Source organism: Rhopalosiphum maidis, chromosome 3 (genome assembly GCF_003676215.2).
Source record: "Rhopalosiphum maidis isolate BTI-1 chromosome 3, ASM367621v3, whole genome shotgun sequence".
Classification (NCBI taxonomy): domain Eukaryota; kingdom Metazoa; phylum Arthropoda; class Insecta; order Hemiptera; family Aphididae; genus Rhopalosiphum; species Rhopalosiphum maidis.
The window spans coordinates 71,134,523-71,206,611 of NC_040879.1; the positions used below are offsets into that span (position 1 = coordinate 71,134,523).

The following is a 72,089-nucleotide window of genomic DNA, read 5'->3' on the forward strand; positions in this document are numbered from 1 at the left end:
TCACGGATTAAGGTTTAGTCGCTTATTAGTTATTAGACTCAAAATCGTCTGTAATGGCCGGTCCCGACGTATCCAAATACATTGTAAAATAAATCAGTTATAAGATTCACCACTTCATTTATAAGACTCAAATTTTGTAAAAAATAAACATTTTTGATTAAAAATTAGAAATAAATTCATGTTCAAAAATTACATATTTTTTGGGATTATTTGTGGTTTCATTTCATGCTTTTTAATGTGTGTATATACATAACATTTTATCGCATTTCACATTTTTCACAATCATCGTTAGGTATTGTAATATGAGTACGAGAAATATATTTTCGAAATATTAGGTAATATTCCAAATAAACCAAAATTACAGCTTTTTTTTCATAAATAATAAATACACCATATAATCTTTTATAATTTTTTATTAATATGTAATAATTTTAATTATATATATATTATGTATATATATATATTAATTTTTTTATCAGAATTTTTAAATTAATTCAATAATAGATATGTAATATGTATTAAAATAAATTAAAATTAAAGCAAAATATTTAGTAAAATAAAATTCATAAAAATGTAATACATTTTTTTCCCACTTCACCTATAAGATTCACTCAGTTACAAGACTCGCTACTTTGTGCTGGTCCCAAAGTGAGTCTTTTAAGCGGCGTCCACTGTTTATTTAAATTTAAATTTAAAATTGTTTATCACCAATAATAATTGTTTGTTGTTTTCAGGGGCGTATTTAGGGGAGGAGCCCATTCACCGTATTTTATATTTTTTTATGTACGTAAATTTGAAATTTTTATTTGTGCCCCCCCCCCCCCACCATTTGACATTTATAAATGCGCCCCAGGTCGTTTTGACTAAACACTTGTGTAAGTTCCATTTTAAATAAAATATTACACGATACAACACGTACTAATAACCCAATTTGTGATAATCAGCCAGTGTGCACAGCTTACACTTCACAAATTGAAAAAATAATTTTTTTTTATATTAAGAATGTAATATTTTTACAACAAAATTTTTGATTGTATTAATTTAGTATTTCATAATATAATATTTTGTGAATTTTCTTCTAAGTTCAATAGGATTAATTAATCCGCAACACTACGGCCTCGCCGCGCTATAGTCCGCTATATCTAATGGCTAGTACCTATCATGTTCATTATGTACGCAGTTTGCACGTTGGCTCGCGGTTGTGTTTTTCTCATTTGTGTATGCAGGATGTTTTGCATACTCTATCGTCAGTCATTTATTTTTTGTTTATTAAATATAATATTGTGTTATCTATTTACGTAATATATATTAACAAACACGTAAAACATTGTATCATTGTATGTTTCAAGCTAAATTTTAAGAAGTGTATAGGGGGTGTGGGGGGCATAGCCCCCCACGATTTTATTAACTTACTATTTCAATGTATACACTAAGCTGAAATCCACACTACTCCACTGTAATGAGCTAGGGTTCGGGATTTATAGCACTAAAATATGCGCTTAAATATGACCAGATAAACTTAGAAGTATGCACTAAAAATGAAAAAAAAGCACATAAAAATCATAAAAAAAGAAAAGATATTTCATATTTCATATAAAATAAAATATTGTAATTTAAATATTATATTATTAATTAATAAATTTCAAAAAATTAAAATGAAATCTTTAAAAATTAGGTTTTGAATGTTATGAAAAAAAATACACATTTATATTATAATATAGCTAAATATTTACTAAAAAATTGTTGTTATTAATAAAATGTTTACTTTATGATTGCATTGGACATTTGGACTATAAGGTGTTTTCGACGTTATCGAACTGGAAGGCTCTTCTATTATCGGTTAGAATGCACTTAAATGCCGAGAATGAACGTTTCTACGTCGATGGAAGCTTACAAATAATTATTAAATTCTAGAAGGAGCTAATTAAGAGCTTATTGAGGGTGCTAAGAACCGTTAGAACTCCCAGGATTGGTAAATTAGGTCTCAAATAACCTTATCATGGTAAAATGGGTCACGGAAAAAATAGGTAGTAGCCACTAATTGAGTCCAGAAAAAAAAGATTATAGGTAAGTTAAGTTTCGAGAAAAAAATATATAAACTAAAATGAATTTGGTTTTTATAATATTATGTTCTAAATATATAATATACTCGTATGGTATAAATATTGTATAAAAAAAAATATATGTGGTTTTTTAATATCATGTAAATAAATAATATTTTGTATAAATAATTAAAAATTGAGTCCTGGGAAATAATGTGAGTACGTATTAATATCATGTTTAAATGATAAACATTTAACAAATTTTGATCTAATACAAAATTATTAATATACAAGTATTTCGTTATTTTTCCCATCGTGTTTTTCTTTATTGAGCGCGCTCTGCTCTCTTACTGAGAGCAAATTTGGTAAAAAAAATTTTATTAGCTGATGAATAAGATATGATTCTTAATTTAACTATATAAATATATACAGGGTGATTTTTTTTATCAAACAACACTCATTATTTCAAAAAGTATTAACTTTTTTCAATTTTTAGTTTTATGCTTTTCTAAATCTATGTAAAATTTTATTTTTTTCATTCTTATATTTAATAGTGAAAACACTATCGACTTTTGATTTTTAAATGGCAACCTATATTTAAAATGACATAAAATAGTAGGAATATTTTTTTTATGAATTCTAACGTTCAAATTTTTATTTTTTGTTAATTCGTTAGCGAGATATAGCCTTTAAAAGTTAGGCGGTTTTCGGTTTTTATAGTACTTCTTATTTCTGAAGACCAGTAGTCACATGGGTAATAAATAATAATAATAGGTACATATTTTCACTTGCAATAAACTCGTTATCGACTATTGTACAACACATATATATTTTTCGAACAAGTGCTTATCACTTTAAATAAATGGGTACTTTTTGTTTGTAAAGTCTGCGGTACAGGTAAAATACGTGGACTAAGATATACCTTATATATATATATATATATACCTTTATATGGTCTGTAGTAAAATCAGAGAATCATATGACGTATGGAGAGATAACGAATATCAAAGACGGTAGAGAATAGAGATTGTGCACTGTGCACAGTTTTTGAACAATATAAATATATAATCCTTACATATTATATAATAACTCGATCAATTACACAGCAGCATTCTATTTATAGAATAAAATATTTAAATAGTTCAATCTACAACGATCCAACGAGCCTAGCCCCCCTGTATTTGTATTTAGCCCCCTTATAAGGTTTTACTTTATAGCCTCAATAAACCTTTAAATTATTTTTAACTTTAGTTTTTTAGCACTCTAGCCCCTGTAACTATTAAATCCTAGTTACGCCCACGTATACACGTCTAAGCTAACCTATTTTTAAATATTATCGTTCTGTATTTTTTTAGTGATATTAATTTGTATTATTTGTTAAAGTGTAATTCTGTGTAATAAAGTAAAAACAATAAAATACTACTAACAGTTAACACTATTAAATTATTGAAAGATATTAATTGTCTTCAAAACGATATAAAACATGTCTTTAAATAAATTTAATTACAAGATAATTAATACAATGAATTATAATATTGAAACACTATAACGAATTTGATCAATGCGGTAAATTAATTTTGGTCATTGTTTACTGTGTTTGTTCTACGTTAGTTTCCGTGAAACTTCCAAAATCACGCAGATTTTTATACAAATATGGAATAAAAGAAAATACTGGACAAGAGTGATCTGGATACCGACTTTTATATAACCTATACAATATAACATTTTATGTATACGACAATATTTTCAAAGATACGTGTTCTTATGATATTCCGCCGGCTACTGTTTATCCCCCTCTACCCTGTACATGTATTTTAAAATATATATTGTATAATAAGAATAAAATAATAATAATTGTATAATTCACAACTAAACTGTATATTCTAATTAATACGTGTATGTGATATATTATAAAATATTAAAATGTATATAGTCTAAATTGTATAAAATGATAATAATAATTGTATAATTCAAAATTAAAATATGTATTCTAATTAATATGTATATGTGAATATATTATAAAATGACAGGTAATAATAGTTGTATAAAGTATAATTTAAAATTAAAATGTATAATCTAATTAATATAAATGTAACTACTTTTAGTAATATTTGGACACATGCATTAAATATAAGTGATCTTAGAAATTTTATTATCGTTCAAATCATTTGATAAATTTTTATACTTTGACTTTTTAGTTAAAAGCAATAGTAATAGCAATACGTACGGAATAAAATAAAATATATTGACTAGTATTATTTTTATTATTTAATACAATATAGACTATACATTTTAATTTTTAATTATTATACAATTATTGTTATTATTATTATTTATTAATATATTTATATTATATAGTATATCATGTAAAACTGTATTTTTAAAATACATTTACAAATTACAAGGGAGGGATGAACATTAAATAGTAGCCAGCAGAATCGATATGCGCCCGTATTCACAAGCGTAATACTAATTTAAATGAAACTTAGCGTTAAATAAGTAGTTAAACAAAATACGTCATAAAAAAACTACTTATGATTACCATCACAATTATTATAATTTTTACCTATTTAACAACATTATATTAGAGAATAAATGTTTCAATATTTAATTAAAGGTATTATGAATGTTGGCATATGACGTGTTTACTCTTTACGTTAGTAATGAAAGTAATAAAATAATTGAATTTTCAATCACAGAAAAGACGACTTAAATTAAATTAAATGTCAAATAAATTATATATTTTTTTGTTTAAAAGTTATAGGACATTATTTGGCATATTAGCATAGCACTAATAATAAGTAAACATTTATATTATCTTTTTTTTATTGGGAATACCCAACGGTTTGGTTCGATGAGAATTTATTTTTGATTAAAGTATTTTCATGTTATGATATTGTTAACATAATGAAATCATGATAATAAAAATTTAAAATGATAAGATCTGTTTCATCTGATTTATTGTTAATCATAATATTACAGATACTATAGTGGCATAGTCCACGGTAGTTCGTATTCCGTATTCGTGTAGGTAGTAGACGGTACAAATTAAACCGCAAAGATATTAGTACCTTTGGTCGAACGATAACGATTTATAATTTGAACTACTGGTCTTTGCAAATAATAATTGTGTTCTAATCAATGTTTCACAGCCGTAATAACCTTTGGGACTAACACCTGAAAATCTTAAACCACCCAACTTTGAGCAGCTATAACTCGCGAACGGTTAAATGAAAAATAATAATTTGAACGTTAGAATTCATAAAAAAAATATCCGTACTATTTTATAAAATTTTAAGTATAGGTTCCATTTGAAAATCAAAAGTTGATAGTGATTTCACTATTAAATATAAGAGTGGAAAAAAAATATTTACATAGTTTTGGAAAAGCATAAAACTAAACTTTTTAAAAAATAAAATTTAAAAAAGTCAATACTTTTTGAAATAATGAGTGCTGTTTGATAAAAGAATCACCCTGTATATTAATGTAATACATTCACAATTACAATATATTATGTGATGTTTATATTTATATGTATAAAAATACTGCCAATATATTGAAAAATGTATGAAGTGTTCTTACTAAGAATATTCAATTTTTGAAAATAAAAATAAAAGTATTTTTTATGTACGTATCATACATATTATCAAAACTAGATTTTTCCGGTGAAACTCGAAAACGCAAATCGTCTATTTTTTTTTGATAGACTAAAAACGCAAATGCGTTTTGCGCTTTTGTAGTTTTGTATCTGAGCAGTGGTATAAAAGCGTAAAAATAAATTGTATCACCTGATGGCTGATACAATATTGTACCTACTTGTTACACTACAAGTTTCGCACCCATCAATTTACAATTTATCGAAGTGCTTAAAGAACAAAGATTTGGGCGCAGTGCACCGTTTTTGTAGTCGAATATTAAAGAGTATTTTGCGCCGGATTGATGGGTACCAAGATCGAGGTTATCTGACTTTTGGTTCAGGAGTTATGATTTTACGTGTGTTTTTTGTGCTTAGAAAATTACGTATTTACGTTTGTTTTGGATTTTAGGTTTTCATTCGATCACTACGAAATACGAGATTCTGATCTTTTGACGTATTTTTATTCAAAAAGGGTCTATGGTTGATGTGCGTAAGACCATTATTTCGCACGTAATCGGAGTAACAAAAAGTTGAAAAACGTATTACGTGATTTTTCGTATAACTATACGTTTTATTATGGTATATATGTCAGTTTAACATTTTAAGTAATAATTTTTTTAAACTTTTTTTTCGTATTTATAGTAGACATATAGCTCGTTATTTATTAATGTACATCGATAGATTTATAAAAATAAAATAATAAAATCTATACATAATATATAAATTCAATTCACTCTTTGAGCATTTTGAACTAACAACACAAAATTGGAACAATGGCTGTACGTAAATTTTGATATATTCTGTATCCACAAATGACCACAATAACATTTTTTTTTTTTTATAACATAACATATAATAATATATGTTATTTATATGTTTAAATTATAATAATAAAAACTTTTTGTAAATATTATTCCATGGTGTTTTGAACTTTTTTTGGATATCTAATAAACGTATATTAACAACCATAATGGTAAGTCTATTAATTACAAAATAGCAATGTCTAATGTACGTCCATAAAAATCCATTGTGGTTTATCTACCAGTTACTTCTATGAATATCTAATGGATATCTACATAATGTCACAAATGTACTGGATATAAAATGGATATTTGGTATGTCTAATATATATCCATTGAATGAGTAGTTGTGTTATGTGGGACCGGTTAGAAGTTTACTAAAAAATTCAATCAAATGGACGAAAAACTACAAATCACAGTTATAAAGTAAACTCTTATATAAAAGCTTGAAACTCGTATTTAGAAAAAAAATGTCCTGGTTAGATTATTTAAAACTGCGGGATTCATTAAAGTTCAAACTTAATTTTAAGATATTCATTATAATTGTTATACTAATAACTACTAATATGTCATTCAAATTTTAAATTTTTTACTCATTTTAATATTACATTAATTTAATATAAAACCTTAATTAACAACTATACGATTTTGATAAAATACACTTAATTTTTGTAAAATTTATTTGGGCTTATAGATTTTTTTTTTTTTACATCTATAGAATATTTATTTTTGCGATTTTGGGTTGTGTTTGGGTTATATTTTGTGATTATGAGCTATTACAGTCGGTTTTTTTTATCACAAATGTCTTAGCAATGTATACGTAATCGCTTAGATAACTTCCAAATTCTTAGACATTAAGTATAGGAACTATCCATTCGTAATTATATTATCGTTAGCCAAAGGACCTTAATAATCAGTATCAGTCACGGTAGCTTATAAATGTGCGTAATATAAATTGAAGAATAATTATAATTTTAAATTAATTAGAAAATACCTTAAATCTGAACATATCATTGTTTTATGCGTAGATTTGTTATTTGTATGAATAAATATCATCATTATTATAATTATATATAACTATATTGTATACAAAGATTTAATATTAAATTAATATTAATTTTTATTAACCTAAGTCCGGGGACAAAAAATCCGCTTTAAAAAAAGTTGGACAAAAAGTACGGATTCAATTTTTATAGTCGGATAAAATGTCCGAGCACGTTTTTAGTGTCAGACTAGGAGTAACGGATTTGAATATTAGTACACTATGAAGTGTTTTAAATTTTAATAAGTATTAAATTTGCTCTTTTATGAACATTTAAATTATTTGATTATTATTATTGTTGCTATATTATAGAGTCATATTTCGTTGTATCCACAGTTATTTTTTTCATTTATAAAATATAAAAGTATACAATTCAATAACTATAGTGACTACTCTGAAGGAGATCGAAATAAGTTGATGTCAACGTATTCGTATATTATTGTTATTTTATATCATTTTTAATTTTATTTTCACAAAACATCGACTGAATTGAATAAAAATTTAGAACCTCCATATGCTGTATAGTGTATAGAATAGATTTAGAGTGTACCTACGTATTCTGTGGAGACCAAGTAGATAATTTTGGCCTCTTATCTACCACTCGGATAATAATAGTTTCACAAATCACTAACTTTGAAATTTGTTTAGCATTCACCGACCTATAAGTCAAGACTGTAATATTCGTATTATAGCCTATAACAATTTAACTTTTATACTTTGTACATGTTAGTTAATAGAATCCACACTACTGAGAATAGAAAAACAATAAAGATAGTTGTTGAAAAAATATTAAATCAAATATTAGTTATGAAGCGTTTTACGGAAAACGATATTTTAATCAAATGCATTAAAAACTGATTTTTAGATTATCAATTGTCATTTATATTAATTGTCCGCTGAACAAACTATTGATATGACTTTTTAGTTTATACTATTGATTCAATCTAGTTTATTCAATGCTATAATAATTTAACCGTACAAATATTTATTTAATAATGATTAAAAAGGTAAGTAAGTGCATCAAGTGAGACGTGGGTACCGCTCTGCTATACATTGGATATCAAATGGGTCACTTTTATGTGTACTCATGTTAAATTTGAATTCAATGATATATCATTGTAAGTATACGAAAAAAAATTCTGATAGGAGACGGTCTACAAGTTTATATTAGCAAGTGATATGTCTATATGACAAGGCTATTAAATTAATTGATTTTACTTTTAGAATCATAGTAGAATAATATGATTTTTTCCAAAAATATTGCATTTATATTATTATTAGTATTTAATACATTATACAATTATTTATATTAATTCCATATTATATTAAATTACATGACTTAACATTTAATAATATCTATCGGTAAATACCATAAAATAACAAAACACATTATAATATATGTTGTTATTATTATTAATATTACTATATTAGATAATATTTTAAAATAAATCAAAAAAGTTATGTATATAAGACGACGTATAGTGACATTCATAATAATATAAAATAGGTACTTAAAAGTTTAAATTGGGTATGACAAATAATGTTTTTTATTATAAATTAATTATTTTTATATCTTAACATTAAAAAAAAACATAATTTACAACATAATTACTTAAAGTATATAAAAAATAAAATTGAAAATTTAGCTACCTAATATATACTGGAATACAATGAATTAACCTAACCTAACCAAAACAATTCTGCAAGATTGTACATATAGGTACATGTATTTTTTTTGTTCAATAATTGATTCACAATTAATAAATCTTGTATCTTGGAGCTTGTTGAAAATAAGAATAGTATAATTCTGAAAAAAAAATTAAATTAAGTTCATAAATAAAATGGTAAATGCATACAATATTTGATTATTCATATGAGTAAAATTAGTTCACAAAAAAAGAATAATAAACAATAAATATATGTAAGCTAAATAAAAACAGTTCATATTTACAGGCACTTTGTCTAATGAACCTTAATAATGAATTGATCAAATTTTACAAGAGAGAATCAGTCTGGAATTATTTATAAAAATAGATAATACTAACGAGGATAACAATTAGCATAGAAATAATGTGAATTTTATTTAATTCATCTCTAGTGAAAAAAATATTTATACTGTTATTGATATAAAAAATGTAAATAGGTAGTTATAAGTTAAGAATAAAAGTCATTGAAATTGAATAATATATAATGTTAAATCAAATATTTTCATTCACATAATCTAACAGAATGTTTCTGAAAATGAAAAATATTCAAAAATAAATTGATTTTTTCCTATAATTGCACAACACATTTTGTAAACTAGGTTCGACTTGATTGCTGCTACTTAAAAAAAAAAATTGAATAACCGATTATAATTAAACAGGGATGATGCTCAACTGCCTATAACTATAAAAATATTATAGTACTCGAGAAAATCGCAAAAAAATATTTACATACATTTTGTATGTAAATAATAATAATAATTATAATAAAATTATTTATTGTTAACTATTCAAATTGAAAATAACTTACATGTATAAGCTTAAAACAAATGTATCAAGTACTGCTGATGAATGAAATATAATATTGACAATGTTATAGATTGTCATATTATACACCATGGTATATTGGAGAACCAAGTAATGTATCATAACCTTCGATCTCGCTTATGAATTTCACCAGTAAATTATTATTACTATAATAACAAAAAGATAAATTAAAAAATGGCTTATTTAATTTAATTTGTTGCAGTTTACCTAATTGTTCTTATGGAAAACACTTGGATAATTGAAATCGAATTAGTGGTTCACTTAACGATACCACACAACCAAAAATCTTCGTTAAATAAGATTGCCATGTGTATCGTGAGTTTGCTAAACAAACTTCTTCTATGATTCGCGGTCGTAGCAATATACATGTCTGGTATTTCAAGTTTAGTACTCAATACATACAATTCAAATTGCAGAAATACTAGCTAAAATAATAAATAAATGCTTAGTTGATGTCTTATAGTTCATATAAAATATTGATTGTGAAACATTACAAACCACTCAATAATGATGCAAAAGCATTAAACAAAGTGTAATTTCCTTCAGTATATGAAAAGTAGCAGTAGTTAGAAGAATGACTGGAACATCTGCAACGAGTTTAATAGTGAAAGTGATTAATAATAATATTATTATGTATTCGACAAATGAATTCCATATTCAAAAAGTATGTCAATTATTCTTACCGTGTTGATGACCATTGATATACAATTTGGATTGTAAAATTGATGTTAGCAGTTTGCGAACAATAGTTTTGATAAATGATAATGTTACAAATAATTACATGGATCTGATAACAGCACATAATTCAAATACTTTATATGATATAACACATTTTTTATTTAAACTTCACTGGACAATATATATATTTTAAACAAAACTCATTTTTGTAATTAATTTAAAAAACAAAAACCATTGGATTTTAGTATGTTTATCAGTATATTTAATTGCAATTTAGAATGATTAGACGGATCAGATAGATTTTATGTCTCTTATTGTCAAAAGAATGGTTATGATTGTGCGTACTGCGTACCGTAACTGTGGAGGTACTTGTCGAGATTTACTATATTTAACTTTTTTATAAAAATAGATTAATTTGAATATTTTATTATATTGATTTTAATATAAAGATTTATTTATTATTTACTATATTTGTAATAAATGCGTCAATGTAGTTAGCTTCTACATTTATATCAACTAATTTGTTCATCGTTAACTCATATGCAATTAGTTGGCGAAATGAGACCATGTGTTCTTGTGAAAAGTTAAAAACGGCGTCCCTGGCTAAGTACTCCGCATATGTACAAACAAATACACCACAATCATAACTATTCTTTTGAGTAGGAATATTAGTTACATTTATAAAGGACCATTCTTTTGAATTTAATGGTGTTCCTCTTGAATGTAAATGTACATAACTCAAAAAATCAAAAACTTTTTTTTGGTAGCAAATACCATCTCCTTGCAGGCTATCAAAATATTGCATTTGTTTTAACTTCAAATTCATACATATCAAAACCCAATGGCTCTTATTTGTTAAATTAACTGGGACTAATATTTTTGTCTTCGAAAACAAATCAAATTTCCTTGTCCACCGATAATACAAAGAATATCTTTCTGGAGACAGATTTGAAAACAAATGTGTGTTATATATATAAACATTTGAATTACGCTTATTAATAAGATCCACATAATTATTTATTACATGATCATTTAGATACAACTGAGTAGGGTTAAAAAAACCGCTGATACCAGTCATATTGGTATATACGTATACTGACTATACTGGTATGTAAGTATAATATAGCTGTCCACGAACTAAAATCATAAAAAATAATTAATAAACAATTTAATTGTATTAATTGTTTTACATTTGTTATAAAACTAATGGCATTACAAACAGTTAAGAATATTATAATATTAAATTTAAATTATTTAAAATAAAATATAATATTCATCAATTTTATAATTGGTGTTCTAAACAAAAATCAAAATTAACTCAATATTATTGATTGAATTCGTCAGTCGTAATGCTTGCTCCGTAAATACATTATCAACAACATACATTTGATTATTTATAATTGTTTTAATAATATAAGTAATGTACCCAAATGATATTTAATTTATTTTTATATCTATTACAAAATTACATATAAATATATAATAATTTATTTTTAGACATTTGGATTTCCGTATTACGAGTAAGACCATCGATAAAGTTGTAACTATTTTTTTATTTTTTTATCTAATTGTTCAATATATAGAATGACTGTGCATTTTACTCAATTACCAACCTATACACGAATAAAATGAGCAAATTAGAGATTTCACGAGGATTTATTTTAAAAGCGTTATGAATGGTTTGTGTATATTAGGACGGTCCCTCAATATAAATATTGTAAAATGAAAATTGTATATCAATTCATCGATGTAAAAAATTATCACATAAGCTTAGTTTTTTAGAAATATTGATATAGCCAAAATAATTGGTATATCTAATGCATTTTTAATGTTTTATTATCAGAATACTCATAATTCGCACTTTTAATGCTTATAAAAAAAATTGTGACTAACGAATTAAATAAATTAAAAAGATTTACATAGGTTAAATTAATATAAGTATATGCATAAAATAGACAATTAGTATCACAATTACTTTAGAAATAATTATTGCCATTATATGGCATTTTAAAAACAATACTACTCAAGCTATGTTGACTTCAATGTTAAAAATTTGGAATAAATTTACAAATGTTGATATACCCAACGATGCTAGAACATTATTAGGTACACAAAGAACAGTTAATGACAAACCAATCGAAGGTGGAAATTATTGTCACTTTGGACTGATTAACGCTCTAAACCATATTGTATTGGAATTAAAACAAAAAATACATATTGTATTAAAAAAAATTGTATTAATTATTAACATAGATGGTTTACTCTTATCAAAATCTAATAAAAGTAGTTTTTGGCAAATTATATACTCTGAACTTTGTTTAACTAATAAAGTTTTTATACTTGGTATTTTCCATGGATACTTATGAAAAACCAAAGTCATCAAATTAATTTTTGGATGAGTTCATACATGAATTAATCCCAATAGTTAATGAAGGTTTAACTACATCAAAAGGAAAAGTAATTTGTGTTTAATAAGTTGCCTTAATATGCGATGCATCTGCAAAATCATCTGTACTTCATATTAAGTCTCGCAATAGATATAATAACTGCTCAAAATGTATAACTACTGGTACATACATAAGAACTAATAGTATTCATGGTAGAAATTGTTTTCAATCATCAAACGAAGAAGATGAGTTTGTTGTTAGATGTGATACATTGTTTGGTGAAAATTATTACATAGACTGTCAGAATGGTGTATCAATTTTAAGCAATGTGCAAATTTTAGTTTATTTTCAGGTATGCTTCTTGATTACAAGCACCCCAAATGTTTTGGAGTTGAAAAAAATTGATAACTTTATGGATTGAGGCACTTTCAGTGCAAAAATCATTATCTGTAGTTAAACGTATATCTGTATATTTAATAGAAATTTAAAAATGTACTCCAAGTGACATTGCGAGAATACTAAGAGGATTAACAGAATATAGACATTGGAAAGCAACAGAGTACTGACAATTCTTTTTGTATACTGGTCTAGTGATTTTGAAATAAATTTTAAAACCAGATATTCAATATACCTTAATTGTATTACATGTAGCTATATTAATTGGCAAAATTTGAAAATATATGAAATATTCTTATTCATTTTTAAAAAAAATTATGTATCAGTTTCAAAATGTATGTGAAAAATTCTGTGTATCTCATATAATATTCATAATTTAATGCATTTAGAAAATGATGTTAAAAAATTTGGGCCATTAAATATATTTTCTGCATTTAAATTTGAAAATAACATGAGACATTTATTAAAAAACTGTTGAAAAACCAAAAGGTTACAAAACAATATTTAGATTGAAAAACATTATATATTCAAGATTAAACAAAAATTTTCAGTTACATTTTGTATTAAACATCACAATAGGTCTCTTTCAGAATTTTTTTCAAACCTAAAAATCCAACAATATTTTATTTATTTAGATGATAGACTATCCTTTAATTTAACAAGTGATTAATTAAATAATTGTTTTTGTTAATTGAAAAAAATAGCGCTGTGTACATAAAAAATATTGTTTTGTATACAAATGTATTTTATTTTATAGGTTTTAAAATAAAAACTATAGAATTCAATTTATATTCAATACCCTGTCCATCTAAAGATATGACCATAAATTGTATTTATGACAATTATAATTTTAATGTACACGAAAAACAAAAAGCTTTTAATGTTTCTGTTATAAAATGTAAATTATAGTTAATGCAATTTAAAAATAAATATGTTTTTTTCTTATTTTACACACTTCATTGTATGGTTAAATAAGTACTCATTAAATATCAATTCAGAATTAATAAATAGTTTTACTACATGTGCATTAATATTATATTATAATATAAATATCATTATATGTTACAATAATATTAGTATGAATAAAATAATATCATGTCGTAAGTATATAATATAACTTTTATTATGTTATAATTATATTCAATAATAGAATTCTCTGTAGTTGAATTTGATGATGGAATTCATCTTGTTCCATCATCTTTGGTGGATGCTACTAAATTAAATTGTTACTAGCCACAGCCACATGTTAGGAAAGAGAGTATATTTCGAAAAATGATGGTTTTACACATTGCTCCTAAACAAAATGATCCATCATGGTCTTTATATCCTATCAAAAGAGTTATAAGTAGATATTGTATGTATAAACATACGAAGAACGAATGTATAAATTAAAACTAGCAAAAAAATATTCTGATATTGACAGCTCTGATGAAAAAACTTTGAATAATCAAAAGAAATATCCAAATGGCAGAATGTAACAATGAAGCAGCAGATAGTGAAGCTACAATATCAAAATACCCACTATTTCCTACAGTTGATGATGAAATTATGAGTTTTCTTGAATATAATAGTGAGTAAAACTTGTGCAACTATTATATTTTGTTGTATATTATGTATAATAATATAAAATGTATATAATCCAATATCTTTCGTTATGTCTTAGCCGATTCTCCAGTGTTATTTGTTGATACTAATATTATTTTGGCACCTACAACAACTCATCCGCTTAGAATAACTTATGGTATGTAGATAGTATAAATTATTTAAGTTAAAAAAAAATGTTAAATGTACTTGTTAAATATTAGACGATACCTGCAAGAATAATACAACACCTATAAATTCTACTAATAAAATAATTAATACTAAAAAAGCAGTAGGAAATAAAGGTACCTAAATAATTAGTATGGCTTTGACGATAACTTAAATGTATATATTTGTTGTTTTTAGAATTAAATTCAAAAAAAGGTATATAAAGTTATATTAAAATTGAGCACTTAAATTGAATTAATATGTAACAACATTTTTGAATTAAAGCAATTAATTATTGGACTGACCAATAAGAATAATTTATCAAGAATCTCTAAAAATGTAGAAGTCAATCATATTATTGTTGGATCATTTGAAGAAGACTTACCTAAATACACTGAAAAATGTTTTAAAGATATCGAGAACAAATTATTAACAGGTAATTCATACTTCATGTCAATGGTATAATTATTAATGAATAAAATAAAATATTTTGTAATGTTCAGATTATTTTTTGCTATTAACATTATTTTTAATAAATGAAGGTTCATTATTGTATTATATGTAACTATTTATTCAATGTATCAGGTATAAAACTTCAACAGAAGTGTGTATTAAATTGTTAAAAATGGTGTATCAATTTTAAGCAATGTGCCAAATTCTGTCAATGAACTTCCTACAAGCGCAAATAGTACAATAATTTAAATACAACTTAAAAATAAAGGACTAATAGATTTAAAAGAAATTTTGAAAATACTTCTAGACGACAGTGGTAATTTCAACGATTTCTGTTTCAAATTACTCAGTGGATGTATTAGCAAATTTTAAATAAGCACTAATCACCAGTGTTGACGTTGAACACAGTTTTTCATCTAACAAGACTACATTGTACCACATATTATTTACTTGTCTACTTTTTTTTATGAAAATCTAAATAAAAATAATAACTAATGATCAGTGATAATTTAGATAGAATTTAATAAAAACTGAAATTTAAGTATGCATTTTTTGCTTTTTTTTAGTCCATGTTCACATGCATATTTTACAATTAAATCACATATAAATCCGGGTTTTAATTATAACATTTGTCCGTGTTTTTGTGAAAACACTTCAGAAAAAAATATATTGGTTTTCCTATTAAAATGTACAAGTATTGACCGCTTTGACGTTTTATTCCCTTAAAACGTTGTTTTTTATATGTACAATTTATAAAAAAAAAAAAAAATTTAATTAATAGAAATTCTTTGTTTAAAGTTTAATATATAGGTAAATTATGAAGTATTCTTATTATTATCATCATAATTATACTGTGATCTACAAATAATATGTTGTATATATTACCAGGACTATGCTGAGTAAGCAACAGCATGTTTTTATATGCTACATACAAATAGTTATAGAGAATTATGTCCACAACTTATAATATACTGATGAAAATAATACTGTTTTTATTTTCCATGTTTTTGCATAAAATGAACTTTATGGATATTTTTGCAAATTTAGTATGATCGTATTTATTATATTTGAGCCCGTAATAGATTGACTTCTTTGAGTCGTGAGCATGTTTTATTCTTGGTTTTCACAAAAAGAAGACAATTTAAAGAGTAGTTTAACGTTAGCACAAATTATTCTTTTATTAATATAATATGCGCCAACTACATCATGTGACATTCAAAGAAGCTTCAGCCAATACAAAACAATAGTACATACGATCCAATCATATATATTTGAAAATTTAAAAATAAAATATATTGTTGTAACAAGTATTACACATACTTCTACTGTTAAATGTGAATAATAAATTGTATTACTAAAATAATAATTAATAAATATGCTTGCAAAAAATAAAATAATTTTTAATCTAAATTATATAATATAAAAATTTAAATGCTTATTTTTGCATATTTTATATTTTTTTATTACATATAAATCTTAACCCTGTATATTACAAATATAAAAAAATTTGTTGAAAACACATTTCAGCCTCGATTAGGGTACACACTTAGTACTATAAATTCTATCCACCATAACTGAAAATCTGATATTTATGAGATTATCATTTAAAAATATTTATTCTAACAGAATTATGTTTTATATGTTATATTATGTTTAATCTAATAAAAAAAAAATAGAATATTTTTTTGTAAAAATATAAACAGTTATAAAATATTAAGTTTGCGAATGGCTAAGGCAGTTGTATAGCATACTTATAAAAGAGCAGCCCTAAAAACTGTGTTGTATGACATACTTTGTGTAGTAAAAAATTTAAAAATGCACTTAAAAAAATGTTTTGCGTTATTACTTATGTTATTAATGAATGAAATAAAATATTACTTATGATTTCTTCCTTTGTCACAGAAGGTGCTAATGTTAATATTGGACTATGTGGTTACTGTCAATAATTCCAATCCACACCTAACTGTTTTATGGTTAAATAAGAAAGATAGGCATAACAAAAAACATACTAAAGCTACTAAAGAAACCAAAATTTATCAGAAATTAATAACTCATTTAATGTTTCAATTGTTAAGATATTTAAAAATAAAAATTTACAAGATGTTGAGAAGTTGTTTTTTTAAGTTCCTTTATATTTTGGTAAAATATTATAGCACTATATTTTAAGTATTTGCTTTATTTATATAAATAAACTAAATGGTTATAAGTTATAATTAGGGCTGGGATTTGTATGCAAATATATATTTTTATTAAAACATGATTAATTTATTTCACGTGATTTGCAATAAAATAATATATATTTTATTTTACATATTTTTACATATTTCGTCATAAACACATATTTTAACATTATTTGTAAAATGTCTGAATTTTTTTTTACATATTTCGTAAATTTCGACAATTTGGGTGGTTTAGTAATATTATACATTTAGACTTCGATATTTAGAGTACTCATGAAAATTGTAGGCGAATAATGCATACAGGAAATAAGTATATGAAAGTATTAGTTAAGCTTGATTATAGTTTATCTTTTTTGTTTCTGTTCGATAACTAATGATCTTAGATTGTACATTTGTACTTTTTAATATTCAACAATTATTAGTCAAAATATATTTAACAATTTTCAATTGTGTCAGTACTTGCGTTCGCGTATTTTTAAGGTGTTTTGATTTCAATGAGATATATCGAGATGTGCGTTTAAGAATTTCAAGAACGCCGATAGAATCACTCCGCGAATACTCCGATACTCCGATAGGGAAATAGGGACTTAAAAATTACCTGTAGAACACAAAAACACTGTCCGTGTGACCGTGAAATACGCGCAGGATCACTTAGAACAGCATTTCATAATTACAAGACCCTTGAGTTTTAAAAATACATAGTAATCGACTTAACTGACTAACTTCCTTAATATAATAATCATTAACATAACGGAGTTAATAGCCGTATTTAATATTTGCTAATATGATAATTGAATGAATATTTTAATATTAAATTATTTCACGGCTTTCTAGCAAATAGTAATGTCCTTTACGGCATGAAAGAAAAAGAATAAGCACCGCGCTTAAAAGAAAAGTAGGTAATACATAATCATGTTAGTGAATTAATATTCAAAGGAAGATAATAGTATTTATAAAAAAATAATACATCAATTTGTCTAAAATAAACTTAAATTAAATAAAAATTTAAGGTCAAACAATAATACTAAAATATTAAACGGATCACGGCAAATCTTTAAAAATATTAATATTAATATATTTCTAATAAACTAATATTTATGCCAAAATTACACGAAAATCGTACGTATCCTTAAATAAATAAATAAAACGAGTAACATACCTTTTACGATGAAAACGTGGGCGACGAACAAAAACGAAGCACAAATGTCGAGAAGTGCGACTGGAAAACGACTGACGGGTGATGACAAAACGCATGTAGCAGAGCACAGTGCTGGACGGAACCGGTCTACACACAGCGCTCTCTGTAGGAATTCGTATTACTGGAGGGGCCGTCGTAGCGCTCGACACAGGTAGCGGGGACGCGCCGACATCGATTTGATTCATAGAATGCAATCTGGCTAAATGCAGTTTATAAATTATAATATAAATTATACTATTATTATTATAAGTTTCGTTATTTTTTGGTGCTCATGCTGAGGATGTACTGATACTATAGGTATTTAGTTTCATTTCTCTAACCAATACACAATAGCTATATGCAAAATGCATTAACGCAAAACCATTGTTTAGGTTTTTGAATAATATTAGTAGCAAATTACTTGTAAAAATTACAATATAATATAAATAGTTAAAATATAATAGAAAAAATACAAAACCAATACGTTAAACCTTTAAAAATATTATTATCTATGATTTACCATACTTCAATACTAATGAAAAATTATAATATACAATATTTCATAAAAATATTATTTCGAATTAAGTATTTTAAATGTTATTAAATTACCGTTCATTCATTACATGTATGACCTTATAAGTTTACACGCATTAAAAATTCTACTAATATAATATAGTATATTATAATAGATATATGTATACTAAAAATTAAAAACAAACACATATTATACCTCAAAGTATACACTAACACTACATCTTATCGCATGTCTACTTTTCGCGGATATCCGCAATAAAAGTATTGACGATAAGATATTATATGATATTCAAAATGTTTTATTAGCCGTTGTATTAGGTTATTATATTAATAATTTATAATTTCGTATTGGAAAATAATTTTAGATTCAGAGCCGAGCGATAAAATGTATTGGTTTTATAATAATACGTGTCTTATGTGTATGTGTGTGTTTTCTGTTTGAGTGTTATAACACCTAAAATACAATGAAACATGTAATTTTCAATTTCTATTGCAATAGAAAACGTATTGTAACACGTAGTGACAAAGTCGAGATCAAGACCAAAACCAAACAATTTACCTTACCGAAAACCAACAATGAGACATGAATACACCAGTTATAAATTATATTAAAAAAATAGTCGAAACTGTGTCTGGATCGACGTGTCTCATTGTCACAATCAAAAAGGACGTTTTGTTGTGTAGTGTACGGTCCGGCAACCCTCACTCAGCCTAACCTATGTCCTTTGTCACGGGCACACGTATAGTTTCTTTTACGTCTCATCGGTGCCATACGATGTTTATCCGCAATAAATAATGTCTCAACAGTGAATGAACGTGTTTTATTCTAATACTCCATTACCTATGTTATTATAGGAGTTTGTTCAAAAGCGTCACTGCGTTAGGTACAGTACTGAAATGTTATTCTCTGATTTTTATATATAGTGTCATTGATGGCCAACAGAGTCACATTCAATTGAACAGATATTTTTTTCATTTATAAAATAGTATACAATTTAATTAAAACTCTGCAGAAGAAGGTCGAAACAAGTCGATATCGCAGTACTTGTATATTATTGTTATATATTATAATAATTGTATCATTTTTTATTTGATTTCTACAAATCGTCGATTGAATTGAATAAAAACTTATAATCTCGATCTGCTGTATAGAATAGATTTAGAGTGTACGTATTTAGTTATTCAGTAGAGACTAAAATATTTACCACTTTTACCCGTGTAGAAGATACATTTGGTGTCTTATACCTACCACTCAGATAATAATAGTTTTACAAATAGCTATAAATTGTAAATTTGATTAGCATTTATCTATAACAAAGGTCGTAGTTCTTAAAATAGCTTATAGAAATCTAATTTTTGTACTTTGCACACGAAAGTTAACAGGAACCAGGAACCACCATATCAAAGATAGAAATAAATAAATATTACAATGTATATAATATATAAAAATAAAATAATAGGTATATAATTATATATATATTATATACAATATATGAATATTAATATTTTATTTTTTTATATAATATTATACATATTGTGACATAATATTATTAACATAAAATTAATATTAATAAATAGATATTCTTGTATTTTAAATAATTTTCAATATTTTATTTAAAATAATTATATGTAACTTTTACTTTTAATCATTTTCAAAATAATATAATTATATAATTGTTATAATTAAAAAAAATATATATATACCAAATTTTTTTTTTTTTTTATATATTATATAAAATTTTGTTTTGGTCGAAAAGGGAATCGGCCTTTTTTAAATTTGGTTGAAAAGTGAATCGGCCGAAAAGGAAAGTGTATGTCTTTAATCGAAAATGGCTATGCCTAATAATCCGTATCTGTGGCGGTGAAAGTGGAATTGGTACAAGTCCCCCCCTGCTGGGCACCGTTGCTGACACCATTTCCGCAACGCACAGTATACACCTAAATGCCCTGCCGCCGAGACTGTCACCACCGTGGCACCGTATATTATATTAACATATTGTAGTATATTTAGTAGTATTTAATATATTTACAGATTGTCCCGTGAGGATTTACCCATTGCGATATCTCCTGAAATAATTGAGCTATCATAATTTAGGTTTTTTAATAAGATTCACAAGGACAAGTGCTACAAATATCTCATGTTTTAATTTATTTTAATATTTTGGTAAGAAAGATAAAATAAATTTTTTTTATTTTATTATTTTCAATGAAATTATTATAGCGTTCATTTTTCTGAAAATATTGACGTTTCAACATTTTAATTCCATATTAATCTCCCGATTTTTAATATTTTTTCTAGTTTCGAGAAAAACTGCGAATTACCGTGTTCGCCGGCCGTACTATACGCGGGCCACAGTTTGATATAGGTACAATGATACCACTATCGGATTAAATAATTCACAGTTTTTTTCGAAATTAAAAAGAATATTAAAAAATTAGGAGATTGATTAATTTAAAATGTTGAAGCATCAAAATTTTCTGAAAAATAGACTAAAAATTTATTATCTTCAATTTTTTTGGAAAATAATTTATATTTATTATATTTTATACTTATAATATACGTATTTTAATATTATAGCTACAGCTAATATATTGTGAATTCGTGAATCTGTGAGGGATTATTAAATTAGAAATAAACTAATGGAAACAGATATTTATAATTATAATACATCTGGTAATTATATGAGTGTATAATATTAGATATTTGTATGTTGATGTAAGTTGAACTTAAAAAGATATTAAGTGGAGTAAGAGGACGCTACACTCGCAATTCGCATGTGTTGTCTCGGTCTTATACAAGTACGACGCGCGACGTAGACAATACTCGTTTACACAGTCTAAGTAGATCTCGCTTAATTTTGGTTCTAGAGTAAGTATACCATAATTCTGTTTGAATTATAATTTACGACTGAGAGGACTACAAGTATTTCTTATTTTAATTTAATTTAATGTTATGGTAAAAACGTTAATATAATATTTTTTTATTAAATTATTTTCAAAAAAAAAATCGAAGATAATCATTATGATGTAGAGTTTATTTTTCTGAATTTATTATTTTCACTAACATCATGATTTTTAATATTTTTTCTAGTATCGAGAAAAATTGTGAATTATTTAATATCATATAATTGTCAGTGTTATCAAGCATGTGGACCGCGGCCATACGCGTAGGCCGCCCATAGATATATAATATAATGTTAATAATATAAAATACGATCGCGACAACGCTACAGTATACACAGTATTATTTGACCAGTGGTCGGCAATCTTTTTAAACTCTCGGGCTACATTTATGAATTGGAAAGAGTTCGTGGGCTGGATAAAAATAAAAATTTTGTATTCTTAAACAATTTACTAAAAACTAAAATACTGTCTAAAACTTTAAAAATTTTGCAATGTATAAAAAAAAAAATTGCCGTTCTACAATATATAGCGGCCAGTGTACATTAGCGACGCTGTCTGACGGTTGCAGACCACTGTTATAGACAATAAACAAAAATCTAAAACATTTTGTTAACAAAAAAAAAACTCAAAATTATTTAACGTGTTAGAAAACTGTTATCGAAATAATAAATTACGATGCTGTAATCTTCAAAGTCTCCTAAATATGTAAAATAAAAATAGTACATTTTTAATCTTCAGTAAGTGAAATAGATCTCACAATAGAATTTGCTATGACATAAACATGACATACCAGGGCCTAAAATTGTGTACAGTAGCGGTGAGTAGCACACACTATGTGTAGTAGAAAATTTAAAAGTATGTAGTATTGCAGTATGTTTTTTGGCTTTTATAAATTTTTATTTGATTAATATTGAATATTGATTATTGAAAATTACTAATTAGCATATATTCATTTAAAAATTGGTCCATATCCACAACCCTATCACAATGGAAATTCTCAATTTTTTTTATAGTTCAATAATGCTGCGTTAGTTTTGTTTGTTCTACTTGGCTTCTACGTTAACGCCGTCTGCCAATAACGATATTTTACCGCATGACGTCGGGATGATGTAGTGGTGTAGCAATCTACGTTAGCAGAACTGTTATATAAAGTCTAACTATATTATCAAAGATAATATGGCATATGAATATAATCTGTGATATAATAGCATATAGATATAGGCCATTAAAATTAGAGAATAAAGTTCATGATATAGGTATATATAAAAATGATTAAAACTGCCAATACCGGATACCTAGCTAGAGTTGTAAGTATGTATGAAAGTGCATTTTTTTTTTTTGGTAATTGTGAAACGTAGATTTGTACATATATAATTTGATTTATGTAACAATAAATCCATATACGAAACTTTTATTTTACATATTTTTACGTTTTTTTGATACTTTAGGACTTTTTAGGTGGTATTTTCCTTTTATAGTTCTTTTTTTGGTATTTTTAATTAAATTCCATTAATTAATATCTTTGAAAACCTTTTGAAAAATTTAAAAAAATGTTTCTGTCAAATAGCATTATTAAAGAATCAATAAATTTCAAAATCAAAATTCAAATTATTTAAATTTTATTAAATAAATACATTTTTATGCATATAATAATATACTAATATCATTATAAATATAAAAATTAAAAACCATTTTAAATGCAAAAGTACTATAATTGTTCACATTTTAAATGCAGTTTTTGCATTTTAAGTGAATTTTATATTAAATTTTTTTAACATTTTAAACGCATTATTTATGGTTTATTAATACATTATAATAAGTATATCAACTCAAGCAATTTTATTTTTAATTTTAAAATTTTTATTTTTAGTCATATAGGTATCAAGAACTTTTATAGAAAATTGTCTTAGATTGTATTTATTATAACTAATTATTAATAAATATCAACTATGCAACGAATTTATATGTGGCTTGTGCATGTGCGCCCGCGTCATTCGACTGCGTCCCGTTTCAACCTTTTATAGCTTTTCAGTATGTCTTTGCTTCTATAAGTCGAATAGGTAAATTTTTTTTTTTACCTTTTTATGTTCCGATTGAGTCCTATTGTATGATATATAAGCATACAATTTTGTAAAACGAATAGTCATAATTAATAATTATTTTGTAAATAATATTAATACAAAAATCAATAAAATTAAGTCCAAATATGTATATAGGAATAAATAATTTTAATAATACATTTCTAGTTGGTGTTATAAAATAATATTAATACGAAAATAAATCCAAATATATAGGAATAAATAATACCTAAGTAACTTGGGTAATGTAACAATATTATTTGTATGTTGTATACTGTTAAAACAACCAATGTTGAACTATACTATATTATTATGTACTACATTTATAATAATAGAGTTAAATTGTTAGTTAACCTAACCTAAGTTGATTGTTGTAAGTAATTCATAATATGTAAATGTATTTCTATCAATAAAGTGAAGTTTTAGTGACACATCTGCAGGTATTTATTTGTTGATAGTTTGTAGAGCTAAACATTTTTGGATTAAAGCAAATGCAATCAAATAGTATTTTGAATTACTTTAAATGGATTATCTAAAGCTATTGGCACAAACACTGTCGACAAGATAATAAAATAAATAATAAGGTATGCTGACAACTGCACACTAATTGAATGTTTAATCGTAGTTATTCGTAAGTACATAGGAGTATAGGTATGTATTTCTTTTTATGTCATATAATAAATTAATATTTTCTTAGTATATGGCACTACAAGTATATGGTCTACTTTAACTTCACGAAACTTTCGATTTTTTTTTAAATAATATTAGTTTATTTTATAAAACTAAAACTAATAAAAGGCTCTTACAGTCTCACAGACACTATATACGTTAGTTTCTTCATTTCACTATAATAATTAACTAATAATTATTAAATTAAATTTATAATTTAAAAATTGATGACTCATAATTTGTTTACTTAGAATCTTTATTTCAAATTAGTCTCAACATAAATTATAAAACAGTCGAGTTTTTAATTTAAGTTTTTTTTGTTGATATATTTGATTTTTATAAGTGTGTTTATAGTGAACGAGTCCCGCGTATTGTTGTTAAGTATCTATAAATTTTAATATATCATAATAATATCATATAAATAAAATAACGTTAATATACACAGCAATTAATTTAATAATTATTCAAATTATGTATCAAACTGATATTTTAAAATACTACATCAGTCTAAAATATTATAAGATAATATTATTTGGATTAAAGATATAGACACAATTAAATAAAGATTAAAATACCATAATGGTACTCCATCAATGATTCACTGTTTAGACATACAATTTTTGTTTGAATTAGTCATAAAATATATTGTTAAAAAAAAGGACATGGGTCATTAATCGGCTGTGTTTTCTTAGTATATCTCGTCATTGAATAGGTCACGATAATTATATTTTTATTTATATTGCTATTACGTACTACTATAGTAAATATTTTAAAATTATCAGTATTAACTGTCAAGTCAATAATAATGTACGTTATGGTAAGAGAAGTCCTTGCATGGACAATTGTTTTGGAATAACAATAAAATTACGTTAAAATAATATATTATTAATATTAGAAAATAAAATAAGTTTATAGGGTTCCGTAAGAACAGCTAAAGAGAATATTTTATTAATTGTTTTTTTTTTTACTCAAAAACCAAATTATTAAATCAGACGTGCATAAATCGAAAATAATTAAAAAAAATTGGACATTTCAAATAGCATAAAAATATATAAAATATTTTTAAAATTAAATCATATCTATAGTAAATGCTTAATTTAAAAATGCTCATTTTATTTGAAAATTTCAAGTCTCTATAGTCATTAAATTTTTAATTAAAATCAAAAAACCTAAAATCGATCTTTCCACAAATTTGTTTATCGTATTAACAATATGTATATCACACAAATTTCTCGATGTACGTGTAGGCTACATTAAACATTACTCATACTTAAATTACGATAAAACGTAAAAAACAAATATTATAATATAATTTACCTCAAAAAAAAAAAAAAAGTAATGCAGTAGCAGTTTATTAATATTAACAGTTTATATTTTTAACGGAAAAATATATAATAATTTAATAAATATCCAATGTTATTATTGTTACACACAAATCTAAAGTTTAATTTACGAAACAATCTATACCTACTTATTAAATTGCTATTCAGGTAGTGGAATATAAACTACTCATTATTTCAAAAAGTATCCATGTTTTTGAAAACATTTTAGTACATTGTTATAAGTTCTTAAAAAAACAACGTTTTTAATAAAAAATTATATTTGTAAATATTTTTTATCCTTATATTTTTTTTTTAGGTTTTTTTATTTTTTTGAATGTCAACATAGTTTTAATTTCATATTCCAAAGCAGAATATTTTCCTAAATATTTTAATACATAAAAATCGAATTTAGGGCAAGTAGTTTATACGTGTTTAAAGTTTAGACAAGTGGACTAGTGGACCAAGATTTTGCGGGTTTACCCCGTACCACTACTCTGCACATTTAAATTTTAAATACTAGTCTTATAAAGTTATAACTAGGGAACGGATTTTATTGTAAATACATATTTTTATTGGAATAAGATATTTTAAATCTAATAAAAATGTGTACGATTTAGATAATTTTAATTTAAATAAACCCAAATTTATTTTACATATTTGTACATATCTTAGTAATTTTAGATTTTTTATTGATTTTCGACGACCTTTAACATCATCTGCTTCGTCTATAACTACAAGAGATGTAATTTTTAATAGAGATATTTTAATAGTAAAAAATCACCAAGGATTTCTGGCAATTGATATTTTCTTGAATATTCTTGATATACGAGTAGTGAATAAGAATTATGCCCCTATCGCATCTGTTATGTGAAACAGTATTTTAGCCAATACAATAGTATTCCAAACCATCCATTTTTTTTATTAGCAAACCTATATAACAACATGTTGTTTCTCATTACTTTGTTTCGGAATAATATTCATGATTTTATGTACCAGCATCATTTGTATTACTTTTATTTAATATTTGTAATTATAAATTATTTATTTTTTTGTAATTTTCAATACTAATAGATACATTTTTCCAATATTTACATATTTTGGATTTTTTATTTCATATTTTAAGAAAAATTAATAAATAAATTGATTTTTTTATTACAATAAAATCCATTCCCTACTTATAACTAATAAACTACTCGCTCTAAATTCGATTTTTATGTATTTAAATACTCAGAAAAATATTCTGCATAGAATATGAAATTAAAACTATGTTGTCATTCAAAAAGTAAAAAACTTATAAAAATTATTTAAAAATATAATTTTTTAATAAAAACGTTGTTTTTTTTACCAGGCGAGGCACCGCCTCACTTGCTTCACCCTCAAAACTGCCACTGGTTAAAACACTTGGTTCGAGTAACTTACACACAAGCACGGTCAGACGCAACGACGTGCGACAAAACGACCCAGATCGGCCGACAATGTCCGAAAAAATATCGGAACGAGGATCAATTCGGAATTGGTCACTCGACGGATCGTAATAAAACGCACCGAACAACACCACTGCGGTGAAGACGCGCAAAACACACGGGCGACGAAAAGTATATACCGTACGTTGCGGTCGACCGTTGACGTGGTTTTGCCGCACAACACTGCGCGAGGCAGCAAGCGGATGCAAAGTTCATAAAAAATTAAAAATAATTTTACCTATATTATATACAAATATTGTGCGGCACGGCGGCCCGCGGGTTTACAGCTACCTGTAACCTGACCTTTCCGTTCGTCAAATTGTATTGTGTTTGATATCGGCGTGTAGATATGAATAATATTGTTTCGAGAAGTTAGACGCACGTACACCGACAACGTGTGTACTCAATATTCGTATTAACATATACTATTATATAGAACTGTAAGCGGTTTTGTCTACGACCGCGCTAACCGAGAAAACTACTAATGTACTTGTATCGGCAAAACCTACTTATTATGTTGCTAAGCAGACGTCGCGGACCGTTACATTTATGGCAACAATTTTCGAAGAAATACGTAAGAATAGTCACCGTACCTATATATGTTTCCGCTTTTCACAGTTACAATGCCATTATACACTCAGGTTACATATGGGTATATGGCGCGTCAGGAGGCATAATAATAATGTTCTCGGTCGTAATACAAACAGTTTCAATGTATCAGAAAAGCAAAAAAATATAGATAAAACATATACTTGACCGAGTTTAATGCACATACTATGCATATTATACATGTATGATCTTAATCCGGAAAGGATTCAGGAGATATTAGTCACATTGTAGCACATGGGCCAATATTCTTTGTACTAAAATTCAACAAAATACATAGACAAGTGTTTAAACACACCTAGGCAAACTTGAGTTGCCGCCCCTTACATGTAAATACTACATCAAATCTATAATACAAAAATGTTAAATGCCAACGGGACATAAAGACGCCAACAGTCAAGCGTGTATATAAATATTGTAGGTACACTCACTAGTCACTACTCCCTGAAATTCAAATTAAATGCTTAAATAAAATATCCATAACGACTAAGATACTAATTACAAATTATTATTAAATTGCATTAATCGCATTAAAGTAAAACCAAAGTACGAGTTTGGTATAAGTACCTAATATATAACAATAATTAATATTACTATAAATCATTGTTCTTGAACTGGCATTTTTTTTTTTTTTTATGGAAAGTTAATTTGAGAATTCAAATTTAATAATCACATATTATTATTTAATGAAGAATAGGTACAATTTTTTTTTCACAAACATTCTTATCAGTTCAGAAAAGCTACTTTTTAGAAAACCTAATAAAAATGAACATTAATATTATATTTAAGTTATGGTAATCGACATGCATCGTAAGGTCTTAATATAATTGTTTTTTTTTTTTTAATTTTCAGTGAAATTATGTATTGCTATTATATATGCTAAAGTTTATACAATGTGGTAGGTAAATAATATAGTAAAAATCCGAAAATAAAAATGTTTAAATGGTATTTTAGTATTTAGAGTAAAATAATAGTTGAGGAACGTCATTAGTAGGTAAGCATAGCTAATGATCGGTCAGTGGCCATATAATAGTTTTTATAGTTTAAGGAATGAAATTATTTATCTAACAGAAGATCATATTATTGACCTCATAGAAGTTGATGAAATCGACCTCACACAAGGTCCTTCTAATAATTGAAAGCGTAGAAAGTCTAATGGACCAACCAAGTAAGACTCATACTTTTTTTTTAAATCATACAGTTTACACAATTAGCTAAATAATTAAATAATTATAAATGCTTATAAAATATTATATTTAAAAATGCTATAATATAAATATAATAATGTTTATTTTTTTTTTTTATGGTTCAGATGTTATTACTACTGAAAGTTTATTACCAAGTAGTTCTTGCCACCCTAATGCTCAACATGGTTTACGCCAGTCAAAAAGGTTTATTTTTAACTCAATATAAAAGTGTATAATTTTATAATGACATTAATATGCTTTTTATTTATTTTTATATGATTTACTTTAGATAAGGACTTAGATCTGCTCCTGAATTTACATCAACACCAGCAATATCTATTATAAGAATTTTTAATGGAGATGATTTGCGACGGTTAAATTATTTTAATGAAATAATAATAGAGACTGCTGAATATATCATGAGTGTAAGTCATATATATATATATATATATATATATATATTATTGATAGTTTAAAATGTTTTTTTTATAACTTACTATTATTTAACAATATAAAAAAAAAATATTTACATTTATCAAATTGGCAACAGAGATAGATTGAAGAAGATGAATACCAAGATGCCTTATCTCAAGTAGATTGTGTTATAAATGTTATAGTCTATTGGCAACAAAATCACACGTATACGTTTCCTCTTAGAAAGGTAAGACGTTTTTATATTAACTGTTATTAATATTTATATATTTGCTTATATTATAATGTATAACAAATAGTTTCAGTAAATTTCAAGTGTTTACAAACATTTAAAAAAATAAGAAGGTATAGATCCTTCACATGTTCCTTTATTTCTACACCAAAAGATACACCAGATTCAATCAATTATAAGGAAATAAATGTCATTGGTAATATTATAATTTAAAACTTTATGTATATTTATCTGTCACTGTTAATGTTACCATTTAGAAAATTTAACAATAGCTAAATATTAAGAGGATGCTAGTCTGTCTTACAAAAGTACAATATAGTGAATATTATGTTCACAATAATCCATTTTACACTGTTATTTTTTAAATTAGTGTGAATTGACACTTATTGTACAATTTAAAAGCAACATTTAATTATTTTGAAGCTTAAATAGGCATTTTAAAAATGAAGTGAATAATTATAATTTTATAATTAAAATATGTTGTATGTTTGTAAGACAAATATAACACACACATTTACATAATAATATAAGATACCATTAATTATACATAAAATTGACCCATGTGTTTTGGATAATGTCATAAAAACTATGAAAGTGATAATTTATATACATTTTTTTTTAACCAAATTACAATTTTGAGTTCAAATAGACCTCGGGCAGAAATATAACTATAAAATAATTCTAAAATCAAAATAGTGATTAATAAACTTGGTTATTTAAATTAAGAGTATTCAATATTTAATATTGATTATGGAAGAAGCAATATCAAAGAGACATAGCTAATCTACTGCAGACAAATCTTCCAACTTTCCAAACAAGAAAGTATTTAGATATAGTAGTTCAAGGTGTTATCTTGAGAAAAATTTTCTGATTTATTAATAGTATACTTGTAAGTATCTATGTGTAATCCAGAATCAGGTCAAGCTAGATTGTTAATTTTTATAAGAATATGATTTAGAATTGTGATGGTTTTTTCTTCGATTTATGACTGGACATTGAAGACTATTTAAAAATCTTTTCCTAAAAATAATAATAGTAAAGACTTGATTATCCAATTAAAATGTAAGATATCATTAAACACAGCGTCATATAATAACAATACGGAATGCAAACTTATATAAATTATTTTTTTTTCTTGATAATAGCCTTAAATTATTTATTCCATTAATTAAGTTACAAAGAATAATTTTACTATACATAATTAGCATTCAATTAAATTAATTTGTACCAAAATAATCTACAAAAAATTGTTTAGTTTATAACACGGATATATCATTATCACTATATTTTCTAAAATTATTAATGTATATCTGTATTTATCAAAAGTACAGCAAAAAAATGCATGAGGTAATTATTGACCCTTTTTATCTATATAATAATTATCGTAAATTCATCCTACAATATACTTTTTACTCTAAAAATAGTATTATTTAAATTCTAAAACACTATAAGTATTCCATACAAATTTTTTGAAAAAAAAAATAGATACTGAGTCTTAACCAGTCTATAAATATTTAACTAATTTTGTATGGAGATAAGATCTTGAAATATATAGAATATAGATGAAGATAAATAATTGAAAACTTTTTATCTAGATATCTACTGAGAAATTATTTTTTTTTTTTTGTAAACTATTCTATTATATTAGTGTTAAATAACAATACAATATCTAGATTTAAAAGCAGTTGTAACATAGTTAATAAACTTTATTTTATTTTAAAAAGTTAATATTTGATAATTTTTAATAAACCATTTTTTATGGTTTATTTACGATAATTCAAAAAGTGAATTTAGAGATAATGGTAAGTAGTATATCTTGTTAAAATTAAGCAAACACAATAAGTATATTGGTAACTGATGTATCATTGAATTCTATTAAGTTTATTTACATATCAACAAGTAAGATTTTTTCAAATCAACCTATGTAATACAATGAATACATGAATACAATATCTAGTGAAATAATAATAATGTATATTTATTAATTGAATATTTTTCAATGATACATTTTTTATATTTATAAGTTGTGACTTGGATTCCAATCAATTAAATTTTTTAAACATTTTTATAATTCTTTGTTGTTTTTTATTTTTTAATAATGCTTTTAAAGTCTGGTTTATTCAACACATAGCATTTAAATAAGAAAACTCTTAAAATTCCATCTTTTTTTCCAAAAATGAAGAAAGCATTGTTGGTGTCTGTAAGAGCCCCTTATAAATTTTAATTTTATATTTTTTATAATAACTAATATTATCTCTAAGAAAAATTGAACATTTTGCGATGGTAAAGTAGACTATATACTTGTAATGCCTTTTACTAAGAAAATATTAATATATTATTTGATATTAAAAAAAAACATAAATATAAATTAATAACTATGATTAAGCGTTCAATGAAGTTTCAGATGTCAGCATATATTGTTATTTATTTTATTATCTTGCCGACAGTGTTTGTGCCAATAGCTTTAAATAATCGATTTAAAGTAATTCAAAATACTATTTGATTGCATTTACTTTAATCCAAAAATGTATAGCTCTACAAACTATAAACAAATAAATACCTGCAGATGTGTTACTAGAACTTTTAATTTTAACAATTGTAAATAAAAACAAATTTTCATATTATGAATTTTGAATTACAACAACCCACTTAATAATTAAATTCTGTTACAAATACTTCTAAATAAACATTCAAAAATCTTTTAACTGAAGACTCTCAAAGCCTTAACCTATTAATTAAGAATATGAATTAAATTTAAACCGGGACCCATTTCATTTTTTGATGTATATAATAATTATAAAACATTTAATAATTGTTTACTTGTTTACAGTATGTTTTCAATGTGGTACATATTATAGTTTAACGCTGGTTGTTTTAAAAGTATATAGCATATAAATAATATTGTATTAACTTTAGACGGTACCCAAGTTACTTATAAGAGATCATTTTTAAAATAAAAATAAAGTTAAGATAAATTGTTTCCCGAGAAACAATGGAAGCATTGATATTAATAATTAATATTAAATAAAATTTTGAAATGTATTAAGAAAATGTAATTATTACTATTAGAAAGAGTATTAATGGACTTTCTAAACTTTTGTTTTAAAAGTAGATTATGAAAAAAAATAATAATTATACCTAATATTAGATATTTATTTAAAAATTATTTTTATTAGCATATTTATTTTATATTATTATGTATGTATTGTGTCATGTTTATGACATAGCAAATTCTAATATGAGATCTATTTCACTTACTGAAGATTAAAAATGTACTATTTTTATTTTACATATCTTGGAGATTTTGAAGATAACAGCGTATCATATTATTTTTCCGTGCATATTATTGAATTTAATTACACAATTTTCTAATATCTACATCAATTCATTTTATGTTTGTTTATTTTGTATGATACATTAATAATGTCTAAGCAGTTGCAATGACAAAATTGTATTTTACATGACTATGGCTTGCGTTTTTTTTTTTTTATGAATATTTGTTTTAATATTTTATTTGCAACAATTACCCAACACAATGTATTTTAGAGGATATATATGTATATTGGTATTTTTTTAGCATTTTAGCAAGTTTTTAAGAGCATATTTTATGGGTTTTACAGCATTTTTCAATTTGAAATGTATATATTATAGATAATAATTATAATTTAAAAATACAACTATCATTTTTACTGATAAAATTCACAACTAAAATAGGTAATATTTTTTATTTACTTTAACGTTGATATCAAAACTGTAGATACTTATAAGTTATAATAAATTAGTAAATATATGTTGCAACGAAAAGTTTCAATTCATTATAAATAATATAAATTAAGCAAATTTTGTTATAATAATTATTATTTATAGAGTATAGTACTAGTAACTTGTACTAGAACTACAACAATTAAAAGCAATGCAAAAATTAACCATTATAATTATATCAAATGAAAATGTAAATTACTACAAATTATTAAAAATTTCTAAATGTACACGTGGGTTCATTAAATGTTACATTATGATAAAACGTAAAAACGAACATTATATATTAGTTTAACTTTAAAAAATATTAACATTAACAGTTTCTATTTTTAACGTATAAATGTATAATAATTTAGTATAATATATCCAATGGTTAGGTATAATGTCACCAGTATAGAATAAAACAAAATTCCCTAATAATGTACACACAATGTTATTAATGTTACAGACTACAGATAATTTATTCTTAAGTGCAAAAAAAGGGTGAACCCCTTAAGTGCTAGTGGTGGGTATAGAAGCCACTTATGGTAGAACGGTAGATGTGCAGAATAAAATTAATGAATTGAACATTATTACAACTGTGGCATTTATAGAAGCCACTTGTGAAATGATGCAGATGGGCAGAGCTATTTTTATCTGAATATGTCAAGTTTAGTAGTCAATTACTATTCTTCTACTTATTTATAACATTTTTGTTTCTATAACCATCAATGTAATATCAACATTTAGATGATGGCTTTAATGCATGCCACCAAACTATAAAGGGTCATGATTTTGCTTTAACATAGAATAAATTAATATCATCATATTTTATGTCATAATAAATTTAATTTTTTTTAGAATAAAAGAATTTCAATTTCAACATTTAAAACTACAGAACACAACGGTTATGTAAATGTATCATTTGTTGTTAAATATATTACATTAAAAAATATTAAAAATAAAATACTTTAAAAAAATAATGCTTACTGATTTATTGTGTGTAAAAGTCATGTTAAAACAACACAATTCGTTAATATCGATACAAAGCATTTGTAACATTGTATAAGGGTTCCTATAAAGTACTTACTTACTCGTTTAATATTCTAGCCAATATTTCGTCAATTTTGAAAAACTGAGAAAAAAATTAACTTTTCGTATTAGTATTTTGTTCATTTTGGTTGTTTTATCAAACAGTGGGACATATTCATGCCAATTTTGATAAAAAATGTGATTATACTGCTATCACAACGTTTTACGAATAACATATGTTCATAAGCACTTCCTCCGAAGACAATTGGATTGGATCGATATTGATAGTAATAATCAAATTATTAATCATTATACCGCGTTTTTTTCACTGATAAGTGATAAACAAGTTGCTACTATATACTATGTCACAGCTACGTGATCTGTAATAGTAATACCATAACAATCCTGCGCATACAGGCTATATTACTGCGGCAACGATCACATTCTCGCCGCCGCCACAGATGCGTGTTATTAGACCTAATATGAAAGAACCTACTCACCCGACATTTTTTTGATTTTGAAATTTAATTGTATGAAGGACGTCCACAGTGCAATTTCTTTATTTTTGAGTTTTTTATTATATGCTCATTCATCAGTATGATGGTATATATAGTTAATTTATATATTTCTTCAAAATGCATAATAATATATTATTAACCATTATTATTTGTTAAAAATAAATCTATATTAAATAATCATAATATTATTTGCATGTATTTTTTGTTAGGTACACAGGAAAATATACTAAATTTCATAATAATAGTAATAATTATATAAAGTTTAATAGTGCATGTTTTTGCATATTTGTTATATAGTAGTTTTTTAGGGTTATTAGCGCATATTATTACATAAAAAAATATTATATTTATGTTGCGCCGCGACCGCTCCTTCGTGGAGGTCGGTTGTACGCCGCGACTTGCGGGGTGTTGGAAATAAGGTTACTCACCGGTTGGTGTCACAATAAGTCAATAATATATATAGACGATTTACAGCACCATGAGCACACAATTATAATAATAATAAATATAATGACAATATAATGAATAATAATAATTAATATTAGGCTCCAGAAATATACAAAGAAATATATAATAATAAATAATTTAGCACATAAATGTTCCATTCATAGAAGGGGGCTTACGATTGATATAAAAAGACAAAACCAACTTTACCACTGACCACGACGACTACAAACGTGACACGATAACGATTGGTTGCGTGAAAAGGCTGCTAAATGGAGTCCTCCACGCTTGAAATGCGACATTGTCCTGAGACGATACGCCTTATGATAATCGCCACTAGGACGGCGGCGGCACACAATATACTTCGGATGCGCGAATATACGTTGTCGATGTAGTTTAAGCTAATTTGCGAATCGTTATTAGTCGCATGACGATAACGAGGTCGGACCGCGGACACTCGAAACCACGCGGTATGCAGGTACGACTTATTGTAGGCGTCGAAACGTGTCGTTCGAATGAGGTTCGATCTAATTAAGCGATCACTCCGTACTATTGCGAATAACGCGAATTTATTAATTTAATATTCGCATGACGATGACGACATCGGACCGCGGAAACCACTCGGTTTGTGCGACTTGTCGTTGGCGAAAAAATATATCGTTCGAACGGGGTCAAACTAGTTAACACAGCGACCTGAATATAGCGAATGACGCGAAAACCGATAAAACGAACGAAAGCGTTCATTGAAGCACGACACTGGTACTCGAAACGGTCACGTAAAAAGATGGCACATACACACTGTGTTGCCGTGCGGCGAGGAGCGACGCGCTAAAGCCGGAAAGGCTCCGCGGAGTCCGAACACTCAAAACACCAAAAAAGAAGAGAGCGACGACGAACAACCGGCCAGCGGTGTAGGCTGCAACTGAGCGGCGGCGTTGACAACTATGCGAACTTTCGCCTTGCAGTCGCACCACCTTAGGCGGACCGGTTGACCGGGTGGCGCAAAGCATATACACGTTCGAACAATTTATTTATTTAAATATTTAAATTCTTTTTTTGTTTCTTATTTTATTTATTTTGCTATTTACAAAATTATAGTATTAGTTTTGATTTATTTTTATTAATTTTGGCCATTTTAAAATGTATAAAAATTAAAACGAATAAAATACACAATGAATTGATGTTTTATCTTATTATTTCAAAATTTGACTATGATATTTTACATTTTGCAAATTTTAAAAATATTAGCAAATATAAATTAATATTTCCAAAATTTTTAGTGAATATTTTTCCAATGTATGAATGCTAATTTATGCAATTTTTATTGTATGAACTTACGTGCCATGGATATTACTATATACATATACAACTGTTGTCAATTTGCAAATTGAAATAATATTGGGTAATAAGCAAATTTATAAAATTGTTTAATGCAAGCCATAAGCATGGAATTATTTTTGTGAACTTTTAAACCATGAATTTATTAGATGGATCAGATGATCAAGATCAGAAAAATAAATAAAACGACTTGTTTTTTTTTTTATATAAGAGCTGCAAACTTCACAGTTAATAATAGTTTTTATACATAAGTACAATTTACATTAATTGTACAATAATAATTGTTAAACGTACTAACAGAGACGACATACCGATGAAGCCCGTACGCCAGTGGTTCTCAATATTTTTAGTACCAGAGCCCACATTTACCCCGAAAAATCTTTCACGACCTACATGGTTTCACTTTTTAAAAAGTAGTTATAAAAAATAAAATTTGTATTATATGAATATGTATAAATTTGTAATATATATTTAGTATTTTAAAGGTTTATAATCAATTTATTTTTATAAATGTACTTTTAATAATTCGGTGAACAGGCACGGCGATATGGGGGGGGGCAAGGAGGAGCTCTAGCCCCCAGAAAACAGTTCAGCCTCTCGCCAGGGCACTACACCATTCGATTGCATTCTCTTACTTCACTCTCACTCACTCACTCTCACTCTTTCAATCTCTCTCACTCACTCTCTCTTTCTCTCTCTCACTCTCTCTCTTTCTGGTTCATTCCCATCATGGACGTAACACAATCGTTCAAAGTTATTATTTTTATGTTTTTGAGTAATCATTGAGTAAATTACCTATTAAAAATAAATAGAGTAATATAGAGATTAATATTTTTTTTGTTCACATAATTTGTTGTAGAGTAAAAAAATAAATAAATATTCATTTGGATGTATAATGTTTTTTTTTTTAATATTTTTAAAGTGGAATAAAAAACCTGAAAGTCAAATGGTATTTAAATATAAAACTATTACGTCAAACCAATTATTCCCAACAATTTTATTTTTAATAATATTTTATTTTTCAGTAATTTATTTTATATTATTTCAGTTAGTTTAAATAATTTACAATTATATGGACGATATTGTCGGCCGCAGACTTGCAGTACCTTATTTTGTTGTTTTATAATTTCCGATAAATTTTGTTGAAAAATTCTACCATTAGTCTGCCCGTAACAAATCTGGGCACATGTAAACTGTGCCACTAGTACCTTTTTTAGTGTAAACGCAGTCAGAAAAGAAAATTACGTAACAGTATAAAATCAAACGACGCAATAAAAACCAATATCTACTTTAGAAATTTCGACCTAATATATAATCGCAACAGATTATGTTAACGTATTAATGTGGCTGCAGAGACTCAGGAACACTGGTGGAGTTCCACATACCGGATACTCATTATAGGTAAGAAAATAAAACTGGCAGTTTTTATATTAGATCTTTTCACTTTTTCTGTTTTCAGTACCTTTTTGTATAAACGGTATTCTAGTGAAATTTACAATTGCCTGTTGAACCTGTATTATAAGCTATAACCGATTATCGGTACACATAGATCTGTGGGTATAAACGGATAACGGTCGACGATCGTAAAGTGACAATTTTATACAATGATTAACGAAACCTATATTGTCGAGTAAAATAATAATGCTTAGCCATCTTCTTATAAATCTTTCACTTTACAGTCGTTTATATATTATACTATATTATATTAGCTACATATAATATTCTTAGTAATAATATGCAAATGTAAATTATTTTTAATAGTATGTATGAGGTATATTACTAAAAGTGTAAAGAATGTATTAATACTTAATAGCAGACATATTAGCACATATTAGGGTCCATTGCCGGTATACGAGGCATATCCGCATATCAATGGCAGGCATCCGCTACACATTAGCATTTGTCCATTATCGGATAAACCATCGCTACTTGAACTATCAATTGAAATTCACGCTGCATAGTATATGCCACCACAATATGAAATCATAAGATCGTAATTCTAATAAAATTAATAATAATAATAATAATAATAATAATAAAAAATATTTCAAAATTTAATTTTATTGCTTTAATTTTGAAAAAAATAATTAAAATATAATATATTCTATGTTAGGAGTTAAATAATTTTCTTATTATACCGTTGGAAACCATATAGGATAATCCCCATACAGAGGTTATCATCTGGACTTTGGTATGAAAATCGTTAATCTCCTCTTCATCCCGGGCTAATAATTCGTATTCAAATTTAAGCTGAAGTAAAACTTCAGCTTGTGTGTAACCCATCAACACATTTATAATATCTTCTTCTGATGATGCTTCTGTTAAGTACTCCTATGCAATTATTTTGTTTTAAAAAATAACTATAAGAGAAATATTATTGTTAGACATTAATACTTACAACATTTTCAGCTCTTAAAATCCTCCCGAGGTCACCTTCAATATCACAATCAACATATTCAATGTAATTAGACCCGTGAAACAGGATGAGACCTACTGTCTGTTCTAAGCCCATCAAATCGAAATGTTGCATTATGTCTTGCCATGTTTCTGTAACCTTTGTATTACGCTCACTGAGATTTAGCTGTGAGCAGTAATTTAGATCGGCCTCCATACAATTTAGCAGGTCCCATATACAATCTATCTCATCTTCACTATAAAAATAAATATTCTTTATTAAAACTTATTCTATTATGATAAATATAATATAATTACATGGTTTCACCATCATTAGAATTATTCACATCAGGGATAAGGTCTTCGTCATCACTATCTTCTTCGTTTTCGTAAACTTGGCTAAATAAATAAAAAATAATAAAATTACATTTTTTCTTCGATATAAAATTAAAAAAATTACCGTATTTCCACGTGTTTGTTAATGATACACGTTAAAAACGAGAAAATCATTGATATGAAATTCATTTTTTATGACAGTTATTTAGATATATATTTGAACTCGTAAAAATATGAAGGTTATTTACTTTGAAATAAACCGAATAACGTAGAGAGAAAAACTGAGTAAACGTAGAAGACGAGTAGGGCGTAGTTAATGTCCCGAAACAGACTGAATAGTCTGTGTTTGTTCATTAGGTCGCCAGCATACGAGGCACATCCGTTAACACAACCAGGTATGTATAAGATATAATACTTAATATATATAGATATAGCACTTAATAGCAGACATGAACCCTGAGCTGCTGCGCACCACCGCCGCCTGAGTCCCTGGTACATAGTCCGCACGCCGCTGCCAACACCAGCGTCCTCTATCATATTTATCACAAATACATTTTATCGGTGTGTGTGTGTGTGTGTTGACACACACACTGATAAAATGGTAAGTAACTAATTTTTTGTTATATTATATACATGCACACATCAATATATCATTCTTAAGACCTGAAGTATATAATTCTAGATCAGCACCTATGTATTTGATTCAGTATTAAAATGTTACTAATAAATTGTATTTCTATAACATAATAATGATTAAATACACCTCTGGAAAAATAAAAGTGAGTAAGGTATAATATGTAGTTGATTACAGTAGAAAATTATGTATAATTAATTTATTGAACTTTAGAAATCAAGTTTTTGTAGCTAAATAAAAATTAAGTTATAATATTAGTTGTAAAACAACAAGATTAAACATTAGAATACATTGTTAAATTTTATAGGTTAGAATTAATTACCTAAATTAAGTTTTGCTTTTGAGAAGTTACTGATATTGTTATATTTAATATCTTATATTTGTATTTCAAGTAATAAGTACATAACCAAAATTTACATTGGTACCGTTTTAATAATTTACATTTTTATTAAATAAAATTAAATAATATGTTAATTATTTTCATAATACCTACCTATGGTTAATCGAGATATCTTATATTACCCTAGCAATATTAATACCTCTATGTTGTGTATATATTATATTAGATGGAGTAATAACTAAAATTTAAAAGTTTATAAAAATAAATAAATATGTCTTATTATACATATAATTATATTATTTTACAGCTAGAAAATAATTATTAAGATTTTTATAAGCATATTAATATAACTATAAAAAGACAATTTTAAAATTGTTTTTAATAATTATTATAAAACATAAACTTAAGTATTATAATAATATTGTTCTACAGCTAGAAGATAATTATTTAGTTTTTTATATGATATACGATATACTTAACTACTTAATAGTTATTACAATATATTATAGCTATATAAATGTTTATAAAGTACATTTGGTATCAAATTAATAGGCCAAAATTATTATGAAATCATAAATTCATTTAAAAAATGGTTACTTTATAGTTACACACGATGGAAGGTCTAAATGTCTAAATAAGAAATTAAAGCTCAAAGTTAGCAAATGTTCTAAGTATAGGGCTAGAAAAAAAACCACTGCCATGATATATGCTAGTTCTGACAGAAAGAACAATTTAAATCAACCAATAAAACATGTTTCTGCAATACCACCTCTTTGTCATTCAAATGATTTAGTGTCTATCTAACTAAATTTGAACAATTATTATAATGTTAACTCTATGTCTCTTGAAACTGCAGAAATTAGAGATACTCCATTAGAGGTTTTATTCAGACAGTGATGAATGCTTTTCAACTTCAACATTTTCTGACTATGAAAATCCATCTATTTTTTTTTATTATTATTATTAAAATCATCATAACTTACAATAATGTCATTTTTAAAAAAATTTTACATGATAATCTATCTCTTTTAAGCTAAAAGCTTGTGTTAGAGATTGAGAGTAACAGAACTTAACTAAAATGTATGTGCATATGTAGCAAATTAACAACAAAAAATGAGAAATAAGAATATACAAATAACAAATAATTTAAACACAGCAATAGATAATAAAATTAAAATATTTTTAACTTATTAGAGAGAACAACCAATTATGTACTAATTTTTTAGCATTATTTTGTGATAGCTGAATATTTTTTTTATACAGACATGGCATAGCATTGAAAAACACAGGACCTAAATAACTTACAAACGATTGACTAAACGATTTGCACGCGTAATCAATAGGTATATCAAACCGTCTATTTTCCCTTTTGTCCATAATAACTTGACCGTCAAGTACTTTACTAAAGTTTTTAAATTTAAACAGAATGGCAATTTTTTTACATCAAAGTTTAACAGGTAGGACACCCAATTCTTTATAATTATGCGAGATAGAACCCGATAAGGAATATTTATTTAGGCAATTTTTAACTATATTATTTTGGTTTGTTTGTAGTTGATTTAAAAAACAGTCTGCTGTTTCTCCCCAAATTAGTAACCCACATTGAAGTATGGATTGGTATAAAATAAAATAAACCACACGTATTGTGTGTTTTGCTACTCGATCCCTTAATATATAGAGTTTATAAGTTAACCGACGTAACTTTCCCACCAAGTTATGTATGTGTAAATTCCAACGTTAAATTATTATCAAAAATGGTACCTAAATTACGCGTACTAAAAACTTCTTTAAACGTTAAACAACTATTTAAATTAGTACAACTCATTTATCAATACACCAATATATTTTAATATTATTAAGGGTTCGGGAACTTTTGTAAATTGAAAAAAACATAAACATTGATAGTGAAGATTAATGTTCTGTACTAGCAAAATGGGCTTTAAAATTTAATATTTCAAAACTAGCAGTTAGTGACTTACTTAAAAGATTAATATTAGTATTGAATTTAAAGGAACTTTCACTGGATGCTCGTACATTCTTAAAGACACCAAAAATTACTCAAGTAAGAGCTATAGAAGATGGACATTATTATTATTTAGGAAAAGAAAATTCGATCAAGATGTTAGATGAAAAAAGTGTAGGCCAATTGCCATCAAAATTGTTGTTAGTGGTTGGCATAGATTGAATATCTGTTACAAAAAATCCACACACTAGCACTTACAGGTTTTGCTCAGTGACCCTGTCCAACTCCTGTTGAGTGCTAAATACATTTATATACATTTACACAGGTCGGTCGGTATGTGCGTGCCGTTTTACGAAGTAATTAGGTAACCGGGCGCGCGTATCTTACGTTCCCGACCTGTACAATTATAATTATTATCGTATAGTATATAACTTACATAAAATAGTTAATAGCTCTAAAGTCAACGTCAATATAAAAACATGGAACTTGTACATACCAAAATAATTTCCAGATTTGACTATTTAAAAACCGCGAGCTTCAAATTTCAAATTACATTTTTTAGGTACTCATTACAATATCATACTAATTACTATTAATATCTAATTTCAATTTTAAATTTTTTAACTCATATTATTATCACTGTAAAAGTTTGATCTTTGCTGTGCTCGCAACTTGAATATTACCTACAATTGCAATGACCGCAACTGTTATATGTACTTATCTCGAAAATCATCCACGACCGCAACATCTGCAACTACCTCTTATGCAGCCGTAATAATTATATTAATTTTGATACAAACTTCAAAGTTACACGTTTACGCATTTCATGTCCTATACGAGCGGTGACGGTGATCCGGTTAGGTGGTAACAGTCCGAATTCAATTTTTTTTCGTTATTATAAAATATTCTGTGATAGCGCTCTCCGTCTCGCGGGTCCCACTGCCGCCGCCCGAAGACAACATCGATAACGGTATAATCGGCGTGCATACACATTACACGCACTTTCACCGCTGCTAACACACTGCGCTAATTATTTAATGAAGCATTTAATTAATAAAATATAATATAGAGTATTAGGTATACCTGCCAAATGTGTTTATCATTATTTCATAACACTTATGTAACGACGTTATTTTATTCGGTGTGTGATACACCCGACAACCGCAAGTTTTCTTTAATTTCTTCCTCTCGCCATACAACACGCCCGAATAAAAACAAAACGTATCACCGAGGGCGTCCTGGGGACGACGTTCAACGGCGCACTCGAAAATGGTAAAGTTATAAACAATTTATTTTTTTTTTATAAAAACACCTTGGCCGGTACTCTATTAAAATATACATTTTTATTTATTATTATAATACACATCGGCATTATTTATTATATACATATATATTATTATTATGCTCACCGGTGTTATTTATTATATAAATATATTTTATTATTATTATACACGTCGATTACTAATCATCGTAGCCGCTCCGTGATGTACAAATGTACAATTAGTAATTAGTTCATAATACGATAGGTATTACCTATTATTGAATTTATGGTGTGAGGTAAAGTATTCACGCCGTGTGGCTTTCCTTGCCAGAAATTAAATATTATTCTTTTCCCGTTTTAATATAATAATAGATTAATCCATAAACCACGAATTAATTATTCTTTCCCACTATTTTTTCACTATCGTGCGAGACGTTATAGTGGCGTAATATATACGTCATAATAACTGGAGCCGCCGCGAGAAAAGATTCTATGACATCACGCGACAACTTCAGATTACTATAACTCGCAAACGAAAATTCGTAGACAAGTTTGGTTTGGACTTCTGTTCTTTTTAAATCGAGAATTTTTTTTTTAAGCATTTTTGTTTTTTTCCTTTTGTGGTCTTTGAAGAAATCATTTAAATTAACTGAACCGGCGGCCAGTACTCGTCCGGTCCGACTTGTCTTCCAGTCCTACCTTCGCGGCAGGGGGGGGAGAGAAATCGATGGTGTGTAGCCGTTAGTTTAGGCGCAGACCGATCGTTGCGATGCCTGAACTTTGTACTGGCGAACGTTGCGTACCGTGTCAAACTTTGGCCAATGGCTACAAACTACCAAGTAACACGTTTATCTGGCTTGGGTACGCATTTCATGTGCGTCTTATACAAGAGGTGATGTGGCGTGATTTTAATGGACTTTAACGACTAATATCTCTAACTTCGCAGAAATATTTAAAAAAAATCGTAAGTTACCAACTCGCCTGTTTAGACATTTAGGTACTTAGTCAATCAACATAGACACAGAACAAGTCTTAGTGTGAAACTTCTCGGGATGCACAGGTGATATATATATACAATATATAGGGTGATTCTTTTATTATAAACCACTTATTATTTCAAAAAGTATTCATGTTTTTAAAAACATTTTTTTACATAGTATTAAGTTGTAAAAAAAACATCGTTTTTATTAAAAAATTATATTTTTAAATAATTTTTATAAGTTTTTTACTTTTTTGAATGACACATAGTGTAATAAAACATGTAATAAAATGTTTTCAAAAACATGAATATTTTTTGAAATAATGAGTAGTTAATGATAAAATAAACACCCTGTATATGTATATAATATATATATATCTAAAATTTGAATTTTACATTTAAGAACTCCCAAAAAATTGTCTGCTTTTTAATGAGTTTTTAATTACTTTATATGTAATAACTGATAAAAATAATCGTATACCGTCCGGTTCGCTACAGGTTAGGTTACGTTCATTGTTCACAGACGTTTTCGGGAATTCTAAAATGTTATACACTGTATTATATAGTGTAAATATTTTGTGTACTGTACAAAATAGAACACAATCGTGTACAGGGTCGCATTTGGGGGGTACAACGGGTACAATTGTACCGGGCAGCAAATTTTTTAGGGCTGCTATAGATTTAAGGAGCAATAGTAAAGAGGTACAAAATGTTGAATAAATTCTAATAATCATGATGGAAAATATAACAAATAATTTAAAATCTTTTTAACATTTAACACATTCGAGACGAAACACAATAATAGAAAAATACGTTAATCACGCGCTGAGCGCGTACAGTATTTTATAGAAATAGTAATAGGAACAGTATTTTAATAAAAAAATTAAAATGTATAGGTAAATGGTAGGCTTCATGTGGACTGTGGAGTACTGTTTTTAATTTATTTTTAAGTGATAGCAACAATTGCGTTTTCCCTAGAAATAATTTCTATTGACTTCTAATTTTGTTTCAAATATTTTGGATACTTCTCGTGAATTATATCTTATTATATCTTTATAAGTATAAATCTACTAAGTATGTTTTAAATACACATATAACATAGAATTAGTTTATACATACATATAATAATATATGATATTATATATTTAGTAGGTACTGAAGTTATTTTATTATTATTATTATTATAATGAGATGTTAAAATAAATCATTTTTTTGTTTCAATAAATTATTCCTGTTTTATAAAATTTGAAAGTAATTATTTTAAAGCATATATTTTATATTTTCATAGGGGGGGGGGGGACAAATACCCAAACATATCTCCCTAGAATATGCCCAAGAGAGAGGAGCGGTATACAATTTAATTTGTACCGGGCGCCAAAATCTTAATTGCGGCCCTGGTCGTGTACTTATCGTAATTCACCTCTTGAATAGCAATGCAATAAGTAGGTATAGGTCGTTTCGTATCTCAAAATTCAGATTTGTCTGTAACAATAATAACATTGTGTAATTGGATATAAGGAGAGCTCGTTTTCTTCTATTATACTGGTGAGAATATAACTAACCGTTGGAAATATATTAAATTATACATATTTAAACGATTAAAATATAAACTGTTAATATGTATACTGCTTCTGCATTAGTTCTTTTTTTTAAAGTTAAACTATAATATAATAATCGTTTTTTATGTTTTATCGTTACTTAATTTTTAATACAGCCTACATGTCCATCGAGAAATTTGTATGATATACATATCGTTAATACGATAAACCAATTTATAGAAAGATTGATTTTAATTAAAAATTTAATAATGACTTTACAGTATACACACTTGAAATTTTCAATATAATATTAATTAAAGCTTTTACTATAAATATACAATATAGTTTTCAAAATATTTTATAAGTACATTTTTATGTTATTTGAAATGTTCAAATTTTTAATTATTATCGATTTATGCACGTATGATTTAATATTTTAATTTTTGAGGAAAAAAACAGATTATCAAAAAATTTCTCATTAGCTGTTCTTACGGAAACCTGGAAATTTATTTTAGTTTTTAATATCAATAATATATTATTTAAATGTGATTTTATTGCTATTCCAAAAAAAAATGTCCACGCAGACTTTTCTTACCATTGCGTATATATTATTATTAACATGACAATTAACACAATGAAAATGTTAAGATATTTACTATAATTGTAACTAATATCAATATAAATAAAAATATAATATCCTTTATAAGTTTATAACATAAGTTCAAAGTACATTTCCGCTAAGAGTTCTTTATTTTATACAACAGTTTATCACTCAATTAAAATTGAACTCAATATCAGCTATTAGTAAACAATCATTATCGTAACCTATTCAATGCCGAGATATACCAAGAAACAAGGCCGATTAAGGACCATGGTGTCTTTTTTTTAACAATATACTTTATGACTAATTCAAATGAAAATTGTATGTGTGAACAGTGAATCATTGATAGAGAACTAACATGCTATTTTAATTGTTATTAATTTATGTCTTATACGATATCGTTAATTAAAATAATATTATCAGTTGACATTTTAGACTGATGTACTATTATAACTGATATTTTATCAGTTTGAGACATAATTTAAATGATGATTAAATTAATTGTTTGTATATTAACATTATTTATATGATATTATTATGATTATTATAAGATATACCTATTATATTAGTATAAGTATAATAGTCATTTATAAAATATCATAAACAAAAATAAAATAATAATATACAGTTTTTGTCAATAATTATTAAGTATAACAAAGATATAAAATAGGCAATTTTTAAAATTACTCAATACAAAAAGTTTAATATACTATATTTTATGTTATACATATCGAAATTTATTAAAACCTGTGTATAAAATTTTGTCATAAATTATTTGATCGGTGGTGTCGTGTTTGATTGTGATGGCAACTACCATAATATATAGGTATATAATATATATACAACTATATACCTATTATTTTATTTTTTTTTAAATATATTATATATATCACTATTATACTTAATAGTTGTGTATATTATTTTTTTATATAATATTGTACATATTAAAATAAAAGTAATGTCAATATAAATTTTAGATATTCTTATATTTTTAAAAATTGCCTATATTTTATTTTACAACATTTTATGCAAATTATATAAAATATTATATACCAATTATTTTATTTTTTTTAAATATATTATATAAATTTTTCTTTTGGCCAAAAAGGGTACCGGCCTTTTTTAAATTTGGTCGAAAAATAAATCGGCCAGAAAAGGAAAGTACTTTTTGGTCGAAAAGGAAATTGACCTATTTTAAATTTGGTCAAAATGTGAATTGGCCGAAAAGGGAAGGGTACGTTTTTTGTCGAAAACGGTCTTGCCCAGATTATTAGACCCAATATGAAAGAAAAAACGCACGTACAAAGGTAGGTAAACTATATATGACGGTGTGGCATCCACGTTACATTTTAGAGGGTAATAAAAACCCAATATCTCCAGACTACAAATTATTTATGTTATAATATACAAAAAGTTTAATGTGCACGAGTTGTATGTATTGTGGTATCAATTTATAAAAAATATAATATTTGGCTTTATGGCACAGATGTTTCGTTTTACAAAAATATATCACGTCAAAGTCTTACCAATATATTTTGTTATACTGGTATACTATCATAACTAGCAGAATTTTTATTCAACCATTAAAATTGAATATTTATGAAATCGAATTTGACTTATTAGTTATAGGAATTGATAATCAGAAAAAATGTTTTTGAAATTTATTCTTTGAATTTTTATCATGATAAATGTATACGTAAAAATGCATGTATTTATGTTTTACAATAGTATGTAGCTCACATGCAGGCTGACATTTTTAACTAGTCTTGCGAATTTATATTTTATTTTGGTGAAAATATTTATAATAATAACATAATATACAATAACTCAATAATGAATGTAATATTACACTATAAAAATATTTCTTGGTGCAATGATACTTTAAAAAATAATTATATTTCTTTTTTATGTGATTCAAAATAGATGAACATGAATATTATTAGATTTTGATAACATCAATTTTATATCGTTTTGTACAGTGGTTATTGTACTGATGTAATTTTTTATGCATATCAAATTGTACAGTATGATTTTTTACACTAAATTTACTTTGTACAGCAACAATGTGCACTTCTGGATTTGCTAAAAAAAAATTATTTCCAGATAAGACCAACAAAACCGAATACTTTTATGGATCTATATGAACATTTTCACTATACACATTTCAATATATAGGTATATTTTTGGAATTAACTAATTATTACAAATGCACATATTCATATTATACTATTACACAGGTATTTTTATCGTGATAAAATTGATAAATATATTCGTAAAAATTCATGTACCTATCATGATATTATGTAACTTGCGAACTAGAAATTTTAACTAGTCCTGTGAATTTATATTTTCTTTTTAAAAAATATCAATAATAATAACATGTACAATAACTCAATGATGCTTGAAATTGTATTAATATATTTTGGAGATTTTGAAGATTTCAGCACATTTCATTATATATTATTTATTTTAAAAACAGTTTTCTAATACGTTAATTAATTTTATTTTTTTTTAATTTCGTTCTAAGGTTTATTTTTGTTTATTGTTCATAATACTGTGTATACGTATTGTAGCATTGTCGCTAACGTATTTTTTTTTATGTCTATGGCCTACGTATTTGTTTCTTGAATATTTATTTTAATAAATCATTTACAACAAATATCCGATACAAAGATTTTTGTAGTGTATTTCTTCACATCGACATTTTTACAGCATGTAAATCTTAACCCCACAATATAAAAATTTGTTAACAATCTCAACTTGACCATTCCGGACTCAACCAGAATAACAACCAATAGACCAAAAGTTTTGCGCTTTTGACTTTTGTATCACTCAGTATAGTGAGATATAAGTAAAAAATAAAATATCATAAATAAAAAATATTTCTTAAATAAATAGTATTTTTCAATGTATTTAAATTAATATACGTTTTATAAAATCCTCAAACAGTTAACAGCAGAATTCGTATTCGCACGATTACCGGATTATGAAATAATATAATATAATTTTTGTAACAATATAAATATATTTAGTTTGAATTATGTTTACTATTAAGTTTCAAAATTAAATAAAAACGTTTGGTGGGGGTGAAGTGTACCCCCAAAACCTCCTCACAAAATATATAGCTTTGCAAAACACTACTATTCATATATTCGTAGTCATTATCTGTATTATTGTTAATCAAATGTTCAATGATGATTTAATGTTGTTTTTAATGACAACCAAGAGTTTTGATTGAAAACACACCAATGCACTTACCATGAGTCACTTTGTACGGCAAGTATGTTAAACTTAAAGTATCAAGTTTGCCAAACCTGTTAAATAGTTTACTATTGTGGATCGCACATAAAAATATAGCGAAAAAAAATATATATTACACAAATATTTCAATTGTATTCATTACGTTTACAAACACAGAAGGTACAGCTAATTTAAAAATGCTTAAAAGACATTAACATTAACATTTAACAACTCTCTAAGAAATTATGTAGTTGTAACACGACATTAATATTTTATCATTATTTTTTATTTGCCCATTAATATTGGTAGCCACCAACAACAAAAAAATGAGCTTAGGGCCGCGTGCCTGGTGTACCGTACGACAAATAATTCTCAATACGTATAATGAAAATGGATATTATATTGTTGATTTATTTATAGACGATATCAAACCAAAACAAAATCATACGCTACAAATTGTCCAAAACCAAAAGTATATTGGTTATATAGTTTTCATAAAACATTTAGTGTAATCAAAATTCCGTTAAAAAAAGTCAGGTCTGAAAGGGTTATTAAATCTTATTCTTTTTTAATAAATAATAAAAATTATTATTAAATTAATTATTGCCTTTTATTTAATCCATTTTGTAATACAATAATAAAACACTAATGATTTAAAATAAAGTAAATTATTCGTTTTATGTATATTAGATACACACACTGTGTTGACTGCTTTTGCTTAAATAATGTCCAATACTTTTCGAATAAGTATACCTACTTTCCTACTCAACATTACAATAAAATTCAATAATATAAACCAATATATTTATACACTTATTACTTATATATATGATACTGATTAGAGGTTGAAGAATTTGTTAGGGGAACTGAATAAGTGTTTATTACAGAAATAAAAACGCAATAAAAATGTCGTATGTATATACTGTAAATAAATTTCATCTATGAAGTAGGTACGATAATTCACATCCAATCTAATGTTGATCTATAGAATATAAATTAACATGATGCATTTTTTTTATATAATTTAGTATATTGTATATACCTACATATTAGATATATAATAAGATAAATATACTAGCATAATATGTGATACTACTACTGATACTATAATGTATGATATAAGGTATTTTGAAAACTACATGCAATGTTTAGGAAAAATTGATTAACCTTGTCGTATATGCGACCCGTCTGAAGTCTTACTTAATAATAATAATAATATTTATTTGGCACTATATTAAAAGTTAAAAACAATTTATGAGCAACAAAAGAAAAAACATTTCGTACATTGGTTCTCTTCTCAAAAGTGGAACTTGTGATGAATAGAGAGAGTTGGGACATAGATGTGTAGGTATTATTGTTAAGGATCGTTATTAACAATTATGATAAGGTTAAAACTAAACGAAATAGAGAATGTACAAAAACGACATAAAAAAGAAGAAGACAAAATTAAAATGATAATAGAACAATTAGTAATTGTAAGATTTAGCCTATAAGGCATGTATTGGCATAAGTAAATAAAGTGTTAAGTTTAGCCTATTTTGCGGTCTTGTGGATTATATATACTGACATAATTAGAAAATTTAATACAATTTAAATTTTATTTAATAATAATTATAAACATTAATATGAATTTAACTATTAACAATGAAAAATAAATTAATGAATAAACTTAAGTACCTATAGATTATTGGAACAGAAAATTATTTATATATTTTTTATACATTTTGAAACTGTAAAAATTATAAATATTAAATTTATAAATAGTACAAAATTGAATAGAAATTTATTGCCCGAATACTGTATTAATTTTAGGGACGACGGTGACATTATATTAATCTTTAATCAAGTATTGTAATTATGACACAGAACTTAAAAAATATATATATTACAATTTTAATATAGGTAATATAATATACCCTAGACTGAAAAATCATCTCCGTTCAGAATCATTTATTGTATCCAATGATACCTATCATTACATTAAAATTTAACACATCCATTTTAGTGACCTACTCTCCACCTCTACTGTCTACTATACATCAGAGCTATACCCACTAGCAAACACTATAAAAAAAAAAAAAATGTATAACGATGTTTATTATTCATAAACATATAAATTTATCGTTGTATTAAAGTTAAAAATATCATCATGGTTATAACAAAAAAAATATCCTTTATTTCGTTCATAATTTACTTTTATCTGTGTTATTTTTTCAACAGTATAAAACCAAATGTATTATAATTATATAAATGGAAGGTATTCTTAATACCAATAATTGGATAGTACTCTTAAAGACAGCATTGGATTAGTGCATTCGAAAAAAAAGTGGGCAATGTTAGGTTATAATTCCATCTTATATTTTCCAACAATGAAGAAAGCAATGTTGGTGTCTGTAAGAGCCCCTTATCAATTTTAATTTTATATTTATTAGAATAACTAATATTATCTCTAAGAAAAATTGAACGTTTTGCAAAGGTAAAGTAGACCATATACTTATAGTGCTTTATACTAATAATGTACCGTGATGGCAATATGTCGGATTTAGAAAATGACAAAACTTTACGATAATAATCATCGTGATCTTTTGTCGGTTGGTGTTTTATCGAATGGCTTTTGCCGTGCTCCGTAATGATCATGTCAACTAGTGCGTATATATATGTAGAACTATCTAGAATTCTAGAAGATGGCATATTTTGGTGAACTCAATCTTATACGGACCGCCAACGCTTAAACCATATACCACTAAACCGATACCTAACCTAATGGAACGCTCGCTATTCCGCGCATTTTTAATTGAATTAACATATAACATTAACATATATGAAACATTTTAATGGTCAATCAAATTTAAACAAACATGCATCAAGTGAAGATGGATCAATTTTTAAGTCAAAACTTTATTTCTTTGAGCTGTAGCAAACAAGAGATGGAATTGAAAGAACTGATAACCAACAATATAATATTAATGATAATCTGAGAACTTGTAGGAATCAAACAAACTTAATATCCTGTGGACCAAATTAACTCAATATAACTACTGACAATAATAGTTAAATAAAGCTTCAAAAAATTACACGTATAATTGACGAAAATCATATAAAAGCATTACATGAAATATGTGTAGTCAAACAGGCATTTCATTGTGAATTTTGTAATGCAACTTGTGATTAATTTAATCATTATCACTTTCAACAGTGATAGTGATCTGGCGACATTTAAAAAGTTATTTTTTCTTTTATTGTAATTTTCTGACAAAGAAAACTTAAACTTCACGAATATGAACATGTAAAAACATATTTTTGTTAATAAAATTTAAAATATTTTTATTATCAACTATATTATAGCATTGATTATAGCTATTAAAAGAAATATAATTAAAGGTAAATGTATATCAATAAAATAATTAGGTACGTAACAAAAAATATATAAAACATAATGTAAAAAATAATGCCTAGTAAATTATATATAATGCACTGAAATACAGTCATACAGAATTATGATTTATAAAGAAAATAAACAATAAACAATTTCATAAGTTTGGTATATGTAAAGTAAAAATTAATATAATACTAAGTTATAATAAAAATATTAAATTGGATTGTATATTTATTATTTTGTATTTATATTTGTACATTTTGTATTATACAGTGACTATTGATTAGTACGCCATTATCTTAAAATAAAATTAATTTTTATATACAAATGAAGTAAAAAGTTTAGTTCCCATACTTGATAACTTATATCCAATGTCTAAAATTTTGAACAATTATTCAATTTATATTCTGAAATTTAAGTTTATCAGTCTCTTTTATCGGTTTTTGCGAGTGTGAATGTTAGAAAAATGCACCTTGCTCCTACACGTGAAAAATAATTTTAAATTCTCAGGAATGAAAAATTTTTTTAAAAATGTACTAATCTTATAAAGATAATATAGTTAAGCAATTGATTAAACTGAAGTATTTCGATAAAATTAAAAGTTGCAAATATACCATAAACATGGTATTATACTAACAAAAAATAATATTATGTTTATGAAAACTGTAGCTGGTTTTAAACCACAATATAAATACATATATATATTTTATGCAACTATTTTTATTCAAAAGTTTTTTTAATTTGTTGTCAGTAGATAATTTTTCTTTTTTAAATTCTTGATCCTAAATAGAATAAAGAAATAGATGATCAATAATTATTAATCGCCTTGGAGTATCACTTTACGATTGCAAGAAAAAGGTCTCCAACTCGTAAAACATATTATAATCTCTATTAAGGAAAAGGTTTGATAGTAGATATTGATATCCAGACGCGACGACGAACGGGCCAAACGGCAATCACGAACGGTCGGCAGGACGGGTTGTGTATGTGCGCAAGTGCTCAGGGCGTGGGTGCGGTTACCCGTATTGAACAAGGTTAACCGGATCCAACAACCCCTACACCGAACCATAATGTCCAGTTTGCACCGTCAGCAAATCGCAGTAGTGCGGTGTAGTTATAGCAGAACACTAGAGACCTTTATAGTGCCTTAGTTATAGTTATTCCGCATTTCCGCGGGCATATCGACACATTTCAAATTGAGCCGACCAGAGACATTTTCCCTGAAAATCCACGAGGAAAAAATAATAGATAAGCCAACCACGACGAAGACGAGAATGCCGTATATCGCGTGTTTCACACGAAGGAATATTGCTATATATTGTATATTTACTATATTATTTGTCTAGTATATAGTGTGTCCACATGGCCAACGTCCGTTGTCCGCGCTCCGTTTAAAAATATATAGGTACAACGAGTTATTAAGACGTCACGTCTCCCACGTGTCCGACCTAGTGTTTTCACTGTACCGTGGTCGCGCACGTGCAATTATTAATCAACATTTTTAGACGTTTCGCGATTAATTGTAATTATATTATAATAATTATACTTACCGTCCTCCTTTGTTTTTGATTTTATCGGAACGGGCGACGTTGGCTTGTGTGAATATTTTTACGCTCAGTCTTCGATAGAAAAAGAGCCAGTTTGATTGATTACAATGTCGAGTTCTAAAAACACAGGCTCTATCGATAAATCATCAGATACTTACACATTTATATTTTTGTATTTTAATAATAGGTTGGTTCCATCGCGTACCTATTGCCTTCTTTTAAATGTTATAGGACAAGATGATGTCATTGTTGCCGCAGTAGCATAATATAATATAGATACCTCATATAATATAAAATACTATCGGTTACGGAGGAACAGCCGATCGACACACAAACACTCGCACGCACCAGCCGTTATTTTTGTATTTTTTTTTTTGTTTTAATTATATTTTGTGTCTAGTGAATTATATAATATGCAAATCAGGTATCGGCGCGTTATCTGCTGCCGCCGGCTCGCCGGTGCGCGTAGCTTAACACGGCTGCCGCAATTTTTGTCTTTCTCCATACGTCGCCGTGAGATAGTCCGTTGCGTCGTGTTAACAATAGTATTATATTTATCAAAAAAGTGCTTCATATTGTATTATATTTCTTTGGTTTACAAGGTACCAATTTGTAACTTTTCTTTCATATTTTTATATCCTTTATATTTTATTGCGTGGGCGCTAATCACCATATCTTTATTATTATTTTATACTTTATACATGACGTGTGCGCGAATCGCCACGGTTTATATCTTTGTAATATTATATTTATTATACTCAATCATAATTATTCATTTATATTTTTGTAATTGTGTATTTTATTTTGTGTGAATTTGATTTAGTGGATTATAGTCATAGGTTGCAGCAGGGCAGCAGTGCACCGAGAAGCAGTTATTTTTTATTGTTATTTATTTATTATTATTATATTATTAGGTATTGTTAACATTTATTCTGTTGAGCCAAAAGGGCTATATATTTTTTATACCAATTATCAGAGCGTCCAGCTCTAATAGCTGTTTTTATATATTATAATTGTGTTATTGAGCCAGAAGGGCCTAAACTACCTTTTATTATTTATCTTGTATCTTATACTTATATACTTATATTTTATTCTGTTCGGCCATAAGGGCCTTACAGTTATCACGTTTATTTTTTATACTTTTTAATTTGATTTTTTATATATTTGCACTTTTTCATATCTATATACACCTTTTATTATATCTGGTTATGCCGAACCGGCATTTCGGTTTATTACACATTTTTTACTTATTGGGCCAAAAAGGGCCGTAATTTATTTATTATAGAATTACCTATTCGTCCTAAATTTAAGTATACACACTTATACACCACTACACTAAATAGCTCACTAGTATTTGCGCAGGAACCCAACCAATTCTAGTTGAGCTATACACAATTTACACAAATTTACAAAGATCGGTCTGTGTGTTAGTATAGTACGTAGTAAGTGCGAAGTATTTTGGTAACCGGGCGCACGGCCTATTACTGTTCGTTCCCAGCCCATACAGTCATATTTATCGAGAATGCCATGCCTAAAAATGTTATTAAAACTAAAGTTTAAAAAACTAGACCGTATTTTTGTGACAAATCAGCTCCAAAACCTCCGATTACTGGTAATTTTTAACTATTAAAAATACATTCTTTATTTGTCTATATTTCTAAGATACATACGATTTGTATCTAAAAGGCGTCTACAAGTTCGTTCTGAAAATCCCAATTCATCATTTGCTGAAATAACCAAAATATTAGCTACTGAGTGGAACCAGTTGCCGGCGGATAAAAAACAAGTACGTTATTAATTCTTAATAAATTATTAAGTAACACATTATTAAGTAAATATATATAACAGATTAAGATTGTATAAAATGTCCAATTCATAGTTAATAATTATTAATAAGCTACTTCTTTATTCTATTTAGGATTAAGAATTTAAAAAAGAAAAATTATCTGCTGACAACAAATTAAAAAAAAAAAATTTATACTAAAACTTTTGAATAAAAATAGTTGCATAATATATAAATATATATTATTATGGTTTATAATCGTACACAGTTTTAAATTTATCATTAATATAATCTATTTATTTATTCTATTTAGTATCAAGAATTTAAAAAAGAAGTCATCTACTGACCACAAATTAAAAAAGTTTATAATTTATAAAATATTTAAAAAAAAATACCGATCTACCGATGCTTTTGCTAACTTTGAATTTACAGGTAATTATTTCAAAAAAAAAAATTGTTTTGTTATTTTATACTACAACTTTTTTAATAGTTATCTAATTAATAATAATAAAATAACCTGATACTTTTATTTATTTGAATCCTATCAAATAGCATTTTTGAAAAGATTGTGCAAAAACATTATCCGAAATGTTGAATAGATATAATACTTATAAACACTTAATAAATAATTCATTATAATCATCAATCATGGTACAAAATCTTGGGTGGTGCTAGCATTTATTGTGATTTAACATATTACCAACTACATATTATGGAACCCATTATCTTCTTAAAAATAAATAAAATATAAATATATTTTGAATTTATAAAAATGTACATCTTGTGGCTGACACGTGGTCTTAGATTAATAGGTCTGGCAACAATCTCTATATTTGAAGCTCTTATTGTAGCTCTTATTGTTCTGATGGCATTATCTAGCGGCCAAGTGCCATAACGTGTCATATAAACATTATATTATTTTGATGATTGATCGCCGAGTACAAAAAATTAATAAAAACTAATTATAATTATCCAATGACCATTATCGGCATCATTGGGCTTATAGTAATAATCTATGATGATAAAATACCCCCAAAGTACAAGATCCGTGTTGAGGTCTTTTTACAAATCTAAAATTATTTAAAATTTAATTTTGTTTGAATAATTTTTACTTTTTCATATTTATTAAAAAAACACGAAATTTTTGTGTATGTAATTGTAAAACCATAGAGGTACCTACATTTCGTGTCACACAAAATTGTTTGGAAAGTTAGGGAGTTTGTGTAAAAAAGGAAGATACTATAGATATAAAACCTAATAAAACAGCAAATGTAAGTTCTAAAAATGTACGTATCAGTATTATTATATTGTTAGCTATACAAATAGTTTTTTTATTAAACAATATTTTATATATCGTACATAACAATTTAACAATATTCAACATAATACATAGTATTATAACATTTTTAGAAAAACTTTTTATTGGATACATTTACATACTTTTAGTGAATTTCATTTACATTTAATATTTTAAATTTAATGAGATTTAATTCATTCAAATTGATACTTTTATTTAAAATGTTTTTTTCTTTATTATTATTAGTTATAAACCTATTCTACAGACTGTAACAAAGTTTTAGCTTTACCACTTTCACTTGTTTTATCTAAATCATCTTTTTTTTAAAAGAAGACAACTTTGAACAGATAAAAATATCCAATGAACACTTGATACTATTTGAATTATAAGTACCTACATGCTACATAGATAATTTTTTTTATTTAGAAACAATATCACAACAAATGATTTCAATGTATTTTGATTCATCCAACTAAGAAAATATGTTTTGGTTTTGAAACATGGTCTGATGATACATATATTGCTGTTTTCAGATCCAAGATTAGTTAATTTACCATCAGATTAGCATAGAATAATTCCAACTGATAAAAAATGTGTAATATTCAATAAAGTTTTATTAAAAAATGACTTAATTCCCTATTTTGAAAGATTCATTATTATAGATGAAGATGCAACAATAACATGCAAATATTTGAATAGCGTTCAAATTGATATTAAAAAATTAGAATTAAATTAAAATGCAGGTCCAAATGTTATACTAGACCATCACACAGTAGAAAATTTAATTTCGTTAAAATAACAGTATGCGAATACCTGACACCTGTAAGATTAGGATTCTTGGTATTTTCAATTTTTTCACTTTGTATTTTTAATTATTATTTTTAGCTTTTAGGTTTTAATATTTTTACTTATATATAACTAAATATGTATAACATTAAAGTACTTTTGGCTAAATGATAGAAAAAAGTTTATCTATATTAAAATATAAATTACTACTAAAGCACGCCACCAGATCGGAACTCGACAATATAATATGAGCACTACTGATTAGTGTGCATTGGTTGATGTTTGCATAAGCCTGTGGCTAGCACTTGTTAATTTTCTATTCAGTGGGTAGAATCACTAGATTTATTATGCAAAAATATATTGCAGGATTAAAACTAATTGTTGTCTCACTTTTACTTACAAAAATGTTTATTGTTGTGTCTGTTAAACAGCTACGAATTACATCATAAAATACTTTGAGCTATAACATTTATACTACTTGCACTATTTATAAATATAAAAATGATAAAAATAGCCAAATAAAATATGTAATGTTTTATCTATAATTTTATTAATTACTTCAATAATTTAAATTTATAATTATTATATTTTAAATATATTTGTGTTTTGTATTCAAAGTCTTAAAAAATTGTATTTACCAGTAAATATATAGGTACAGCCATATTTTCTAAGAGTCATTCAGATTTAAAAAAAATTCCTTAAAATGTTTAAAATGTATATTATGTTAGTTTTAATAAAACACAATCATTGATAAATGATCAATATGTTATTCTTCTGTTTTAATATGACAGTATGAATTGAGAAAAATATGAAAATAAACTTTAATAGATAAATGTTGACATGTAAAATTGAATGTATATGGAATTAAACACTGATCAAAATACAGAATATATTTGTAAGTGAGTTCAAAATTTTTTATATTTATAATTGATAACTATTATTTAGAAATAATAAAGAATTGTTGTTATTATATTCTTTTTTTAGTGTGTAAGTACTTATAATTTATTTATAATTTATAAATGTAATTATTAATCCTATTTAAACTGGCTACTTTAAATAATTTTAATTTGGCATTGCTTTTATTCTATCTTTTGATTTTATTATAATGTGTGGTTTTTTTTTTTTATATATGAGTACAAGGTTAGTTGTCGATAAAATGCTTTTTGTATCTAAGTTTTGAAAATTTAAAATAAGATTCCTTATAAGTAGTTCATTTTGGAACCATAAAATCTATATATATATATAAAGGCAATTTTTTTTTAGACATTTTAAGTACTGTTTTGAACGAAATTACTTATTTAAACTATAAATAACAATATGTTATTTGTTACAATTTAAAAACATTATTCATGGGAACTTAAACTTTTATAATCTATTTATGGATAAGTTATAAAATTTGATCTAATATGGTATAATTATATATATTTTAACAATATCATAAATGCAATATTTTTGAAAAAATATATCAACCTAGGTATTATAATGCTAAAAGTAAAATAAATGACTTAATAGTTAGATATTACATAGGGATATACCTAAGTTTAATCTATTGGATATTTAATGAATTTATTGTCATTTGTCATAAGTAGATTGTTTTCAATAACATTACAGAAGATTAATTATATTTTCAAAATAGACATTTATTTTTATTATTAGGCTTCTAAAAAACTTATTAAATTTAGTGTACCTATATGGATAACATTTTTTCAAATAAATTATAAAGATAAACACTATAAAAATATATATTATGTAATATTTATATATTTCTTAAAGCTGTATATAGGATTTACTATATACATGGTTGCCATCAGGGTCTTACTTCCCTCAACTCTTCCCACTATAATGGGGGTTTAATATAAGTATATTATATTAATATAATATATATTTTTAATTGAAAATAGTGACCACTACACTAGGGAATTTTTTTCTTATATAAGCTCTATTTAATTTACACTTAATGGGATTTAAATATTTTGATAATTATCTTTAGATTATTTTAATACTTGTGGAAACAGTCGAAGAATCCGAAAATGATCTTTTCCTATATAATAATATACAACATTGCTTTTTTAGAGATTTTTTACTGACAGACAATAAATAAGTTAACAAATTTTAATGATTTAATGGATACATGTAAATGACATCAGTATAGTGTGGATGTGTGGTACTCGTACTCACACTTCAGCAAAGTATTTTCCTGTAGAATATTACTAAAATATTGTCATGATATGATAATATCACATATTCGCATAGTCAGTATACTAATATATTTATTATTTGTACCTATTAGGAACCTACTGATAAGAAATTATATTGATTATTCATTTGGATATTCATTATTACTCAATTTATCCTCATTCTCAATATCAAAATTAGATGAAAAACTAATCACATTATATTCATCATTATATAATATTATATTTATTATATCATCAAGGTGGGGTGAATTATGAATTAGATTTGATGCCGACAAAGAGTTTAATTCGGAATTTAGATCTAAACTGGCACTATAACTAGATTCATTTGGTTGAACTATACTTTCTGGTTCACTATGAACACTTTCATCATATAGTTCTATCAATTCTAATTTCTCTAAATATTTTCTGCGCTTAGTATATTTGTTAATGTTTGAGTATGACATAATAAAGTATAAAATATGCTTTCTAAAGAATACAATAAATTAGAAGTTCTAACACAATCAATTTCAAATAAAACTTTATAAGTAATAGTGAATTAAGGCACATAGAATTCAGAGTTCAATACTTAACGATCATTCATATTTAATAAAATACAAACAGCACATACCCAAAAAGTTTTGAAATAAATTGAATCGCCTACCAAAAAATTATAATATTTAACAATACTATTTATGAATTAAACAATTAATTTACATATACATATATATGTACATCATATCCAAATTATTTGAAACATAAATAATTTAAAATAACATTAATATAGATTATTGTTAACATTATTAATAATACTAATTATTAACAGTCTAAAAATCTATAATATATATATACATATGAATTTAATACATTTTTAAATTTTATAATTTAAAGTGTATAATACAATTAAAAATGCATAGGCATTAAGTACCTATAATATATTTAAAAATCAAAATACAAATGAGTAGTTATATAGCTCGATATATTATAGGTATAGGTACTGAGTATACATAATATTATATAACTACATAGTACCTACATAATAATACTTATTAACTTAGTAAAAGTAACTTACCGTATTTTCGATGATAAATCCACCAGATATAATTAATTACTAATTAGCTGTTGTCTTTTAACAGTTGACACTTCAAATCTTACACATACGTATAGAACATTGCAAGTCACAACGACGTGGTGAAATAAAATAAAACATTAAAAAGAAAACGTTAGTTATTACTACCGTTGACAATTACACGCGAATAAAAGAAACGACTTAACACAAACTGCAGTATAACCAACGTTTAGAACTTTAAATAATACATTTGAAATAATCAGTGGTTAAACATAATTTTTTTTTTTTCATTATTGGTGATAACTAATAAGCTATTTCTGTAATATTGTGTTCGCGTTTTGGGGAAAGAACGATTTTAATAATAATAATAAATGATCGCGAACCGTTGAAGTTTATTCGTATCCGGGCCTTATCGTATAATATGATTATTATTTGTTACAATAACATATTTTACGATAATAGAAATGCGTAAAGCACTAAAGCGTATTATTATAAAATAATAGCAGACAAAATATCCGGTTAAATTTATAATCATATTTAAATATTACCAGATTACCTAACAACTTTGTTGAATCTTTACTTCATTATTTGGATTTCGTAAATACAAATTTATAATTTTAATAAAATATATAATATATTAAAATTGTATTTATATATTTTATTTTATTAATTATTATTAAAATATATTATAATATATTATATATAATAAACTTACATATAATTTCTTAACGCAATAATAGGTATGCATTAGTATTTAGTTCATGACCATCATACACATAACAATATAGATATACAACACAAAATATAAAATTGTTTTACTTCACATATTCATAATAATATAGTTTATATATAGTTCATTTACCGATGAATCTATGAAAGGTTTAATATAACTATATAAGTATCGATTGACGATTATGCTAAAATATACAGATTTGTCTAGTAAATCATGATAATTTTTAGTTATTTAATTATTTTTATTACACTTTTTATGATTATACCTAAATATTTTCGTTAGGTTTTTACTTGCAATAGTTTGAGAATTTCAATAATTACTATTGAAATATTATATTATACAATTTATGAAAATTAAATGTATTGATATTTTCATTTTTTAGACAGTATCATCAATTTGTTACCTTATAAATTATAAGTTATAATATTATATACGAGTATAAAATATAGTATATTTTTTGTACCTGTCTTCGCCATGTGTACTTTTTTTTATTATGTAGGAACTTACACATCACATATGTAGGAATTAATAACGTACATAATTTTTACCTGTTACACTCGTGTAGGAACTTACGATTCCCCATATTACACACTGACAGTCGACAGACCTGTGTTTAATCTATGTAATTTGTAATTAGCACTCAACAGGAGGTGGACGGGATCGCTATTCAAATCCTGTGAATGCTAGTGTATGGATGGTATGTGTGTATGAACCGGTCAATTTGTATGGTCCATTGTTACAATATAACGCTGACACTTTGTACGGTTAAATAAAAATGTAAGTTTAAGAATACGGACACTGTACAATTATATTCATAAAGTATAGATTAATCGATTAATGTCTATAGTTATACAGCTAGGCAAGTAGTAATAGTATGTATAATGTAAAAATTAAATATAAAATTAAAATTAAATTACTAATGTTATAAAATATAGTATACTAAGACTAACAAGAAGTCAAAATAATCAGTTCTTTTTAATCATTAGATTTTAAAAACCCTAACAAAAATGTAAATGTTCACAAAAATACTTATTTTTTATAATATGCAAGTATCATATACCTATAATATTTAAAATATATATATACTCAATATATTATGTTGTTGAAATAAAATAATATTTATTACAATAAGAAATATACTATAGTTATTTAAAGTTTAAACATATACACAAATACACAATCATGAAATAACAATACAATATTTGTATATAGACATATAGTAGGTACTTACTGGTTATATATGATTTGTACACATTTAGAAGATACTTAGATTTACCAAATAATATTTAAACTTAATAATATTTTTAATAACATTGGTCATGATTTCAGACTTATTTATATTATATGTATATTTTATGTATAAAATATAGTAGGTATAAAATGTCTGCGTTTTACACTTATAATGCTCGACCGTACAAAGTGACCTACCTAGAACCGTGTGTGTGTGTAAAACTTAAACGGCTGGAACACGATTGATTTTTTTAGTTTTTAATCATATATTATTACATATTAAGACAGCGTTTGCTGGATCAGTTAGTTTAGTATATTATATTACAATTTTTTCTTTGTTTTTACAATATTAAATTAAAATTAAAATTTGTTCCCCTAAAATATACCGAGTATATAAATATACATAAAAATATATGAATATACGTCATATATAAAAATTAATAATAAATAAAACTCATATAGTTATAAAAAAAGTAAAAATTTAAATTTCTTTCCCTAAATACTTATTACCAATTTTTAATAAGTATTTAAGGAGACTGTCAGAATCTATTAGTAGAGCGCGAATTTAAATGCATTAAAAATCAACCAAATATGCGCTAAAAAATCTTAAATATGTATAAATACATGCACTAAAATATTAAAAATGTCTTTTGAACAATAGTGAAATAATGTTAATGTTCAATCATGGTGGTAACCGATATTTTCTTAACTTAGTTTACGTATTTTATTTCCCCGATTATTGATCTATACTCTAAGGCAATATTTGGAAGAACCAAGTATACGTAATAATTTATTTTGATATTAATCGAAATGCACTAAAAAAGTTTCATTTTTTAAATCGTTATGTCATGAAACAAATGTTATGCTTACTTAGCATATCATACGATTAACCAGAACAAATATGCAAATGCATACAAATCCGCGTTTTACCTATATTAGTAATCTACACAACATAAGTAGGTACTAGTGAAAATTTGACAACGTTGTACACAATATTTAAATTTTGTATCGTGCTCAATCGGGTTGTCAAAAAGGTCGGCCGATAACGACCGTGCTCAATCGGGTATCACCGACTTAAACTACGAAAAACAGGTAGGTAACTCTAATAAAAAAAAAATGGAAACTATAAGCTTTTTGATATAAAGGATTGAATAATAAATAATAAATAAATAAATTACGGTCCTTTTGGCCCCAACCGTAAAAACGTTTAATAAGACCACAGACTAAGATATAATGGACTGGCGTCGAGTGAAATATCTGTGAGCCGAAAATGTTACGCGAGCGAGGAGTGCAGGGGGTTACAAAAACCGAATGATTTTAGCGCTCTCTATTATAATTTATACACTTTTATATACTAAAATAAAAAAATGTAGATGGCGTTGGAATTATTGGGTTTTTATTTTTCATAACATTTGATGCTCGGTCCCTCCTACTACCTCAGCCAATTCGATGCTAGCCCATTATATCTTAATCCGTTAATAAGACTAACTAAAATTGCCGGTTCGATACAACCGATAATTAATGATAATAATTGAAATACGTATGGAATAAAACAACAATAAATAATAAAAAAATGTATAAATAAATACTCACAATATAGTCGGCGCACGTCTGGCTAGCTGCTACCTATCCTATAATTATACACAATTTCCACACGTACAATATACGCGGAATAAATAAATACAGCGATTAGCACCTTAAGAGGGTGTCACACCCGCATAATAATATATTTTATCTCCGTCTTACAAGTACGTAACATGGCAAATTTATGCTCAGCAGATCTGCAGTTTAAAAATTAGGGTGAATCGACGTATTATAAAACTTGATGGTAAGAAAATTATCGGTGTTTGTATGTTGGTTTTTTACGAGTTCAATTTTTTAGTAAGTTATTTGTATATATTACTATATAACATAGGGAACTAACACAGATAATGTTCTTACTGTCAAGTTTTATAATAGGTCAATTCACGATCACACTAATTTTTAAACTAACGGAGCTAAACGTGATCTGCTGAGCACAAATTTGCTATGTTACGTACTTGTGCGACGGAGACAATACATGCAGGTGTTGCGGCCTCTTGAGGACGTCGCACCCCTAAGTGTCGTCTCCGTCTAACACACGTACGACATAGTTAAAATGTATAACGCTCAATTTTGGTTCTAGAGCAGTGGTCCGACCCGCGCGTCTATTGTATACGGCCCGCTTTAAATTCTACGACAACAAAGTTTAATTGTATATTAAAATTTTTTATTTTTGTCTGGCCCGCGAACTCTTATTAATTTATGAATGTGACCCGGTAGTCCAAAAAGGTTGCCGACCACTGTTCTAGAGTAATATACCTATGGTAAAATTAAAAAATGACAATATTTTGGAGGGCAAGACGGTGAGGTTTTTTAGAAAATTAAAATGTTAAGAAGTTAAAGGTCATTTAAACATTTTGAATTTTTCACTAATTCTAAACGGTTATAATGAATTTTATATTAGAAATAATGAAAAAACTCATCATCTTGCCTTCTGAAATATTGTCATATTTTAATTTTATAATAAGTATTACTCTAGAATCAAAATTGAATGAGTTATACTCAAACTGCGTAAACGAATTTTACATATATCGTACGTGTGTAAGACTGAGACAAAACGTGCGGGTGCGACGTCCTCTTAACAAACAATTTAGACTTAGTTGCACCCAAACAAATAATATGGCAATATGTATGACTCGATGGGATATAAATGATATAATATAATATAAAAAATAATATAGTACGATTAGCGCATTATTCGAAAAATGATATTTAAATAATAATAATAATTATAATATTGGTAATATGAAACCACGGACGACACCGATTCGACTTAAAACGGACGACGGATGACGAAAAACGGTGGGAATTTTCGGACCGGCCTATATTATACGATAGTAATATTCACAAATACGCATCGGACGGCGGCCGTGTTATTTCGCGCACCCAACGGATGACAACACGTCGTTTTATCTCAATATTCTTCGCCCGTGAGTAGTTTTTGCTTTCTCAAAATGATATATTTAAATCAACACGCATTGTTGTGTTTTAAAGAGGAAAAAAATGTATTTTTCAATTTATATAATTGAACGAGTTGGTGACCGGTGTTTTACGCCTTGGAACAATTCATATTATCTACACGCCGATAAAATACAAAAATATAGGTCAGATTGCAGGTAGCTGGAAACACTCGGGCCGCCGCGCCCCGTGTCATATCGTATTCCCGTTATCGGCCGACTGCTATTGTTATTATTATATGAATATAGATATACAAATCACTGATTTCAACCATTTGAAATCAAAATTTTGAAAATCGGACGACGTGTTGACACTCGGGAAGGTACTTGAAACAACTCTGTGAAAATTGAAAAAAACTTAAATAGCGTCGTCACAAAATGGGAAAAAAATGACCTGTTCTTTTATATATAATATTATAAGGATAATATTTCATGATGTCAAAACAATAATTAAACAAAAATAAATATACAATATACATAAAACCGTGGGTACGCCCGAGTGCATGTCGAACGGTGGCGACATCAGTTATCACGTATTATTATTATTTATTATTATTACTATTTATTTCATATGTCGCCGCCTGTAATAATAATCGAATATTTCAAATACCTAATGACCTAAGTATAATCACGGATAAAAATATCAGAAATGCTTAAAAAACACGCAAAAATAATATTCTGCGTTTGAAACGAACATCATTGTTTCCACTTCGACCCAAACTCATTATAGTCAAAAACGACAAAAACTGATAAAACTGAGTCATAAACACAAAACATATATATATTTATATATATATAGAATAGCCATTGATCATTTTCAATCGGACATTATACAGATATGTCACCCGTCTTTTAACTATAGTCCGCGTCACGAAAAGTGGCGGCTGACCTCTGCGATCCAAACGGATTATTTATTGTAGTGCCTCGGTCCCCACTACGCAAGCCCGCACTAAAATATAATTGTTCATTCTAAAATCCAAAATTCTACTAACAGTGAATACAATGAACGTCGCTTATTATTTTATAATTTTTATTTATTTTATCTTACTATTTTAAACTTGTATAGAAATACCAGTTGGACAGATAAATAGGCACCTACGGACTACGATTATGAGTTTATTCATTTCCACTGTGTAGTCTTTAATTAAATCTAAAAAATTAATAAATATATAAATTTAATATACTAGTTACCAGTATGGATGAATTGTATTTTGTATAAAATAAGCTATGAATTAAAATTAAAATTATAATTATAAATCCAAGAAAAACATTTGTGTATTTTATGTACTTTTTCCTACAATACTCTTTCCTAACAATATATATATATATAATTTTTATGTTTTCAATTATTAAAAAAATGTATGTGGCCCGCAAATGATTTTCAAAAATTACATTTGGTCCATTCTACAATCCCAGTGAGGACCGCTGTTGTAATGGTTATTACTTTATCAGACTACAATATTGTTCGTTCTGCGCCGCCGCCGTTCCGGATCGCAACAATAGAATAAGAACCACGGTGAGTGAAGTTCGGGGTACCGAGGCGGCCAGCCGCCACAATTCGTGATGCGAAGTATAGAATCCCAATATGCACTGTACAGTACTGCCAATTGTTATTTTACAAATTCTGTACCTGCTCTATTCTCAATTGGACATTTTACCGCCTCCTAATGTCACAATTCGAAATACTCCTAACTGTATGAAGCGACATTCCTTTATCCTTCAGTACGTTTTTAACATTACACCGTTGAACACGTACATTTGTCGATCCACCCGCCTTTAAAAAATATTTTGTGATTTTTATCTTTTCATTTTACTGAAAGTCACCAACTAAGGCTTCGAGTTTATTGTTATTATTTTATTTTGTTGACAAGTTTTTATTTTTAAAATGACAGCATTAGCTGTGCTTTTTTCGATTATCGGGCTTTTAATACCATCATCATGGAAAGTAAGAAGAGGCCAGAATCGAAGTCTAAATATTCCGACTACGAACGATCTAATGAATATGTATGGTGCACACAAGTAAGTCTGTTTTATTTAAATTTAAATTTTTACAATTTTGTTTTAATTTAATATTTTATTTTTAAGTTTTTTGCAAACTGTGGCAGCTCCGACTCGGGAAAATCGTTATTACGATGAATTTTCATCGGATTCGTCCGACACAGATGATGGAGAAATAGAAGAAGAAGAAGATGATCAACCACCAGATTTTGATACAGCTGATCCAGGTTTTGTGTTTAATTTATTTAGTAGATTTACGTGGGAAAATACGGATTGTTATACCGATCGTATATCATTCAGTGGTGATATAATGAAGTATATTGATAGATGTACGTCGATAGAAAACAAAATTGATTGGGAATTAAAAACAAGTTGGGTTAGCAATAGGGTATATTTGGGCGATTTAGGGACAATAATACGTAAAATTAAATATAAACCTATACTAGTAGAACTACGAATTGACAATACAGCAATGGAGTTAGATATTATAAGAGCTAATTTTTTTTGTTACACCTACCAAGAATTGCTATATATTTTAGAATTTTGCCATGCCAATAAAGAAAAAAATTTTATAATTTCAAATTACGAAGTATCAGAATACGCTTCTGTAGAAGGGCCGGCAAATGGGCATAATATTACCACAGAATATTTTTGTGGTAATGTTAATTGTCGTACAATATATAACGTTAATAATAACGTGACTAATCATTTAAACACTCGTTTTTATACGGGTGTTTCACGTGTAAATGTTTTAGTTGATTTATTAACTACATTACGAAATTTTAAAAAATGTACGGTATGCGAACGTCGTCTACAGCTTTGGACTGGCGAAAAAGATGTTGAACGAATATTAGCTGTTCTCGGCAGGGGAATGTGTCTTATAGAGATAGCTGAACAATTATTTGATTTTTTACCTGTATAACTGTATCTTCCTACGTAAATTTTATTTATCACTTATTTTTTTATGTATTACATTTTTTTTAATTTAAATGTAACATTTTTTGTGTTCTGATTTTATAAATATAAGTTGTTGTAGGTTTAATAAAATATACAAATTTGTTTTTTTAAATTCTTGAGTATTTTTATTAATATTTTCAAAATATACAGAATGCATGCCAACTGTAGGTACGTGAAATATATTATATAAAATGCATGATACATATGCGAACATAAAAGTGTATAGAAAACCTATTGACCACTACAGGCAGGTCAACCGTATATTATTATTAAAAACCCAATATTTACATATACTTTGATTGCCAAGAGAAGTATTTCTATAAATTAGTTACAATTTAAAGTGTTAAACTTTTAACAATATTGATTTTATATTAAATGGATAATAATAAAATGTATAGAAACTCGACGACAATTTTCGACGCACCGAACGACAATTCAACGTAACAACCATCGAACTGTTCATATTATCACACCAAAAACACTTCGTTAAACTCTGCGTAAAAAAAAGTTAAGTTAAAAGTTTAGTTATATTTTTATTATAATATAAAAAAATAAAAGTAAGTATATAGATAATATTACAATAATTTTCTGCGCTTTTTCATTAATGCAAATGTACTTATTACGTTATTAAAATTGGTTGTTTATGCTATATTGCTGTCTATACTCAATGTTGCTAAATACTATAGCCTGTCTTCAGTTATAGTTGAGCAAAGGTATAATATTTTTAGAAGTTTTAGCCGGCTAAAATACGTACGCCCCCCAAATACATTACATTAATTGATTATAAATGTAAATTGATATTTTATTATTATTATATTATTATAAAACAAATAATATACAAAGTGGATTGAGGTTAAACATTAAAATATTAACATATTATTAAGTATTATTTTAGATACAAGTTAAATTTTCTTATATAAGTGAAACTATGATAGTATGATAGTTAAAGGATTTTTATACATAGGTAACTAATACAGTTTACAGCTTAAGCCTCCGCTCAATATTAACAAATTTATTTAAAATGTCTTCTTTGTTAAGAACGTTTTGACAAATCTCTTTCAATTGCTATGATAGATAATTGAAAATCGATTTAGTTACATAATTGACCTTATATAAATGTTTATTCGACGCATTGCTAAGAATTTTGCAATTATATATATAATATATCATTATTTAATTAATAAAATGTAATTTATTTTAACATTTACGATTAAGTACTATCAAAGGTCATATACATAAATACTTT

General features: G+C 26.2%; 1 protein-coding gene, 1 long non-coding RNA gene and 1 pseudogene across 2 annotated transcripts; 1 reads left to right on the forward strand and 2 right to left on the reverse strand.

Moving 5' to 3' along the window:
- Positions 1 to 9,234: 9,234 nt before the first annotated feature.
- Positions 9,235 to 10,867, reverse strand: LOC113559028. The gene is made up of 5 exons (XR_003405804.1): positions 10,736 to 10,867; positions 10,551 to 10,639; positions 10,260 to 10,477; positions 10,036 to 10,198; positions 9,235 to 9,328 (listed from the first exon to the last, which is right to left on the reverse strand). It is a non-coding gene; the product is annotated as an uncharacterized LOC113559028 (long non-coding RNA).
- A 3,789-nt stretch (positions 10,868 to 14,656) lies between these two features.
- LOC113558237 lies at positions 14,657 to 15,727 on the forward strand (annotated as a pseudogene).
- Positions 15,728 to 15,873: 146 nt separating this feature from the next.
- LOC113558238 lies at positions 15,874 to 40,415 on the reverse strand. Its single transcript, XM_026963724.1, has 4 exons — positions 40,282 to 40,415; positions 39,968 to 40,220; positions 39,708 to 39,900; positions 15,874 to 15,935 (listed from the first exon to the last, which is right to left on the reverse strand). The coding sequence occupies exons 2-4, from the start codon at positions 40,178 to 40,180 to the stop codon at positions 15,874 to 15,876; spliced, it is 468 nt and encodes a 155-aa protein (XP_026819525.1). The 5' UTR covers positions 40,181 to 40,220; positions 40,282 to 40,415.
- Between the last annotated feature and the right edge of the window lie 31,674 nt (positions 40,416 to 72,089).

What these genes read in the sequence shown, in the direction of transcription:
- LOC113558238 (XM_026963724.1), bottom strand. Translation starts at nt 40,180, where the DNA reads ATGGAGGCCGATCTAAATTACTGCTCACAGCTAAATCTCAGTGAGCGT. An exon ending in TTTTAAGAGCTGAAAATGTT is followed by an intron (nt 39,901 to 39,967) that starts GTAAGTATTAAT and finishes ATAATTGCATAG; the next exon opens with GAGTACTTAACAGAAGCATC. An exon ending in ATCCTATATGGTTTCCAACG is followed by an intron (nt 15,936 to 39,707) that starts GTATAATAAGAA and finishes TTGCGCTTGTAG; the next exon opens with GAAGTTCATTGACAGAATTT.